This window comes from Aotus nancymaae, unplaced genomic scaffold, assembly GCF_030222135.1.
Source record: "Aotus nancymaae isolate 86718 unplaced genomic scaffold, 86718_ANA_hifiasm-v0.15.2.pri h1tg000058l, whole genome shotgun sequence".
Classification (NCBI taxonomy): Eukaryota; Metazoa; Chordata; class Mammalia; order Primates; family Aotidae; genus Aotus; species Aotus nancymaae.
In genome coordinates, this window is record NW_026988472.1 from 10,357,217 (window position 1) to 10,408,784 (window position 51,568).

General features: G+C 49.3%; 2 protein-coding genes across 8 annotated transcripts; both read right to left on the reverse strand.

Annotated features, from left to right (window-relative positions):
• Positions 1–808: 808 nt before the first annotated feature.
• On the reverse strand, positions 809–25,578 carry HDAC6 (histone deacetylase 6). 7 transcript variants are annotated; one of them, XM_064364363.1, is made up of 29 exons: positions 25,562–25,578; positions 23,604–23,726; positions 23,390–23,518; positions 23,166–23,254; positions 20,625–20,709; positions 20,475–20,515; positions 19,679–19,775; positions 19,436–19,533; positions 18,291–18,395; positions 18,102–18,170; positions 10,619–10,745; positions 10,444–10,509; positions 10,291–10,350; positions 10,133–10,222; positions 9,687–9,793; positions 9,530–9,597; positions 9,124–9,292; positions 8,907–9,035; positions 8,541–8,709; positions 8,001–8,134; positions 7,041–7,109; positions 6,737–6,929; positions 5,171–5,320; positions 2,969–3,143; positions 2,182–2,852; positions 1,989–2,102; positions 1,706–1,852; positions 1,484–1,612; positions 809–1,236 (listed from the first exon to the last, which is right to left on the reverse strand). In XM_064364363.1, exons 2-29 carry the CDS (start codon positions 23,694–23,696, stop codon positions 1,168–1,170), a joined length of 3,642 nt encoding a protein of 1,213 aa, XP_064220433.1. In that variant the 5' UTR covers positions 23,697–23,726; positions 25,562–25,578; the 3' UTR covers positions 809–1,167. The 7 variants fall into 7 exon arrangements, with proteins under 7 accessions (XP_064220433.1, XP_064220434.1, XP_012327077.1 ...); XM_064364364.1 differs by lacking the exon at positions 25,562–25,578 and adding an exon at positions 24,625–24,641; XM_012471654.1 differs by lacking the exon at positions 25,562–25,578 and adding an exon at positions 24,444–24,541.
• A 6,518-nt stretch (positions 25,579–32,096) lies between these two features.
• GATA1 (GATA binding protein 1) lies at positions 32,097–39,851 on the reverse strand. Its single transcript, XM_012471698.2, has 6 exons — positions 39,752–39,851; positions 35,071–35,309; positions 34,171–34,548; positions 33,924–34,069; positions 33,086–33,211; positions 32,097–32,616 (listed from the first exon to the last, which is right to left on the reverse strand). The coding sequence occupies exons 2-6, from the start codon at positions 35,288–35,290 to the stop codon at positions 32,245–32,247; spliced, it is 1,242 nt and encodes a 413-aa protein (XP_012327121.1). The 5' UTR covers positions 35,291–35,309; positions 39,752–39,851; the 3' UTR covers positions 32,097–32,244.
• Positions 39,852–51,568: the final 11,717 nt, after the last annotated feature.

Sequence of the window (51,568 nt, forward strand, 5' to 3'; positions counted from 1 at the left end):
TGGGAGAAAAGAGGACACTGACAGAGAGGAAGGGTCATTCTGTCAGGGAAGAGAGCCGCTGATCGGAGGCTGCTGCCTGTCAAGCTACACATTTCCCAGGCTCCCTTGCAGCTATGGCAACCACATGCACAGTCCTGACCAATGAGAGGGCAGCAGAGGTTGTGGATGGGGCATCTAGAGGGCTCTTAATACAGGGCAGCCCCAGCCCTTTCCCATCCCTCCTCTTCTTGACTGGGTGGGGCTGTGGTGGTCAGCTTGGGATCATAAGGTGGCCATGAAGAAAAGTCCTGGAAACCTCAGCCCCCACTTTCTTGAGCTGCCAAAGCAATTCTCATCACATGGGAGAAATCCAACTCCCAGACTGTCCTCCAATTTCCCACCTCTGGTCAATGGCAGGCACCCCTTCTGCCAAGAAACTACCATGACCACCATATTCAAGTTAAACTTGGACCTCCCCCCATCCCCAGTCAGGCAAATGACACAGATGGGAAAACAGGCCTGGTGAAGATACTTCCTATTAGTTTTCTTGCCTTCTCAGCCTAGGGTGTGGGCGTGGCTGGGACTGGCTGTAAGGCCCCTATTTCTAAGGCAAACACCCATTTTCTCATGGATTCTACCATTTCATTGCGGGTGGAGCCAGTCAAGATGGCTGCTCTATTTTCAGTTAGTTTTTTGGGGGCAATGGCTGGGCAGGGGATTGACCTGATGGAGACCCACTCCCTCATATCTTTATTACTCATCGGCTCTGCTGGCCAGGGATGTAGGGTTCTCCACCTGCTCAAAGTCAGAAGGCTTTCTCCAGGTTTTGTAACAGCTTGTACTTTATTATATATGCAACCTTGCCATGCCTGCCAGTTAACTCCCCTCCCGCCAATGTTATCCTCATGATATCAGCTCCCTCTTGGGGCCACTGAGCTGTCCCCCTTTCCTTCTGGGCTGGAGTAGTGGTGCCCCTCAAGCAGGCAATGGGCAGGGGGAGATCCACAATTAACCATCGCAGTTCTCTTAAACGTATTAACACTTAAATAAGCACTCTTGGGGAGATACAAAGGATATTCAAGATGGGATGCAGTGGGAGGCTACCCCTCATCCAAGGTACAGGCTGGAATGAGCTACAGCTGGTCTATCGTGGGCCTCAGAAGGTGAAGAGGGAGCGTATTCTGGGGCTTAGTATGGGTGGGGCATATCCTCCCCAAACTTGTTCTGGTGGGCGACGTTCTTCACATCTAGGAGAGCCTGAGGAGGAGACAAAAATAGGGCAGGTGAGAGAGAGTAAGGACCCCTCTACCTCCGCTGCAAGGCTGCCCCGACTCCAGCCCTCAACCACTCTGTCTTTTGGACTATCCCACAGCCCCCACCCCATGCAAAATAATCACGAGGCAGCCATGCAGAGGGGCCTGTGGTCTCCCTTTACGCAATCACAGAAGGGGTGTGTGTGAGTGGGGTGAGTGTGCATGTGTTGAAGGGTCTACCCAGGGCCCACCTGGTGGTGGACATAGGCCTGACAGTAGTAACACCAGGTCGACAGGTCGACGTAGCTGAGGACCAGCGGGTGTCCAGAGTTTCCATGGTGTCGGAGCATGTGGGCATTGATGTAACGACCACAGTAGACCTGAGGTTGGGGGTGTATCAGGTGGGGGTCAGCACCCCCCTGCAGTTTGCTCCCAGGCCAACCTCCGCCCCATCCCCTTCCTCTGCTCCGTACCTGATAGCAAGAGAGACACACCCAATTCTCTTGGATTGCTCCACAGTCCCCACAAGGTTGGGTCACATCCAGGCCTGCTGCAGGTATGGGGCATACTGCCACCAAATGGGGACACCAGGGCAGTGGTGTCACAGCATAAAATATGGCCTGGAGTGGGTGGGCAAAACTGAGTAAGCTGAGGACCCCATCTCCCCATTATATGTTTATACATCACATGCTCCTACCTGGAGACACAAATGGGCAAGAGAAGGAAGCCACAGTTCCAGCCTCTCCCTGAGCTCACCTCATCAGTGAGGCCCTTAGATCCCTGCATCAGCATCGTATCAGCCATGTCCTGACCTCCAGCTGCCTCTCCTAGTAGGTTCTCCTCTCCTGGGGCTTGAGATTCTGGGGCCCCCTGGACATGCAGAAGAGATGTATCAGAGAAGTCAGATTCTTGCCCCTTCTTGCCCCTACCTGGGTGTGGTGGGCCTTACCTGAGATTCGCTGCCTAGCTCCAAGGTCCTGAGACTCCCAATCAGTGTACTGGGAGATATCTGGGGTGTAGTTCCCCACACGGGTGAGGTTGGGAGGGTCTGGTGGTCTGTGCTCAAGGTTAGAGGAGTTTGGATCAGCTTGGTGCCCCCTAGAGCTTCCTCTGACGTAGTCTGGTCGTGTGTGGCTCCCTCCATGGCTGCCTCTGAGGTGGTCTGGGCCAGTGTAGCTCCTCCTACAGCCTCTGAGGTAGTCTGGCCCAGAGTGGCTCCCCTAACAGCACCCTCTGAGGTGGTCTGGTCCAGAGTGGCTCCTCCCACAGTTTCCTCTGAGGTGGTCTGGTCCGGAGTGGCTCCCCCGACAGCCTCCTCTGAGGTGGTCTGGCCCAGCATGGCTCCCCCAATGGCTGCCTTGGAGATGGTCTGGGCCAGTGTGGCTCCCCCCGTGGCTGCCTCTGAGGACTGGTCCTGAGTGACTGCCACCACAGCTGTCTCTGACTTAATCTGGTCTGGAGTGGACTCTTCCCCAGACACCGAGATGACCTTTCCCATGCTTGCTTCCAGAACCTTCTTTTCTCGTATGATCATCCGCTCAGCTAACGTAGGTTTGGCTGGTTGGGGTGCCTTCTTGGTGATCAGCTTAGAACTGGAGGGTCCTTCTTTGTCTTCTACCTCTGGAACCAGGGAGGAGATCCTTGAGTGTGGGTGCTGTCCCCCTTCCTGCCTCTAATCCCTGCTCCCCAGCCCCCTCCTTCCCTGAGTTCCCCCTGTGGTCCCCAATTCCACTCACTTATGACCCGTAAGCTGCGCCAGTATCTGCGATGGACTTGGATGGTCTCAATGATTGAGGCCAGGGCTCCTGTCAGTGGGGGCCGTGGCACGGTCAGCAGGGGTGGCGGGTCTCCAAGGAGGGAGCGAGTGCAGGCAGCCATGGACTCTGAGATGGACGTCAGGTTATAACCACCCTTTGTTAAGGAAAAGGGAAGGGAAAGGCATGGTGGGGGTTCATTGGGGAATCTGGAAAGCAACATGTCCTGCCTCCCCAATCCTCCCAACTGAGCCCTGCAAATCTGGAGCGGGAGGGGGGAGTACTGGGAACAAGTGAGCAGAACCCACACCTGTAAGATGGGCGGCACCCATTGTGTAAGGTGGTTGTTGTGGGGAGTAAATTGTGATGTAAAGTGCAAGATAACAATACTGATAAAACCATTAGTAATAGCTGACATTATTAAGTGTTTGCTCTGTGCCAGACCCGATTTTAAGTACTTCATGCATATTAACTCAATCCTCACAACCACAGGCGCTCAATCTACACCAGAACTTGCCTTCATGCCATACAGAAATCCGTCTTCACACTGTCCAGGAACCCCTGGCCTCACATCATACAGTAATCACTGATCTGACCTGCATGAGACGCCTGCTGTGAACCCATACAAAAGCCCCTGCCCTGATCTAGTATAGGAACAACTGACTCTCTCTCCATATGGACTCCTGTTCTGACTTTCTTTACACTCTACAGGAATCCCAGTTGCTATTCTTTTTACAGACAAACTGAGGCAAAAGGCTGGGCACAGTGGCTTACGCCTGTAATCCCAGCACTTTGGGAGGCTGAGGAGGGCAGATTGCCTGAGGTCAGGAGTTCGAGACCAGCCTGGCAAACATGGTGAAACCCCGTCTCTACTGAAAATACAAAAAACTTAGCCGGGCATGGTGGTGTGCACCTGTAATCCCAGCTACTCTGGAGGCTGAGGCAGGGGAATTGCTTGAACCAGGGAGGTGGAGGTTGCAGTGAGCACTATTGCACTGCAGCCTGGACAACAGAGTGAGACTCCATCTCAAAAAACAAAAAAACAAAACTGAGGCTCAGAGTGGTTAGATGACTTGTCCGAGGTCCTAACAGCTGAAGAGACAGCACTGGGGTTTGAACTTTGGCTCTCTGATGGAGTCATCTGTGTTTTTAACTCCCACCATGCCCTGTCACAAACAGTACTGGGCACACGGTAAGCGGAACTTTTTGCAAGCCACTTAATTTCTCTGTGACTTATTTTCCTCATCTGTAAAGTAGTGAAAATAACAGCACAGAAGGTTGCTGAGCAGGTTAGTATCTGAACAATGCATAACAGTAACCAGGGGCTGGATGTGGTGGCTCACACTTGTAATTCCAGCACTCTGCGAGGCTGAGGTGGGTAGATTTCTTGAGGCCAGGAGCTCAAGACCAGCCTGGCCAACATTGTGAAACCCCATCTTTACTAAGGGTACCTGTAATCCCAGCTACTCAGGAGGCTGAGGTGGGAGGATCATTTGAACCTGGGAGGTGGAGGCTGCAGTGAGTTGAGATTGCACCATTGCCCTCCAGCCTGGGTGACAGAGCGAGACTCTGTCTCAATTTAAAAAAAAAAAAGAAAAAAACAGATCTACCAGATCCAGCATTTACCATATGCCAGGCATTCCTCCATGATTAGCCAGCCTCATAAAGATGAGGAAACTGAGGCACGGGGCATGGGGATATTGAGTCACTTATAAAGGTCAGTGAATTTTCTTTGTCCCAGGAACTTGTTAAAGGCAGTTCAGGTAATAGTAAAAAACACAAACCCTGGAGCCACGCTGCATGGGTTCAAGTCCTGGTTCTGCCATCTGTAAATGTGCCATCTCAGGCACATTTCTTTCAGTCATCTAGTCATCACACCTCTTTGTGCCTCAGTTTCCCTGATCTTGAGAGGGGAAAATAATGAGGTAAGCTAACCCTGTCTCATAAGGCTGCTTTGCCAAGTAACTAAATGAATAAGATACATGAAGTGCTCAGAAGAGTGCTTTGCACATAGTGAGCACTCAAAGCTGTTAATGTTGCTGTTATTCTTATTACTACCCAGTATGTGCCAACAATCCCAGGCGGGGACACTTAAAGGAGATTTCAGGAAACTATCCTGAATGATAGTGCCAAGATTCCCAAACTACCCTCCCACTGTGGGAAAAGGTACCAAGAGAGAGTTACCTCTAGGATAAGGATAATGCGGCCACTGGCAAGGCCCATCAGCAGGTGGGTGAGGTGGGCATAACCCTCAGGTGATACCTGGCAGCCCCCCAGCGGGTCCCCCCGTGCAGCGTCAAAGCCAGCTGAGACCAGCACCAGTTCTGGGTTAAACTGAGGCAGGGAGAGAAGAGACGTATAAGCATGAGGGTAAGGGCTTTTGGTAGGCAGTAAGTGATGGTGACCCAGAGACATGGAGAAAGGGACAAATGAAGAAGATATGGAGATGCAAGTCAGAGAGATGGAGACACAGGGCCTGGAGACTGGGAGATGCAAAAGCAGGGACTGAAAATGAAGAGAAGAAAAGAAATACAGACTCACAGATAGAAGAAACAGATGCAGATTTAGAGACATGGAGACGGCAAAAATGGACAGATGGGGACATGAGACAGAGTCATGAGACCAGACTCAGATGTCAAGAGACTGCCAGGAGAAACAGAGAGACAGAGACATGTCCTCACACACACACCCCAGGGTCAAACGCGGGACACACATACACAAGATACAGGGTTTTATATACATAGTGCCAAAGAGAGGTGCTCGCACACTTCCGTAACAGACGATGGCAATGCAAGCATCACACACAGAGAAGATGGTCACACAAAGCCACACGTACTGCCACACAGACAGTCCCATACGGACCAGTACTACGTATCTGCACTAGTCATGCACACACATACATACATGGTTCCTTAAAGAGGACAATAACCCACAGCCATCCTGCACAGTCACGATCATACACATGCCATCACCACACAGCCACAACAGCCACATGCACTCTGGTGTGTCCACAAGAGCTGGTCGCTTGCACATACAGTTGTACACACACAGAAGGCTGTCCTGGCCACCCATGCATAGTCAGATGCACGTGCAGATCCAAAGATGCACACTGGCACCCAGGGTGACACAGTGGTGCTCACACCTCCTCCCCCTCCCTCCCAGAGTCAGCCATACACAAGCCACTGACCCCCCCAGCTCACACAGAGGGAAGGCAGCTACCTCCCAGTCAGAGACACACACAAACAGCCAGGGCAGACAGACAGTGACTGCTGTCACACACAGCCCTCCACATCCAGAGGGTCCCATACAGGCTGTCACAGAGATGGCTGCATTTAGTGACACACAATATCACACCCATCACACAGAGAAAAGGTGGTGAGAAATACCCACCTGCACAGAATTGCACACACATACTAAAGCATTTGTGATAGCACACATATACAACACAGATCCAGCCAGGACACGGGCCACTGCTGCATAGCCAGAAGGCCCTCACACACACACAGGCAAGACAGTCACTCACACAGTGTCACACAGAGAAGGCAGTCATGTACAGCCACCTGTGCAGTCAGACAAACACACAAGGTGATCACAGTCATCAACTGCCCCAGTAGCCTCATTAGTCACCCTCGGGCTGTCTCATATGATCAGCCACCTGGCAGTCAGACGCACACATGCCGAGGAGGCAGGCCCAGGCTGCCACCTGCACAGGTGTGTCACATACATCCTGAGATCTATCCTGAGCTTTACCTCGTAGGCAATAGGAAGCACCAGGCGATGCCAGGCAGCTAGGTAGTCAGCATCACCTATGCGGGGCCCATTCCATGCCACGTTGACGGTGAAGCCTGTGCCTGCAGCCTGGCCGATCTGGCTGCTGGCACCCTCATCTCCCATGGGGAAGAAGGTGCCATGATCGTAGCGGTGCAGGGACACATACAGTACACTGCCAGGGAGGGGGTGGGAAGGGGGCCATAGCTGGTTAGGGGCTCCAGTACCCCTGAGGTGCTCACCCATCTCCCTGACCACACCACAGTCCCTGACTGCAGCATCTTACCTGGGGTCATCCTCAAACATGTGCTGAGTTCCATTACCATGGTGGACATCCCAATCCACGATTAGGATCCTGGGTAGGAGGCAGAAGCTCAGTAACCTAGGATACTCACCCCATGGAAGAGGGCTGGGCTAGACCCCTGGGGTCTGCAGAGATATTTAGTGCTGAGTGGCAGGACCCTGGGTCCTGTCAGTTAAGGAGAAAAGTATGATCCTGGGGTCCCAAGGGTTGCCTCATAGACCTGAGCAAGTGCTTGGGGCTGGACCTTGGGCTCTTTTGGGTCATTGCTAGGGAACTGGACCTGGGCCTCGGGCAGCTAATGCTGGGGGCTGAGTCCTGGGTGTTCTGGAGTATGCATCGGGAGCTTGGACCTGGGTTCTGTTGAGACAGCTTCTATAGGCCAGAAATGCTGGGGTGGGACCCTGGATCCTGGTGTTTGTTTGTTTGTTTGAGATGTAGTTTCGCTCTTATTGCCCAGGCTGGAGTGCAATGGCATGATCTCAGCTCAACCGCAACCTCTGCCTCCCAGGTTCAAACGATTCTCCTGTTTCAGCCTCCTGAGTAGCTGGGATTACAGGCATGCACCACCATGCCTGGCTAATTTTTGTATTTTTAGTAGAGATGGGGTTTCTCCACGTTGGTCAGGCTGGTCTTGAATTCCCAACCTCAGGTGATCCACCTGCCTCGGCCTCCCAAAGTGCTGGGATTACAGGCGTGAGCCATTGTGCCCAGACCTGGATCCCGTTTTATAAGCGCCCAGGTGACACAATCTGGGGGCCCTATCTAAATAAGCACTGAGAGGCTCCATCCTTGGTCCTTCTCTGGGTAAGGGTTGCACCCTTACTTCTTTCTGGGGAAGTCCTAGGAGCTGGACCATGGGGTATGATGAGTAAGCAATGGGCTGGGGGGAGCTTCCAGGTCTCCACAAGGATCAGGATTTGGGGGTCCCCAGGGAGTCCTTACCGCAGGGCATGCCCACTGATAGCCTGGGCATGGCGAGCAGCCACAGCCACAGAGTTGAAAAAGCAAAAACCGCAAGCTGTGTCCTGCTCTGCATGGTGTCCTGGGGGACGCACCACAGCAGCACCATTCAGAACCTAGGGAGCAGCAAGGTGCTAAGACTGGACAGCCTGCCCTCCAGCTTGTCCTCCTTCCTTTCTTCCCCCTTTTTTTTTTGACACAGGGTCTCAGTCTGTCGCCCAGGCTTGAGTGCAGTGGCACAGTCATGGCTCACTGCAGCCTTGACCTCTCAAGCTCACCTTGGATTCTCAAATTGCTAGGATTATAGGCATGAGCCACCGTACTTGGCCACCCTTCCCTTCCCTTTCTCCAGTTCCCTCCATTATGCCCCCAGCCTCTAGGCCTGCCCCTTCTTGTGCTCTTCCCCATGGCCCCTTTCCTCAGACCCTGCTTGACTCTCTCAGAGCCTTCAGAAACAGCAGGTGACCCTTTTTCTTCTATTCTCCCTCAGGTCCTCCTCTCCCCAGCCCACAGAGAATGCACCTCTCCTGAGAGCACAGCCTCCACCAGGCGGCAGGCAGCACCAGTGGCAAGCTGTGCGCAGGCAAAGGTGCTGGGGCAGATGTAGATGGAGTCAAAGTTGGAACTCTCCCGGTGCAGCTCCCGGGTTTTCATCTTCTCTGTGGCCCGGAGACGAGCTACATACTCAGCACTAGAGGCACAGAGAGGAGCACCAGCAGGACGGTGAGGAGGGTCCGTCCCCTTCCTGAGCCCCACCCCCAAGACAAGAACTTCAGCTCCTCTCAAGTCCCGCAGCAGCTCCCCAGTAGGGGGGAATCCCAAGCTCCAGTCTCTGAGACCTCCTCCACAGTCCTGGGAACCCACCCACCCTAGGCACTGGGGTCTGACCTGTGGCAGGTGAACAGCTCAGCCTCTGTGGCGGGGCGCGGTGGCAGGGTGAGGCAGCGCCCGGCAAGTCCCAGCTCCTCCAGACGGCACATGATCTGCAAGATGCGCTGGGGTACCTCAGGGTGGTGGCTAGTGGTGGGGGAACCAGAGGTAGGGGCTTAGTGCCTGAGAGGGAGGAACCACCAACACCTACTCATCCAGCCCTCCAACTGCCTACCTGTCCCACAAGTTGTAGTGATTCATCATACTTTGGTCATAGACCAGCCCTGTGCGAGACTGTAGCACCGGCCATGTCAGGATTGGAAGCACTGGGGGCTCCCAGGGTCCTTCATCCTCGCTCTCCTCTACATTGTCCTCCTCCACGTTGTCCCCTTCCATGGTATCAGCTACAAGGGGGAGGCCACGTTCATCCTACCCTCTCAATCTGAATCCCTGTCATATTCTGGAACTCAGGTGACCCAAACAGAAAAAGGGTGGGAGGTCTGAAACCAGGACCCAGGGAGACACAGGGCCTGACCCTCTCCCACCGAAGTGGCCTAGGTAAGTCAGAGGAAGTCTGAAGACAGTCTCCCCTAGGGCTCATCCCATGCCCAGCCCCACCAAGCCCACTCCCCACTTCCTACTTGATCTCACAAGAACCTCCCAGAAGGGCTCAAGGGCTTCTAGAGCACAGGAGACTGAAGCCTGGGCACTGCAGGGCAGGACAGGAAGAAAATATGATGCAAAGAAACGTGGGCGGGCAGTGAGGCTCCCGCTTTCCCCTCCTCCACCTGGGCTCACCTCCGGCAGGGGGCACCAGGGGACTCCAGCATGGGGCAAGGATCTCCCAGAAGGGTGTGAATCGAAGCACTGACGCCTTCAGCCAGGGCACGGAGGTTGTAGCCACCCTGGGGGAAGGAGTTGTGAAGGGGGGTCAGTAAAGGACCAGAAATGACCAGGGAATAATAATAATAATGATAATAATAAGAGAGTGCATACCAAATGTCAAGCAACAAGGAACTTAGAAGGGGGCCTCACTGAATTCACTGGACAATGATATGAGATGATTACCATTATTATGCTTGTTTTACAGAAGGAAAGCGGAGACACAAAGAAGTGAAGTGACTTATGCAAGGTTGTCCAGCTAGTAAGTGAAATGCTGGGCCAGGAACTCCTGTTGGACTTGAAAGCTTCGTTCTTAAGCCCTCCAGGATCCACAGGCTGAGGGACAAAGGTGAGTCACTCACCTCCAGAGACAGGATCAGCTTGCCTCCTGCCAGACCCATGAGCAGGTGGGTTAGCTGGGCGAACCCTGCTGGAGTGGCGGCCATTTCACCCTGGGGGGACATGGAGGGTCAGCCTGGCTCCATGCAGCCCACCTGCTGCCCCAGGGAGCCTGAATTACCTTGGGGTCCCCTTGCAGGGCATCAAATCCAGCAGCCACCAGGACCAACTGAGGCTGGAACTGAGGGGGGAATGTACTCCATGAGGCTACCTGCCCTCATGGCCCAACTTTCAAGGCCTCTCCTCCCCTCAACACACCCCAGACCCCCAGGACCTCAAGGGCGACTGGCAGCAGGACGTGCAGGAAAGCAGCAATGTAGTCAGCATCCCGCATCCCCACCTGCAGACACAGGAGTGTGATGGGGGATGTTCAGCCACCTGCCCTGAGCCGCAGGCAGAAGGGTGGGGCTGGACCTCACTTTGGGGGCAGAGGGTAAGTGGATACTGACCTGGTTCCAAGGCACATTGATGGTATATCCTTGGCCTTGGCCAAAACCTGTGGTGGACCAGTTAGAGGCCTTCAGGTGGGGCCAGAACCTACCCTGCTCGTAGCGGTGGATGGAGAAATAGAGGACACTGGGGACAGAAAAAAAAGAGGTAAGAGAGTTGGAGAAGAGTCAATCCCCACAGACACCCTCAACCCAACAGTTGCTAGTTTCCTCTACCACTCATTTCCCCATTCAACTACTCATTCATTCTCTCATTCATTAATTTCTCCATTAATATGTAATACATGAATCCATTCTTCCATTAGTTTACCCTTATATTCAGTCATCAATTTACCTATCTTACCATTTATTCATTCTTCCCCTTATTTATCCATTACCTCATTCACTCATTCACTTAGTCTCTCACCAGAACCCTTCTCTCAGCAAATATCACTGCCCCCCCAGTGCCCACCCAATTTCAGGCTCAGCTCAAGGGCCTATCCCAGATCCTGGGGGCTCCTGACTCTGTGGGGTACTCTAGATCATGTTCACCCACCACCTGCCCCTATGACCAAGGCAGTAACAGCAGGTCAAACCCTGTGACAATGGAGGCTCAAACGGAGCATGGGGCTCTTAGCTGGGGGGAGCCAGCTAAGGCTGAAAAGAACCTCAAGCCAGGCTGCGGGAGCTGGGTGATTCTCTAGAAGGAAGTGGAGAGACCTGGGGGGTAGGGGTGAGACTTGCTTCTGTGGGTGGAACTGGAGAGGGGGTACTGGCTGGGGCTGCCATGAGGCCAGTGAGAGGGCAGTTGCCTCTCCCCAGTGCCTTACAGGCCACCTCTACTACTTCTTTTATTTTACAGGCGAGACAGCAAGTACTTAAGAGGGGTGAGATCAACACGCAAAACAGATGCTGAAAAGATGCAGTGCACATGCTTTGACAGAAAGCCCAGCAAGGGGCCATGGGAGGGCTTAATTCTGACTGTGGAAAGCAAAACGAATAATCTATCAACCATCTATCCTTCTATCTGGTCATTTACCCCCTGCCTTATTCCAGAGAGGATCCAAGGCAGCTTTTTTAAGGAAATCCAAAAAAATAGTGGTATGCAATGAATCTAGACAAACTTAAGAATCACATTTTAGTGTGTTGATAATGTAGTTGTAAAATTTAATGCAAGTGATATAAAAAGATTCTTAAAATTGAGGGAAAAGATCTTGGAATTGGGGAATAAAAACATGCAAAAGCTCTGGTCTTGAGTGGGTGGAGGATGATTGTTTTATTTTTGACATTGATAGATAAATCTTGATTCTAAACTTTTAGTAAGTTAATCATAAGAGAAAGAGAAGCACAGTAGGACATAAAAATTATGAACAGGGGGCCAGGCGCAGTGGCTCACGCCTGTAATCCCAGCACTTTGGGAGGCCAAGGTGGGTAGATCACTTGAGGCCAGGAGTTCGAGACCAGTCTGGCCAACATGGTGAAACCCTATCTCTAATAAAAATAGCAAAAAATTTTCTCAGCATGGTGGTGTGCGCCTGTAAATCCCAGCTTCTCAGGAGGCAGAGGCAGGAGAATCGCTTAAACTTGGGAGGCAGAGGTTGCAGTGAGCCAAGATGGGGCCACTGCACTCCAGCCTGGGTGACAGAGTGTGATTCTGTCTCAAAAAAAAAAAAAAGAAAAAAATTATCATCAGGGGAAGACAGGAATAAAGAAAAGATCTGAAGAAAGCTGACTCTAAAAGAGAGCCATCAAAGTCAACAAAGAGCAGAACTAGCACTCAAGGAAGCTAAGTTTATAAAGAAACAGAAGGGAATTTTAAAATAAGTTCATACACCTTCAAATTAAATGGTGGATTGATAGAACGGGTTTACCTCCTCACCCTCCTACCACCCCAGTCAAAGTACAGTAAAGATACTGTAAATAAACAGCAACCCAAAAAGACAGAGAGTGGAAGAAAGGATGTCAGAGAATAAGAGACTTCAGTGAATTTCTAGAAAGTAGAATTTGAGATTCCAGGGGCCCCAGGGTGCTCTGTCACATGCTGAGAAGGGGGCACCAAAGATAACCTGAGGTTTCCCTCCTAGAGAAATCCAGTACAGATCCAGGTCAATGCACACAAAACCCCTTCTGAAGAGCCAATTCACTGAATCACCAATGCACCAGTCACTTGTTTCTTTTAACTACTTAGTTTTAGATCATCTGTTTTCCTTGTCTTCACAAAAGCATTTTAAGGACTGCCTAGTTTGTCTCCCTGCTGCTGGAGTTTAGAGACAGAGATGTGGAGCTGGGAGACCCAAGGGCATGGAAATGCTTTTTTTTGTTTGTTTATACATTTTTGTTCATAAGGAGCAATGTACTGAATATATTCACAGTATTTTACATCTGTGTGTGTAGTCAATAATGTACCCACAGGCTGGGTGCAGTGGCTCACGCCTGTAATCCCAGGACTTTGGGAAGCCGAGGTGGGTGGATCACCTGAGGTTGGGAGTTCAAGACCAGTCTGACCAAAATGGAAAAACCCTGCCTCTATTAAAAATACAAAATTAGCCAAGCATGGTGGCACATGCCTGCAATCCCAGCTACTTGGGAGGCTGAGGCAGGAGAATCGCTTGAACCCAGGAGGTAGAGGTTGTGGTGAGCCAAGATCGTGCCACTACACTCCAGCCTGGGCAACAAGAGTGAAACTCCGTCTCAAAAAAAAAAAAAAATAGTGTACCCACAAAAAAACACACAGCTATAGCCTCCTATGCATTTATTCAAACAAAAAGAAAGATTAATGATATTAAAGGATTCTTTGGATGACAGAGCCTAGGCAGATTACAAAAATAATTATTGCTAATCTTCAGGTACAATACTTAGGTAATGCTTTTCTTTTCTTTTTTTTTTTGAGACAGAGTCTTGCTCCGTTGCCAGGAGCCAGGCTGGAGTGTAGTGGTGCAATCTCGGCTCACTGCAACCTCTGCAATTCTCCTGCCTCAGCCTCCCGAGTAGCTGGGACTACAGGCGTGCGCCACCACGCCCAGCTAATTTTTGTATTTTTAGTAGAGACGAGGTTTCACCATGTTGGCCAGGATGGTCTCGATCTCTTGACCTCGTGATCCACCCGCCTCAGCCTCCCAAAGTGCTAGGATTACAGGCGTGAGCCACCGCGCCCGGCAAGGTAATGCTTTTCTTAAAAAGTGTACTTATGTTTTAGAGATGCATTCTGGAATATTTACAGAAGAAATTATGTGGTATCTGGGATTAGCTTTGAAGGAAAACAGGAAGAGGGCAGTGTGTACAGGTATAGATGAAATGAGATTGGCCAATGAGTTGATAAATGTTGAAGCATTCAATTCCAGAAGCCAGAAGTGAACAAAAAAAAAAAGAACACAGGAGAAAAAAATTAATAAAGATAAAAACAGAAAAATTAATGCAGTCTAAAACATTAAAATAAAATTAAAAGTATAAAACCACAGTAAAACAGTAGAGATGACCAACAAAGCCCAAAGCTAGACTGGAAAACAGACACACCTTTGACAAGGCTGAGGGAAAAAAGAGATGTTACCCCAAAGAAGAGGCCTCCTTTGATCTAACATCTGGCAGGATCCCATCTAATGCCTGGATCCTTACCCACACCTGCTAAAGTTGCAACCTGTGAGTGGACATTCTCTGTCCCCGTTCTGAGGAAATGCCTTTCAGAAAAACAGACCCACAAACACCGCAGCAGAGTAGTCCTCTGACAGCCCCCTACAATGGGCCTTCATTCTTGGGTTTAAAAAGCCAAATAAAGATGGCCAGACATTTGAGGAAAACCACCAGCACGAAAGAGAAGGACCAAGAAAAAATAATTCAAACAGCCTCAGAATGAAGAGACATAATTCAGACAACAGAAGAAACTTAAAGCACTTCCTATTTTTTTTTTTTTTTTTTTTTGAGACAGGGTCTCGCTCTATCACCTAGGCTGGAATGCAGTGGCAGGATCTTGGCTCACTGCAACCTGTCTCCCATGTTCAAGCGATTCTCCTGCCTCAGCCTCCTAAGTAGCTAGGATTATAGGAGCGCACAACCACGCCCAGCTAATTTTTGTAATTTTAGTAGAGACGGGGTTTCACCACGTTGGCCAGGCTGGTCTCAAACTCCTGACCTCAAGTGATCTGCCCACCTCGGCCTCCCAAAGTGCTGGGATTACAGGCGTAAGCCACGGTGCCTGGCCAGCACTTCTAATTCATACTCTATAAAAACAGGATCAGGAATGAGAAGGCATAGAAACAGAGAGGGAAAAAGTGCTTTTGGAGATTAAAAGAGTATCTAAATACATAATTCAACAGAAGGGCTTAAAGATAAAGTTGACAAAATCTCCCAGGACACAGCAAAAGAAAAGAGACAGAAAACACCAGGCGCAGTGGCTCACGCCTGTAATCCCAGTACTTTGGGAGGCCGAGGCGGGTGGATCACGAGGTCAAGAGATAGAGACCATCCTGGTCAACATGGTGAAACCCCGTCTCTACTAAAAATACAAAAAATTAGCTGGGCATGGTGGTGCGTAATCCCAGTTACTGAGGAGGCTGAGACAGGAGAATTGCCTGAACCCAGGAGGCGGAGGTTGCGGTGAGCCGAGATCGCGCCATTGCACTCCAGTCTGGGTAACAACAGCGAAACTCCGTCTCAAAAAAAAAAAAAAAAAGAGACAGAAAACATGAGATAAAAAATAAGAAGCCTAGGCAACATGGTGAAACCCCATCTTTACAAAAGATAAAAAAATTAGCTGGGTACGGTGGTGTGCAACTGTGGTCCCAGCTACTCAGGAGGCTGAGATAAGAGGATTGCTTGAGCCCGGGAGGTCGAGGCTGCAGTGAGTTGTATTTGTGTCATTGTACTCCAGCCTCAGCAACAGGGCAAGACCTTGTCTGAAAAAAGAGAGAGAGATGTAGAGGATCAACCCAGGAAGTCTAACATCTGACTAACAGAAGTCCTAGAAAGAGGACAGAAAAACAAAGAAGAAATTATCAAGGATCTAATAGAAGACAATTTCCAAAAATTTAAGAAAAGCATGAATTGGCTGGGCATGGTAGCTCATGCTTGTAATCTTAGCACTTTGGGAGGCTGAGGTGGGCGGATCACAAGGTCAGGAGTTCAAGAGTAGCCTGGCCAATATGGTGAAACCCCGTTTCTACTAAAAATAGAAAAATTAGCCAGGTGTAGTGGCACATGCCTGTAGTCCCAGCTACTGAGGAGGCTGAGGCAGGAGAATTGCTTGAACCCAGGAGTCGGAGATTGCAGTGAGCTGAGATTGCACCACTGCACTCCAGCCTGAGAGACAGAGTGAGACTCTGTCACAAAAAAAAAAAAAAAAAAAGAAAGAAAAGCATGAATCTTCAGGTATAAAATGTCTACCTACTGCTAAGCAGAGTTAAAATGTCTACCTTCTACTAATCAGAGTGAAAGGGCCAGGGTAAAAGTTTAGAACATCAAGGCTAGGTACAGGCTCATGCCTTGTAATCCCTGTGCTTTGGGAGGCTGCAGTGGGAGGACACTTGAGGTCCAGATTTCGAGACCAGTCTGGGCAACATAGTGAGATCCTATCTCTACGAATAATTTAAAAAATTATCTAGGTGTGGTGGCATATGCCTGCAGTCCTAGCTACATGGGAGGCTGAGGCAGGAAGATTGCTTGAGCCCAGGAGTTTGAGGTTACAGTGGGCTATGATCATGCTACTATACTCCAGCCTGGGTGACAGAGTGATATCCTGTCTAAAAAAATAAAAAAAAAAGAACACCAAGATAACCTTGCAGAGAGGAAAGTAGAATACTTGGAAAGGAATGAAAAGCAGACACCTGTCAGCAACACTGAATGCTGGAAAATAATAAAGCAACGTCTAGAGAACAATCAACCTAAATTGGATAAGGGGTCACAGGAACTCAGGATCTATGGGGAAAAAGTGAATTCCCTGTAGTCAGCTGGGTAGAAGCCTAGATAAAACAACTACTACAGGTTGAACATCCCTAATCTAGAAGTCTGAAATGCTCTAAAGTCCAAAACCTTTTTTTTTTTTTTTTTTAATTTTAGAGACATCCTGCTCAGGAACTAAACTTTTTTTTAGATGAAGTCTCGGTCTATCACCCAGGCTGGAATGCAGTGGCATGATCTTGACTCACTGCAACCTCCGCCTCCTCAGTAGCTGGAAATACAAGTGTGTGCCACCACGCTGGGCTAATTTTTTTTGTATTTTTGTAGAGACAGGGTTTCACCATGTTGGCCAAGTTGATCTCAAACTCCTGACCTCAGGTGATCTGCCCACCTCAGCCTCCCAAAGTGCTGGGATTACAGGCGTGAGCTACCGTGCCCAGCCCTAAAATCCTAAACTTTTTGAAGGCCTACATGACACTCAAAGGAAATGCTGACTAGGGTATTCTGGATTTTAAGTTTTCAGATTAGGGATGCTGAACCACTAAGTATAATATAAACATTTCAAAATCTGAAAAACTCTGAAATCTGAAATACTTCTGGTTCCAAGCACTTCACATGAGGGATATTCAACCTGTATTTAGTAATGTCCCCTACCGACAAGGACTTGCTCAATAACTTTCTGCAGGAAGGGTAAGCTGGTCCCCTCCTGGAGGGAAGTCTGGCATTGTATACCAGATTTTAAAGCATGCTGACCCTCTGACCCAAGCAATCCACTGTTAAAAATTCATCCTACAGATAGACTCAGAGAAGTGTAGAATTACATATTTACTATTCATGGTAGAAGTGCCTGTAATAGCAAAAACTGGGAAGCATCTTAAATGTCCTGGGGTTAAATAACTAGAGGTACAGTCATAAAATTGAATACTACAAAGAACAATATGCTTTTAGAGGTACTAACATGGAGGTGTCCCAGATATGCTGTTAAATTAATAAAGCAAGTTGTTGAAGAACATGTGGAGAATTATTCCATTAGGCAGTGTGTTGTTAGTGATAATAATAAATATTCATACATCTACAGAAAAAATCTGTAAGGATATAACCTAAACTATCAATAATTATTTTTGAGGTAATGGAAATTAGAGGAGACTCACTACTTCAGATACTTCTGTATTATTTGATTTTTTTAACAAATACATTGTTATTTATAGATAATATTTTTTATTATCTGCTGACAAGATAAACAATCATTTTAAAGTATTATCCTAATCAGAAAAAATAAAGCAGTAATTTGAGGTTCATTCCAATTCAAGGATAAATCAGTGAATAAGATCTTCAAATATTTGTGGGTCAAATCCCATTTCTCCCAGTTCTTCTCCGTGTGACCTGTTAACCTATAAGCCTCAGTCCCCTCATCTGTAAAATGGGGAACCCAACAGTCCCTGCCTCAGAGTGAAATCAGGAGAGACAGCAGACACAGAGAGTAGCACAGATCCTGATCCCAGGATAGGCCCCATGAATGTGAGTGCCTTTCCCTCTCTCTGGACCCTTTCTGGCTGGGTCTGTAAGGGTGAGAGGTGGCTTAAAATCTAGCACCTAGGTGGGACTTGGGGTATACCTGGGGTCCTGGTCGAAGGTGAACTGTGTTCCTTGACCGTGGTGCACATCCCAATCCACGATAAGGACCCTAAGAGCAGGAGAGAGAGGGGACTCTGTGGAAGGGGATCAAGGTGAATCTAGGGGAAGAGCCCAGACCAGGACACCCAACCCCATGCCACCCCCATCACGTCTGCCCTCTGTTGCTGACCTCTGGATGCGGTGTTTCTGTTGAGCATAGCGGGCTGCCACAGCCACGTGGTTGAACATGCAATAGCCATCCATAAGACTGTGTTGGGCGTGATGTCCAGGAGGCCTGGGCAGGACAAGAAAGTAACAGACTAGGGTGTGTGGTGGGGTCCTCCTCCGCAGAGACAGACTATCCCCTGCTCTCTAATCCTGGACCACCAATTCCTTTAATGCCGATGCCTAAAAATCTGCCAGGAATTGAGTAACGGAGGCCTTCGAACTCTCACCCCCTGCCAATCTACTGCTCTGTCTCCAAAGGAGATTTGAAAATGTTTATTAAAACGATTAATGCATACATTCTCATAGCCAGTCATTCTGTTGCAGGAACTTAGCCCACAACCTGTATTTTAAAATGGGTGAAATAACATTTTAATTTTATGTTAGTATAAAATAACATTTTATTTTTATAAAGGTACTAGCACGTTTGCTGTAGCATTTTTTTTGAAACAGCAAACGACTGGGAAGAACCAAAATGCCCATCAGTCGGGGGCTGATTAACATAGAGTGCATTTACACAATGGTGTTCTACCAGGCTCCAAGCTACATACTGTTGGAGAAAGTTTTCCAAGATGTGTAAGTGAAAAGATGGCATGAGAGAAAGGTTTCCAAGATGTGTAAGTGAAAAGATGGCATTAAGTGAGTATGTCATGTTACTACCATTTGTGGTTAAAAACAGGGGAGGGAGGAGAAAGCCTTTTGCATTTCATCAATTCTGGGATGCCAATGATGATAAGATGTACCATGATTTTAACAACAAAGCAGAAAATACTGCCAATGGAATTTTGAGATGTCACTGTTTTTAAGATGCATCTGGATTTCAAGATGTTACAGATATGAAAAAATGTACACCTTATAATCAATGAAATATGGTATTTATTTCTTGAATAAGACTTTGTGGGAGGACATATGAGTCACTGGTTCCAATGACTACCTCCCACAAGAGGCAGGTGTCTGGGTGACAAGGATGGGAGACAGACTTTTTATTATATTATCTTTTGTACCTCTGGATTTTTGAATCACATGAATATATTACCCATATTAATACATTTTACACTTGAAGAAAGGACTTTAAAAGAATGTAGAAAGTCAAATGCTGGAGAGTCATACCTAATGATGGCCATGCCATTCCGGATTTCAGCCCCTAGGACCGCATCCACCAACCTGAGGACAGAGCCAGTGGCCAGGCAGGCACAGGAGTATGAGTTCTGGAGAGACAGTGGGGAGCCAGAGAGGGAGTGAGGGAGAGAACAGCCCTATCCGCTCAGCTGCTTCCCCTAGGGATGGGTGGGCATGGGGATGGGGGACCCCAGGATTGCCACCATTCCCTGCCCCCACAGTTCTCATTCATACCGGATGAAGATAAACTGAGTCATAGGTATCTGCTAGGACGTGGAGTTCTCCCTCCTTCATGTACTGGGTTGTTTCCATCAGATCAATATATTCTAGGCTAGACACAGATTGGGGATGAGATTCAGGGCCCCATCTCTTCCCTAGCTGAGCCGTCCATACACCAAACCCCTGGTCAAATTAGGGATTGGCTCCCCCAACTGTCAACCTGAAGGAATAGTGGGATATAAGACACATTCTGTTTCTTGCCTAGCCTGCCTCAGTTCCAGTAATATTCTCTGCTCCCCTGCTCTAGCCACACCAAATACTACTTTAAGACCTTTGGCCACACTGGTCCAGCTGTTGTTCTTCCCTTCCTTCAGCTACCCTCTTCATCTGACTTTTTTTAACCTCTGAAAGCTCAGCTCAGATACCCCCTCTGCCAAGCTAGCTTTCCTCAAGCCACACAGCACCAGGCGTCTAAATCTGGGTTCCTGCAGCCCCTGGGGGAACCCCCGATCACTCTGTCCACACATCCACCATCTGTTCACACAATCAGATCATGATAACAGTAATAGCTTACCATGAGCTGATGATACATCAGGCCCTGTTCTAAGCACCTGACACACATTGAACTCTCCTGAGGAACTTATGTTTACTGGTCCCCTTGTTACAGGTGATGACATAGATTCAGAGAGGCTCAGTGACTTGCCCAATGCTGGCCGCAGAGACCATGACATTCCTTCCCAAAGCATTCAGCTTGCCCTGGTTTGTCCAGGGCAGGCTCCTCCCCATCCCTACAAAGTTCCCAAGCCTTCACCTGTGAACCAACATCAGCTCTTCCTTTTCAGCAAACCGGGCCTGGGGAGACATCAGGAATAAAGTGGGGATAAAGGGTTAAGTCATGGGCTGTGCCCAGGTCAGGTCAGCTCTCTGCCCTCCACCCAGTGTGTTGGCTTGGGGGCCTTACCTGAAAGGATACACAGCGATCTAAGAGGCCCTCCTGGATCAGTTTCTCCTTGATGGCATGGAGCCGCTCAGGGCCTTCCGGGAAGCTGGGGAGATGGAGACATAGTCACATATGCATGGGGATCCTGGAGAGCACCACACCTGTTCTCCCCACATCTACTGATCCACAGCTGCTCACCCTAAAACTGTGGTATCAGTCCTGCCTCCCACTGGCTCAGGAGTGTGACCCTCTCTTCACCAACACCACTACTACCATACCCTCCTGCCTGGGCTGTGGCGGCACCTCCTGGGCCTCCCTGCTTTGCCCCTCACTTCCTCAACAGTCCTTTCTGTGCATGGCAGCCAGACACTGGTTGAAACCCTTATCAGTTCATGTCTCTCCGAGGCTCCCATCCCATTCTGGATAAAAGCCAAAGTCTTCCCCATGCCCAGAAAGCCCTAAACAATCTGTCCTCCATCACCTCTCTGACCCCGTCTCCTACCCTTCTCTCTCTCCTTTGCTTTGCTTCACCTACACTGGTCTCTTCCCTGGTCCTCAGTTGAACCAAATACTCTTCAGCCAGCCCTAGAACTTTACTCTAGCTGCCCCATCACCTAGAACACCCTTCTCCCAACTGTCTTCGTGGCTTATTCCCTCAGCTCTTCAGATCCCTGCTCAAATGTCAGTGAGGCCTTCCCTGACCATCCTATTTAAAATTGAAGTCCCTTCCACTGTACTTTCTCTTACTATCCCCTCCCTTTACTGCTTCTCCATAACACTGCTCTTTCGAACACAGTGTATCATTTACTTTTTTTTTTTTTTGAGATAGAGTTTTGTGCTCGTTGCACAGGCTGGAGTGCAATGGCGCGATCTCGGCTCACTGTAACCTCCACCTCCCGGGTTCAAGTGATTCTCCTGCCTCATCCTCCTAAGTAGCTGGGATTACAGGCATGTGCCACCATGCCCGACTAATTTTGTATTTTTAGTAGAGACGGGGTTTCTCCATGTTGGTTAGGCTAGTCTTAAACTCCTGACCTCAGGTGATCTGCCCACTTTGGCCTCCCAAAGTGCTGGGATTACAGGCGTGAGGGGCTACTTTTGTTTATTTATTGTCTGTCTTCTCCCTTTTCCGTGAAGGCACGGGCTTTTGTTTGTTTGTTTACTGCTGTATCCCGAGCTCCTCAATAGATAGTAAATAGGTATTCCATAAAAGAAGTCTTTTGCCATAGTAAGTTAGTCTTAGGTTGGAATAAGGGATATAGATATTAATTGGTAAACACACAAGTATGACAATTAGCACACAATGTCATGGGCTAGGAAAATAAGATCAGGTATTGGGGTAGGGTTTGGCCAGGCAAAATCCTCTTTGAGAAAGTCTCATTGGGATGTGAAAGGTAACTGAAGAGAAGAAGATAGAAAGGAATCTCTGGGAAAGGGGTTGGCCACGGTACAGACTAGAGGCAAGAGGGTGCCTGGCATGTTGGAAGAACAAGGGAACAAGTGTCGGTGAGAAGGATTTGCTGATGAAGTCACAAAGTGATGTGGAGCCAGATCATGTGGAACCTTTGAGGCCAGGATGAAGAATATGGACTTTACCTTGAGGGTAACAGTTTGCCCTTAAATTTTTTTTTTTTTTTTTTGAGACAGAGTTTTGCTCTTGTTGCCCCAGGCTGGAGTGCAATGGCGTGATTTCTGCTCATGCGACCTCCGCCTCCTGGGTTCAAGCGATTCTCCTGCCTCACCCTCCCTAGTAGCTGGGATTACAGGTGTGTGCCACTACACCCAGCTAATTTTTGTATTTTTAGTAGAGACAGCATTTCACCATGTTGGTCAGACTGGTCTTAAACTCCTGACAAGGCAGGCGATCCACCTGCCTTGGCCTCCCAAAGTGTTGGGATTACAGGTGTGAGCCACCACTCCCGGCCTCCTTAAAGTATTTAAACAAAGACAACATCATCTCATACATATTTTTTTACATTGCTTCGTGAACAGACAATAAGGCAAGGCTGGAAGCAGGGGACCAGGGAGGAGGCTTCTGCAAGTCTAGGTGAGTGATGATGATGGTGGCAGTGGAGGTGGTGAGTTGAGGTCAAATGGTGAATATAATTTAACATATAGCCAAAAAGATTTGATGATTCGTTTTGAAAAGTAAAGCAAATGGGAGGTCTTTTCCTCTAGAAAGCCTCCTGGGAAGCCCGGATACTAGTCTAGGATCCTCTATTACATACCCTTGAATCCCTCTGGTCTTAAATCTGTCTTCATTAAACACCTCATACTGCTGTTGGCTGTTTAAGGATCTGCCCTCCTACTCACCAATCAGTTCCCAGAGAAGGGACCCTGTCTGTTGTTCGGTACATTTGTATCACTAACTCTTGGCACACAGTAGGCACTCAATAAATGTTTGTTGGCTACATAGAAAAACCCATTCAAGTGTGAGCCCTACCTCCCCAAATCATCTGCTTCCAGTATCCAGGCTGGGGTAAGAAAGGATTTGTTCTTGCTAATGGCTCTAAGTGTGTGTATTTTTGTGGTTTGGAGACAGCCTGGAAGATCCAGCCTCACCTGTCATCCCAGAGGCAATGGAATTCATTTAGCTGCTCATCCAACACCAAGCCAGTGCCAGCCAGTGCTTCAGCCTCAAGGTTCAGATCCTGCAGAGGAAAAAAAAGGAGACACAGATCCATTTTAGGCCTTGAGTCAGAAGGAACATCCTAAACTGTCCAGGGTGGGGAACCTTTGGGTTTTGATTGTCATACGAGGCTAAATTGCAGCCAGGCCCTGCTCACCATCCCCTGCAGTCCCACGATTAGGTCTTCTTCGATTGCTTGGCCGAGCTTCTTCATTTTGCCTTTCTTCTTTACCTCCGCTAGATTGGGGATGGAGCGGGGAACGGCTCCCTTTTTAATGTTTCGCTTCTGAGAATCAGAGAGAAGGGTCAGAGTCCAGGGCATGGCCAGCTTGCTCCCTCTCCCCCTCATTAGGGCGGGTCTAGGGCCTCACCGAAGTGTCACTGGAGTCCTGAGGGGACGACTGGGGGTTCTGCCTACTTCTTCGCTGCCTGGTTGTGGTGAAATCCTGGCCGGTTGAGGTCATAGCTGAGGAGGCTTCGCCCCTGTCTCGGTTCTGGGGGGGTGGGGCGTGGGTGTTTTAAGGGGCAAGTGTGCCCAGAGGACTCCGCCCCCTCTATTAGATTCCATTCCTTAGGCGATCTTTTTCTCCACAGCCTTCCAAACTCCGCCTCTCTCAGGCCTTCTCCCTTCACTCAGGTGGCCATTCTACCTGGCCCCGCCCGGTCCGCTAGACTCCACCCCTTTTACATGATTCTTTCTCCGGTCCTACCCTTTCACTGAGCAATGAGCCCCCTGGCTCACTCAATCCGTTTTAGGGCCCGCCCTTTCCAACCAATCACCACCCCTTCCACTCTCCCAAGCCCCATTTCCAGACCCTCTAAGCCCGGCCCAGACCCCATTCCTTCACGAACCTGCCCTTTCGGCCTATCTCCCGGGATAATCACCCACCCCTTCACTCAGCCCGCCCCGGCCCCGGCCCCGGCCCCGGCCGGGCCCTGGCCTCAACTCCACCCTTAACGATTCACTTAACTCCACCCCTTATCGGGCCGGACCGGTACCTTCCACTCTGCCAGATCCCGCCCCTAGCGTTTCAACCAGCCCCGCTCCTCAGGGGACTGCCCCGTTCCTTCCACCAGCTCCACCCCCTGCCCGGACCGGACCGCTAACGTTTCGCTAAGCCCCTTCAGCCAGTCCTGAGGCGCCTTCAGTCGGCCTCCACCCCCTTCCCGCCTCCGCTGTCGACGCGGCCAGTCCTCGCCGCTCCACTCACTGGGCGCAACCCCTTTCTCAAACTCCGCCCTTGGCTCGCTCCGCCAAGTTCCTGGCGACCCGTGGGGACGCGAGCGCCCGGGCCTTTCTTTTCCATTGGGCCTGGTCTCTCGACTGCCCGCCCAGATCCCGCCTTCGGAAAGGATCGTGCCTCAAGGCCGCGCCCCTCGCACGAGCCACACCTCTCGCGATCTCGCAGAAGGCGGGGCGGTGCGTCGGCGTACTGCGTCACTGTACTGTGCTACGTAAAAGGCGCGCGCCGCTGATTCGCGACTGGGCTGCGGCGTAAGCTCGCCCCTCCTTCGATTACCACCGCTGTCGTCCTGTATGCCATAGCCGCCGCCCCCTGTCCCCGTCCAGTCACTTAGGAGCCCTCCGGGCCAGCGTGTCGCGAGAGCAAGCAAGGAAGCGTGGGAATTAGGAAGGGCTTCTTCCCTCTTCCCCGCGACTTCCCGCGCGACGCGCCGTGATGACGTACGCGGGCGGGCTCGTTGTGGCTGAGCCGAGAGCGAGGTTGCCACTGGACGTTGGCTGGTGGCGGCCAAAATAGGCGTGGTGACGATGCTAAATGTTGTGAGGATTTTCCGAGTTAGTATTCAGTACGGTGGTACACAGGAAGCACTTGCCGAATGTTAGCTATTAATATTTTGCCGCAATATTCTGGGTGAAAGGAGTCTTAGTGGGGGCAGGGAATGGTAATGATAGCAAGTATGTGACAGGCATCGTTGTAAACCACAATTCTATGAGGTGGTTCCCATTATTAAGGCTGCTTTGCAGATAAGGAAACTGAGGTTACGGGACTTAACCATGTGACCTTGGGCAAGTTACTGAACAGCTCTGTGCTCCGTTTCCTCATCTGGAAAGTTGTGATAATAATAATGCCCAGGGCCAGAATAGACTGAAGGAGGGGAGTTTCTCATGGGCAGCACCTCTCCCTATCTGCCCCCTCCGACGGGTAACCACTGCTCCCAAGCAGTAATAGAAAGTGTCTGTGTGCCTGGGGAGTCGGGGGAGCTGTCCTTGGGAACTCCCTCCCCCGCAACTCCCACTCCGGGTCTAAATGTCAGCTCTGCAGGAGGCCGGTTTGTCCTCCTAATCTCATTCTCCACCATTTCCTACCGGGCTATAAGCTGGAACCGGAGAGATAAGCAGTTCGCAGTCCGGGGGTTCAGCATCGCAGACTGACAGATTGACGGTCTCACCGCCCAGTAGCTGTGCCCTCTGATCCTCTTGAAGATGCCAGTTCCTGTCGCCTCTTCCCTTTCACTCCTCCTACCTGAACCTATCTTGTCTCAGCGCAGAAGAGTTGCAGACCTAAGACCTTTAAACTCCTACACTCACCAAAGAAAACACATACAATGATACACCCACACACAAATTCTAGAGTTGTGATACCTGGAACATAATAGAGTAGGGAGTCTTGCAAAGGGTCAAGGCCCATTTTTCTGTTGGATCAGAAGAGAGGTTCCTGTGGAGCAGGGGTCAGCAAACTTTCTATAAAGAAAGAGTAAACATGTTAGACTTTGCAGGCCACATACAGTCTCAGTGGCATTTTTCTTTCTTTTCTCTTAAAAAAAAAACCTTTTAAAAATGTGAAACGGCCTACAATCTGGCTTTGGCTTGAATGCCATAGTTTGCTGATCTGTGCTGTAGTGTCAGTCCTTGGTTACCTCTGTCTGGCTGGGATTCTTTTACAGAATTGAGGGTAGGGGTCTTTTTTTCTAAGGAGAGGTATTCCTTTTGTGTGAGGTGTGTGAGGATAGGGATTCATGGGCAGGGTTAGGTCACTTCTAGTGTACCTCTGGTGGGTCATTCAAATGTTCCTGGACAGCATGAGAACAGGGATTCCTATGGTTTCTATATTGTTGTTCCTTTACTGAATCAAGCAGGGGTTTCTAGAGAGTTCCAGACTATGGGTTCCTTTTCCTGTACAATTTCAGTTCAGGATTAAGCTTTTTTTTTTTTTCTTTTGAGACAGGGGACAGGGTCTCACTCTGTCGCCTAGGCTGGAGTGCAGTGGTGTGAACGTGGCTCACTGCAGCTTCAACTTCTTTGGCTCAAGCTATCTTCACACCTCAGCCTTCCAAGTAGCTGCATGCCACCATGCCTGCTCAATTTTTTTTTCTTTATAGAGATGGGGTCTCCCTATGTTGCCCAAGCTGGTCTTGAACTCCTGGGCTCAAGCAATCTGCCCACTTCAGCTTCCCAAAGTGCTGGGATTACAGGTGTGAGCCACCATGCACGGCCAGGATGGGGCTTCTAGACCTATATTATGACTGGTTCCTACAAAGAGATCAGGTGGGCCAGTGCTGGGTCACAGGTGTTTCTGTATAGGTTCACAGCTTGTGTTCATATAGACAGTAAGATCAGGTGTCTAGATTTCAGCCAAGAGATTATTATTGGCCGGGCAGAATGGCTCACACCTGTAATCCTAGCACTTTGGGAGGCCGAGGAAGGCAGATTGCTTGAGCTCAGGAGTTCGAGACAGCCTGGGCAACATTGCAAAACCCCGTCTCTATTTTTAAAACAACCACAAAAATTAGCTGGGTGTGATGGTGTGCATCTGTAGTCCCAGCTACTTGAGAGGCTGAGGTGGGAGGATTGCTTGAGCCTGGGAGACGGAGGTTGGGGTGAGCCAGGATTGTGCTACTGCACTCCATCCTGGGTAATAGAGTGAGATCAAGTCTCAAAAAAAAAAAAAAAAAAAGAGAGAGATTACTGGCCAGGCATGGTAACTCATGCTTGTAATCTCAGCACTTTGGGAGGCCTAGGTGGGCAGATAATTTGAGGTCAGGAATTCAAGACCAGCTTGGCCAACATGGTGAAACCCCATCTTTACTAAAAATATAAAAATTATCCGGGTGTGGTGGTGTACACTTATAATCTCAGCTACTTGGGAGGCTGAGGCAGGAGAATCGCTTGAACCTGGGAGGCAGAGGTTGCAGTGAACCAAGATTGTGCCACTGCACTCCAGCCTGGGTGACTCTGTCTCAAAAAAAAAAAAGTAGAGAGATTATTATTAATTAGGCTAAATTATCCTAGCCGCTGTAACCCAGGGGCTTAACAAATAAATGTTTATTTCTTGCTTATACAAAAGCCAATCTGAATATTTACTACTGTTCATTCATGGACCCAGACAAACCTATTTTGTGACTCTGTCTTCCTCTAGGTCCTTGAAGTTAGTCGCCTTTCAGTTGGTAGACAGAGAAAGAGAGAAAATGGAGGATTGCATGAGAGATTTTTTTTGGAGACAGAGTCTCACTCTGTCACCCAGGCTGTAATGCAGTGGCACGATCTCGGCTCACTTGTAACCTCTGCCTCCCAGGTTCACACAGTTCTCTGCCTCAGCTTCCCAAGTAGTTGGGATTACAGGCACCTGCCACCACGCCCAGCTAGTTTTTGTATTTTTAGTAGAGACAAGGTTTCACCATCTTGGCCAGGCTGGTCTTGAACTCCTGACCCCATGATCCACCTTCCTTGGCCTCTCAAAGTGCTGGGATTACAGGCATGAGCCACCTTGCCTAGCCTGCATGAGAGATTTTTTATGAGCCAGGCCTGGAACTGGTGTATGTCACTTCTGCCCATACTCCATTGGTCGGAACTCTGTCATGTGCCCACATCTGTCTGCAGGGAAGGTTGGAAAAGGTAGAGTGAGCTCAGGAAGAATGGGAACAGGTTTCAATGAACTTATAGCACTGTCTGCTATAGGGTTCTGTAGACTCTACAGAGCTATGCTGTCTAATATGATAGCTACTAGCCGCGTGTGGCTACTGCTCTTGAAATGTGGCCAGTCCAACTTGAGATAATGTGCTATAAATGTGAAATACATACCAGATTACAAAACTCAGTATAAAAAGTTTAAAATAGCTCAGTAATTTTTGTATTGATTACATGTTGAAATGATAATATTTGAATATATTGGGTAAAGTTAAATATATTGATATGTTATTAAAATTAATTTTATCAATTTTTTTCTTTTTAATGTGGCTACATTGAAAATATGAAGTTACCTACGTGACTCACGTATTTCTATTGAAGAGCACTGCTATAGAAAGTTCCCCTTAAAGCATTGAGACAGGGACTCTTACTGTGTAGGGGTAGGAGTATCTCTTGGTCAGGTTAGTGTTTCCTGTCTGGGGTCAGGGATGTGATTCTGTTACCTGATAAGGCAGGTTTGCAGGGAAATACAAGGGTTGGAGACATTGTAAAGAGAGGGAAGGCTGTGAAGACATTTTTTTCCCCATACAGATTAAGGTTACGTATTCCTTTTGAGGCCAGGAGAGAGGTTTTCTGTAGATGGCCGGGCCAGAGGATCACAGCATACTCAGGACAGTTATTTCTGTCCAGGATCAGAGCTGTTTTACTAGACAGACAGATCAGGTGATTCCACTGGGGGTTAGGCCAGGGGTTCCTGTACAGGCTCCAGGCAGGTATTCATCATGGTGATTCTTATTAAGGGTTGTTTAACAAGTTCAGAACAGGGGTTCCTCTACAGTGTAGAGGTTTTTTTTTTAATACTGGTTCATTCCTTGGATTACTCTAAAGAGGCAAATCAGAGGTTCCTGTTGAGTGTAAGGGCAGGATTTTCTGTGCCAGCTCAGGGCACAGGTTCCTGCTGGGGGTCATAGAGGTGCCTGTGTGGGGTCAGGACAAAGATCCTGTGTGCAGAGTTAGGACACTGCCCCTTTAGAGGTTCGGGTTGATGTTTCTTCTGTTGGGTCAGGGCGGTGGTTCCTGTACAGGGTGCAGGTGGGGCTTCTAGGACAAGGCCAGGGCAAAGGCTGTTATAGAGAATCACATTAGGCTTCCTGTTGAGGATCAGCAGTGTATTTCCAGAGAGTAAAGTTAGGAGTTCCTATAAAGATCAGAGATTCCTGTGAATGAGGAAAGTAAAGGATTTCTGTTGAGGTTCACGACAAAGGTTTTCTGGTCAGAGGTTCTGGTACAGTTTTAGGGTCAGGCTTCCTGTAGAGCAGCTGTCCCCAACCTTTTTGGCACCAGGGACTGGTTTTGTGAAAGACAGTCTTTTCATGTTTAGTCGGGGATGGTTTGGGGGTGAAACTGTTCCACCTCAGATCATCAGGCAGTAGTTAGATTCTCATAAGGAGCACACAACCTAGATTCCTTGCATGCACAATTCATAATAAGGTTCATGGTCCTATAAGAGTCTAATGCCACTGCTGATCTGACAGGAGGTGGAACTTAGGTGGTAATGCTTTCTTGCCTGCTGCTCACCTCCTGCTCTGCAGCCCAGTTCCTGACAGGCCATGGACCAGTACCAGTCCATGGCCTGGGGGTTTGGAACCCCTGCTGTAGAGGGTCAGGGTAGTGGAGCTAATGCAAGGTAAGGACTAGGAGCCTCATGCAGCATCAGTAAATGCCACCCATATAGTGAGAAGAGGGGGGATCCTGTACCAGGTGAGGCCATAGGTGCCGGTATAGGCTGAGGTCAGGGCTTAAAGTAGATGGTCAAGACAGGCGTTCCTGCCATGAGGTCAGGAAGTGGTTTTCTATACAAGTTTAAGACTGAGGTTCATGTTGAGAGTTGGATTGTGGGTTCCTATGGACTCTATAGGATAGGGTGTGAGATCAGGGAATGTTGTACAGGGTGACTTCAGGGGTCATTGTCAACAATGAAGGCAAGAGATTCCACACACAGCGTTATTGAATAGGTTGAGGACAGGTATTTCTGTAGAGACAGAGCTGGGTCCATGGTTCACTACTCAGTTTATTGTGAGTGAGGTGTTTCTAAAATGCTACCTGGAGGATGGGACTGCAGCAGTGTGAGCACAAAGATGTTCCTGTCTGAGGTCAAGACAGGATTCGAATAGGGAGGCTGAGGCTTGTGTGGACGGTCGGGAGAGGGGTTCCTGTCCAATGTGTGCAGAGGTTTCCTTACAGCTTAGTCCAGACGTCCCTAGCTGGGGTTATCCACTGTAAGGGCTGGTATTCCTATGCAGGATCGGGATAGGTTTCCTGTTGATAATTAGATGAAGGGTTCCCCTAGAGCTGAAGGGGTTTATGGAGGACAGGGCCTCCTGCAGGGTGTGAGGGCTGGGCTTCTGAGGGGAGGCCAGACAGTGGCTTTGATGGGATCAGGGCTGTTGTGGACAATGCCCACAATGAGCATGGACTCCTGTGATTCTACAGTAGGCTACTCAGTGGAGCTGGCATGCCCCTAGCTGATGTCTGTGGAGGACAGCTGCTTATCTATAATATGGTCGGGACCTATGGGTCTCCACAACCCCCATATCCAGGGCTCTAGGGGAAAAGCCATAAACAGCAGGGCAGTTAAGTGTGAGCAGCACTCATTTGCTGGGCTGGGGGTGTCACCCCATCCAAAATCCGCTCCTTAAACTTGGTGGTCAGGGTAAATTACTCATCAGTTCTGGGCCTCACTCTTCCATTAGGGAAATGAGTATGGGTATATTTTCCTCAGAGTATTTGTTTTAGGCATTAATGAACTAAAGCAACTGGAGCCTCCCAGCCTGCCGCCAAGCCTGTGGTAAACCCTCAGGAAAGGGTGCTGCTGGTTATGGGGAGCAGCTGAGCACACGGACCCCAGGCCAGACTGCCCTGCTGGGCCCCTTGCTACTGGCTGTGTGGCCTCCAAAGAGCCACTTAAACAGTCTGCCTTAGGATGTCTCCTGACTTGGAGTATGCTCCTGTGTGTTTGTGAAATTGAGGAACAGACTCTGCTGTGGGGGGAGCAGCTCACCCAGGTGAGTGGGAGTGTTGGGGAGGGGGTTGGCACTGTGTAGAGCACCCCACCTACTGAGGTCAAAGCATCACTTCCAGGGGCTGCTTTGTTCCCCTAATCGCCCCCTCTCATTCCCTACTATTTCCCACAGGGCTGCAGGCTGAGCTGGGCTGAGCAAGATAAGACCCGGCTGACAGGAAGACCCACGGACAAACCCGAGCCAGCTTCTGACAACTGGCTTCTGACTTGCTAGCCATTCCAGCTCCACCCTTCCCCACGTTCCTTTCCTGAACTTGTCTTTTGTCCCTTGGACAAAAGATAGTCCCTAACTTACACCCTCTGAAACTCTGCCTGTTGAGACCTCCACAAACAAATGTACACAGAACTGCTCACATCCACCACTCAGAGATGCTGTGACATGGCACATGCCACACGATATGCACATACATGCACATCCATGCCCATGCACAGGGACTTGCAGCGAAATATTGCCATTGCCAGACCCACAAAGACATCCTGACACACACTTCTTGTTTAACATTCCAAGAATATCAGTCAGATTCTGTGCCTACCGTGTATGCCGTCACGCTGTCTCAAAGGTTCCCCAGCATCGTGCCCAGCCACATTACCATAGCCCTGCACACCTCCTTATCACCTGCTCCAGCGCACACACACTTCTAGTGCGCTCAGTCACCTGGCGTCTCCCACACCGTCGGCAGGTCCTGCTGGTCTCTCACCATGACATATGGAACCACCTGGATGCTTCACAAGAAGTTTCACAGACTGTTGCAATCACACATCATAACCCTTGGTCACAAAGTGTCACATGTGTTGCCTTAGCCAGCCTCACATGGTCACACATTGCAGCCATGCATTGTCATCAGAGAGCCATAAGCATTGCTACACACTCCACCTGGCTCTGCTGTCCAGCCACACACAGACTCACACCTCTAGTTTCAGGACTTTGGTGGTTTTATTTTACAAAAGCTTTGAAGGTTCAGGCCTAGGGGATGCCTGGGGCTCAGAGACTTGGGTTGTCCAGACTGCTGGCTACAAGAAGAGGAGGACATCACCCCTGCTCTGGAGGCCATGCTCTGTGCCCTCATGAACTGAGTGGAGCCACCACAGTAGTGCTAGTGGTGGGGGGCATGGGGCCTGTGGGGAAGGGGCCCGTGGGTGAGCCCAGCAGGGGTCCGGGGAAAGGCATGAGATGGCTAACAGACCCTGACAGCACCACAGGGGCCAGGCCTTGGTAGAGATGGGCAGTACCGGGGGGGCCCAGTGTCAGGCCTGAAGCCACCTCCCCACAATTCCCGCTACTGCTGCCCCCAGCCACCACCATAAAGCCACCAGCTGGTCCTTCAGCTGCTCCTGTGCTTCCCAGACTGGAGCCCCGTTTCTTTTTCCCTTTTCCAGATGCCTTGCGGTTTCGAGTCTGAATACCATCCTTCCGCATGGTCAGTGGCCGGTTCACCTGCCAAAAGGGAGGCTGCAGATGTCCCCAGCTCCAGATCTTTACCTCTCTATGTCTCAACCAGGGCCACCCTTTCCACCCCACTTCTTTTAGGGTAAGATAATTTTGGGGTGCAAAGATTGTCTCAAGGAATCCTGAGGTTGTGAGGCCCTGAGCTTGGGAAAGCCTCCAAGGCCGATAGGAGCTGCCCAAGGTCTAGGGCAGGGGGGTGGATATTAGCTGATGCCTGGAGGTTGGGGAGAGGAGAGGAAAGAGGAGGGTGGAAGAGGAGGGAATGGAGAAGGAAGGAGGGAGGGTAATAACAGAGAAGAGGGAAAGTAGAAGAGATGAGTGAAGGGGAAGGAAGGAAGAGGAAAGAACAAAGAACGTTGTGAGGGGAAGAGAGAAGGTGGAACAGGAACAGAGTGGGGGGCAGTGTGGCATGAAGACAGAGAAAGTGGAGGGGTGGCTCCAAGGGGCAGGGCATCACCTGGTGTAGCTTGTAGTAGAGGCCGCAAGCATTGCACACGGGGTCCCCGCTGGCATTTCTCCGCCACAGTGTCGTGGTGGTCGTCTGGCAGTTGGTGCACTGAGTACCTGCCCGTTTGCTGACAATCTAGGGGATGAGAGGATGTGAAATCATTGCCCTGGGGATGTGGAAGTGGGCATAAGGGGCTCACAGGGGCTCTCAGGAGGACCCAAGAAGTAAGGGTCAGGTTGAAGGCAGGGCTTCCTGTATAGGGTGAGAGCAGGGGCATTTACAGGGTGATGCCAGAGGATTCTGTATGGGGCCAGGACAGGGGTTCCTGTCTGGGATAGGGGTTTTTTTTCTGTATTCTATGGGGGACTGCACTGGTGGTTCTCAGCTTTGGCTGCGTACCAGAATTACTTGGGGAGTTAAAATATGCTGATGCCCAGGCAGCGCCCCAGTCCAGTTCCATCAGCACATCTGGGGGAAAGGACCCAGGGTGACTCCAGTGTGAAGCCAAGGATGAAAAAACTGCTGTGCAGGGTGGGGACAAAGGTTTCTGTTTGAAGCCTATAAGGGTAGGTCGAGGATAGGAGCTCCTGTAGAGCTGGGTTCCTGTATAGGGTGAGGGTGGGGGTTCTTATGCAGGGTGAGGGTAAGGATATCCATATCGAATGAGGAGATTTTCCTGTGTAGGATGAAGTCAAGGGTTTCCATGTGGTATTAGGACAAGGGTTCCCACACAGAGTGGCCTGTAAGCATGAGAACAACATTCCTTTACAGTGGGAAGATGTGGCTTCTTGTACAGAGTGAGGACAGGCATTCCTATGTATAAGGTCAGGCAGGTCTGCAGTCTTACCAGGCGCTTCTTGGGCCGGATGAGGGGCCTGTTCTGCCCATTCATCTTGTGATAGAGGCCACAGGCATTGCACAGGTAGTGGCCTGTCCTGTCCCTCCGCCACAGTGGAGTGGCTGTTGCTCCGCAGTTTACACACTCCCTGGCCTCTGGTGGGGTGAAGAGGGGAAGAGGGAGCTAGGCTCAGCTCAGCTTTACCTTGGGCCACCCCTCCCACCTCAACTTCCCTGTCCTTTTTTGAGTTCCTCACCACAGGGAGGCAGGGGCAGAGTTCCACGAAGCTTGGGAGAGGAATAGGCTCCTGAATTGAGGGGGCTCCCAGTGGGAGAAAAGAAGGTACTGGAAAAGTCAGGGCTCCCATAAGCACTGCTGGGAACAGGGAGTGATGAAGGCAGTGCAGGCCCCAGGGTCAAGAGGTCTGGACTCAGCCGCTCTGTCTTCAATGTCTCCAGGAAGCTGGTGCTGCCTTTTCCATCTGGATCTTCTGAGGCCTGGGGAGGGGAGTCCTCGCGGGTGGGACACACGGTTGAGGCAGGATAGAGCCCCGTCTTGCCGTAGGCCCAGCCGGCATATGGTGAGCCCCCTGGGATCCCCTCCATACAGTTGAGCAATGGGTACACCTGAAAGACTGTTGGGGGAGCAGGTAGGGACAGAGGAAAGAAGAGGCAAAATCAGTCTAGGGTCAGCCCAGCTGACCCTAAGGGTGCAGTGGTGCCCAGCACCCCCAACATGGTGGCCAAGTTCCCACCTTTTCCACAGGCTACCAGAACAGCTGCTGGCCACTGGATGCTTCCTGGATCCTGAGCCCCACTGGTCAGTGTGGCATCTGCAATAACCTCTGACCATTTCCAAGTGGGCTTTTGAGGATGACTGTTGGGATCTGGAGCTCCACAGATTACTCGACAACTAGGGGAACCACCACAGACTTCCAATATTGCCTCTCAGTGTAGCCACCCCAATGTGTCAGGTTGAGAAGCATTGGAATTGCCAGGTCTTCACTTAACTAGGGAAAGTGGTCAGCACGTCCATTTGAGAAGCTTCCAGCCATTTCTGAGATATCCTCACAGTGGTATTCTGATCTAGCCAAGGGTCTCCATGGCAGCCCCAATAGCACTCAGCCAATGCCAAGACAGCCACCCAATGGAGTTACCTGGGGAGTGTCTGTAGGCCTCAGCATCCCTGTAGTAGGCCAGAGCCGCAGCTGCAGCGGTGGCTGTGCTCGGGGCAGTGGAGGAGGCTGCTGCATCCAATCCCTCAGGCCCAGAGGGGAAGAAGACCCCCGACTCTGGCGTCGAGGACACCAAGGCAGGATCCACAAACTGGGGAAGGGGCTCTGAGGTCCCCAGGGACCCCAGGCCAGGGAACTCCATGGAGCCTCTGGGGGTTAACCTGCGAGGACAGAAGGGGTCCTCAGACACAGAAATCCTGCGCCCCTCACCTCCTTTCACCTGCTCCTCTTCCCTCCTCTCCCCCTCCTCCCACTCCATTGCCTCAGTCTCCATATTCCTCCTTCCCAACTTCCCATTCCCCTCCTCTTCCTCACCTTAGTCTCCCCTCTCCTTCCCCTCCTTCTCTTCCTCCCTCCTGTCTTCCCCTTCCTGCATCTCTCCTTTCCATTCCATTCTCTTATTTCCTAAGTGCCCCTCCTTTCATCTTCCTCTCCATTCTCCCCATCTAACCCCATTTCTTTCCTCTCATCCCTCCTATCTCTCTTCGTCTACTCTCATCTGTCCCTACCTCTCCCTTCTTCCTTCCATTCTCTCTTCTTCCCCCTCTTCCCTTTTCCTCTTCTCTTTCTCCCATCTCTGTTCCTCCCATCTCTGTTTTCTCCTCCTCTTTCCCACTTCCTTCTCTTTCCACTCCTTTCTCATTCTCCTCTCCCATTTCCTTTTTCTCCTCCTTGCTCTCTTTCTTTTCCTTTCCCGTTTCTCCTCTTCCTTGTCCTCCTTCTCTCTTTGTCTTCATTCTCATTTTATACCTTCCTCACACACCTTATCTTCCTCTCCCCCAACACACACACTTTTATTTTGAGACAGAGTCTCCTCTGTTGCCAGGCTGGAGTGCAGTGGCACAATCTCGGCTCACTGCAACCACTGCCTCCTGGATGCAAGTGATCCTCCTGCCTCAGTCTCCTGAGTAGCTGGGACTACAGGCGTGCGCCACCATGCCTGGCCAATTTTTGTTTTTCTGTAGAAATGAGGTATGACTATGTTGCCCAGGCTGGTCTTGAACTCCTGGCCTCAAGTGATCCTCCCACCTCAGCCTCCCAAAGTGCTGGGATTACAGGTGTGAGCCACCACACCCGGCCTCTGTTCCCCTTTCTGGATCTACTCTCACTCCTCTTTCTCCTACTACTCATTTTCTTCCTCCTCGTCTCTCTCCTCCTTTTCTGTTCATCTTTTCCCCCCTTTCTCCAGCTCCTCCTCCCCTCCTCCACTTCCTCTTATTCTCCTTGTCCCCCCATCCTTTCTCCTCTCCCCATCTAGAAGACACTGGGTGAGGGTGGGATGGGGTACAGGACCAGAGTCCCTTGAGCCTCTTGGTCACTTCCCCCAAGGACTTTAGGGTTCACCATCCTTTGCTCCTCAACTTCATCCCTATCTATTGTATCTTGCCCTCTAACTTTCTCAGAAACCCCATGGTTTCCGGGCTTGACTCCCTCCTCCCTCCACCTCCGTTGGGTCTGCAGACAGAAGGCCCCCTTAGTTCCTCCCTACTTCTTGGGGGGGGGTCAGTACCCCCCACTGCTTATCTCTGCCTTCCCCGCCCAACTTTTGAAATCACCCCAAGGCCACTGACTTCCTCTGAAGAGAGTGACAGGTGGGAGGTACTTCTGCTGGTACCCTCTCCCTTGGGGAGGCCCACCATAGTTCTGCTTTCAGGCTCTTTCAGTTCCCAGTCCTCAGTTTCCCCATCTGTTGTATTGGGGGTGATGATGGGCCCGGGCTGAGCTGAGACCTGTGAGATGGCCCTTTGCCTCTGTTTTGCCTCGTGTGTGTCTCTGTCATCTAGCTCTCTGCCTCTGTGTCACCCTGGGGCTCTTTCCCCTGACTCTCTGTTTCCTCTCAAGTCTGACTCTACATCTCCCCCAGCTTTCTGTGTTTCTATGATATAGCTTGTCCTCTCTTTCTGTGATTTTTTTTTTGAAACAGAGTCTCACTCTGTTGCCCAGGCTGGAGTGCAGTGGTGTGATCTCAGCTCACTGCACCCTCAGCCTCCCAGGTTTGAGCGATTCTCGTGCCCTAGCCCCCAAGTAGCTGGGATTACAGGCATGTGCCACCACACCCAGCTAATTTTTGTATTTTTAGTAGACACAGTTTCACCATGTTGGCCAGGCTGGTCTTGAACTCCCGACCTCAAGTGATCTGCCTACCTTGGCCTCCCAAAGTGCTAGGATTACAGGCGTGAGCCAATGCGCCTGGCCTCTTTCTGTGCTTTTGTAAATGTCTGATGCTTTTTCATCTTGTTTTCTGTCTTCCCATGTTTCTCTCTCTGGTTCTTTATCTCTTTCTGTTACTCTTGCTTTCTCCCTCTCCTCTCCTATCTCTCAGAACATCTCTGCATCTCTCCCACTCTGTCTCTTTCTGCTTGTTTGTCTCTTCCCTCTGTTTCCCTCTCTTTGGGCCCTCTGACCTTATGTCCATGTGCCTCTTACTAGTCCCATACACCTGACACCCAGCTACATGCAGCTCAGGATAAGGAGCCTGGAATGCTGGCCCTGGCCCTGTTCTCCTGGCTTGCCCCGTTTCTGTGTCTGTGGGCTGGAGTGACTGGGCTGGACTAGAAGGCTGTCTGTAAACTGCCCCTTACCCCTGCTTTCATGACCCCTGGTGTAGACAGGCTAAGGGGCAGGGCCAGGCTTGGGGATTGTGCTGGGAAAGAGATGGGCCACAATTGTGCCCACCACCAACACCTTCTCAGTCCCAGGGTGCCTGCTGTTGCTCTCTGAAGAGAGTGTCTTGCTTCCCCATCTTGGTCTCCATCTCCTTCCTCTCTGTCTCTAATTCTGTTAGTCTCTGTCTCTTCACAGTGCCACCTGTGGGTATCTCTCTTTCTGCATTTCTATCTCCTTTTCTGCTCCCAGGTCTTTTCTTCTCTTTCTCCGGCTGTCTGTCTCTGTCTGTTACTCGTTGAGTTTCTCTCTGTTTTTCCTTTCTCTTCATGTCTCTTTTGTCTCTTGCTCTTTGTCTCTGTCTCTTTCTCCTCATCTCTCCCTCTGTTTCTTCCTTCCTTCCCTGTCTCACTATGTGTCTCCTGCTCTCTTTCTTTTACCACTATTCCCTCATCCCCTCAACCCTACGTTACCCACCATGATTTCCCTCCAGCCCCACTGCCCCCTACTCCTTCACCTCACACCTTGGTGAGTCCAGGGCTGCCCACTCCTTCTATGGCAGGGGCCCAGCCCCCTCACCCCCAGTTATCACTCTCCGGACAGAGATAAAGTTTATCTCGAGGCTGGGGGATATGAAAGCTCCTTATCAGCTGCCCCACTAGAGTAAGTGTTGCCCCAACGGCGGCAGCAGGCAGCAGCTGGCACCCTCCACTCTCCCTCGGCCCCAGCCCCTCGCCCCAGGTAACATCCCAATCCCAGCTCTCAAGGGAGGGTCTCATGGGGCTAAAGGGAGCAGATATAGGGTCTAGGGGGCAGATATGGGGCTTGCGGGGAAATAGAGGTAGAGTTTGAGGGTCAGACATAGGGTTGAGTCAGAGAAAGGTTAGGGGTGTAGCCATGGAGTTTTGGGGGAGGCAGCTATGGGGTTTTGTGGAGCAGAGATGAGCTTGGAAGTTCAGAGACACATTTTGGGCTCAGGAATAGGTTGTGAAAACAGACAAGGTTGGGGGATCAGAGGTGAAGTTTGAGAGTCAGAAATAAAGTTGAGAAGTTAGAGATGTAGTGTGGGAGTCGGATTCTGAGGGTCATAGAAAAGTCTGGGGAGTTCAAGGGTTTTCTGGAGCAGAGATGGAGTTTAGGAGTCAAAGATCTGTTTGGGCAGAGAGAAATGTAGCTAGTGATTAAAGGGGAGTTTGAGAAGCTAAGATAGAATTGGAGTAGAGAAAGGCTTGGAACTGGAGAGATTCCGGGAGACGCAGACATGTTTTAGTGCTGAGATAGGGTTTTGGGGAAGGCAGACATGAGGGTTCATGCAGCAGAACAGATTTTGGGGAGTCAACTTGGTGTTTGGAGTGACAGATATTTTACTGAGCAGGCAGGGAGTTGGGAGAGATAAATGGTTTGGGGAGATCAGAGAGAAGTCATAGGGAACAAAGAGTAGGTTTGAGAGGCAGAGATAGGGGTAAGAGGATGGAGCTAGGATTTGGCGGGTCAGAGACAGGTTTAGGGGCTCAGAGAGAGTGGGACAGAGACAAGGGTGTTATAGAGTGGATAAGGGGTTTGGGAGCAGAAAAGTGAGGTTTGGGGGAGAAGTTAGGGAGACAGAGACAAGTTTGGGTGAGTGGAAATCAGATATGGGACAGGGAAAGGATTTGGGGGGATGAACGCATGTTTTGGGAAGCAGAGTTAGTGTTTAGGGGAGACAGACCTAGGGGTATAGGGAGCGAAGTGAAGGGATCCAGGGGATATAAATATCTTGGAAGGAATGGATGAGAGGGCAGAAAGAGTTGGGATTTAGGGGGTGGATTTGGGGTAGAAATGGGAGTTGGAAAGACAGGTGGGTCTAAGGAGCTGTGAAGGGATTCAGGGCTGGCTGACACTTTGGAGACCAGCCGTGGGTTGGGGAGCCTGGAGCAAGCTAGGGGGCGGGTAGCCATAAGGATAGGGGCAGCAGGCCCAGGGTTGCCTTGCTGGGGGCTCTCTGGGGGCTGAGACTGACCTGGGCTGGTTGGTGCGGAGGGTTCAGCCGCCTTGGGGATGTGGCAAGCTCAGTGTGATCCCAGGGGGTGTCCTGGCTGGCCTTGGCCTTTGAGGCTCCCTTCCTCCCTCCCTCCCCTTTCCCTCCTCCCTCCTCCCCAGGGAGTGGCTGGTGCCCCAGTGGGTGGGGCAGTCCAGGGGAGGGGGTGGGTCCCCTGCTTGTGGGGCATTTCTTGGGCACTGGAGGCCCTCTTCCACCCTCCCTGCCCACCCTGGGGATTCTTGGACCCAGCTTGACCTAGGCTCTCGTGGACTGTAGTGTTCAGACAAGCAAAATGCACTGAAACCAAGATAAATGAAAATAGCTGATATGGTTTCATGACTTTACTGGGCTTTTCAGTGAATAAAGCCTTTACTGTGTGCAGGGCTGGTGTGGGCTGGGCTCCTATGTATGTGAGTCCTCCTGGCTGCAGGGAGAGAAGGGATGTGGCTGTACCCATTTTGCAGGTGAAAAGAGTGAGGCTGCAAGAGGTTCTGCTGGATTTGGACTAGAGCCTGTGGGATATCTTGATGACCCAGCCTAAGCCTGCAGGCCAGACCAGAGCTGGCAGGAGGAAGGGGCACACTCTGTCAGCACCCCACTGGGGCTTACGCCAGCTCCGGCCTGCCCTGGGGCAGCAGATAAGTCTTATCAGATGTAGGCGACCGTGGCTGTTGGCGCCGCAGTAACAGGCTGTCTTGGGGCGAGGGTGCGGGGTGTGGGGGTGGGAACACCCAGGGACAGTGGCCTCAACTTCTTGCCCGCCATGCTGCCTTGGAGGCGGGAAACTGAGGTGGAAGCCAGGGATGATTCCTCAAGGAGTGGGATAGGATGGGGAAGGAAAAGGACAGAGACAAAAATAGAGATAGGCGGACAGAGATGGAAATGAGGAGAAAGAAAGTGACAGAGATAAACAGAGAAGGAGACAGAGGTGGAAGGAAGTAGAGAGAGGGTACAGAAGGAAAGGAGAGACAAAGAGGGCAAGACACCCAGGGAGAACCAGAGACCATTAAAGATAGAGAGAGAGAGGCAAAGAGAGAACGAGAGAGAGATGGACGGAAGTGACAGAAAAAACCTGAGAGGGAAAGAAGCCAAAGACGCAAGTGGAGAACTGAGAAGGGAGACAGACACAGAGAGATATTCAGAGACAGACTCAGAGGAAGTTCATGAGACTTCAGGTGGCAGACTGGATTACACCCTGGGCAGGTGGGATGGGGGGATGTGGATCGAAGTAGCTTGTGGCTCTGCCTTCAGCCCTCAGCAAGGGACCACTAGAATATTGCTGGGCCTCCGCACCCCAGTCCCCATACTCCTGCCCTCTCCACCTCCTCCAAATATTAATGACAACAACCACAGTGTCTCACAGACCTGTACCTAACCTGTTCTGAGCACTTTTTCCATATGAAATCATCTGACACACATGCACACAGTAGGTGTACAACTTGGGTCCCCCAACAGGGCAGAGAGTAAGACTCCCCAGTCATGGTTCTGGAATTCCATGGGACAAGGAGCTCTCCTGCCCACGTAGTCTACAGATGGGGAGACTGAGACCTACAAAGAGGGCAAGGATGGAGCCTGTGTCAGTGGGGTCGGCTCGCCCACTGGCCCAAGCTGGAGGCAGCTTACCATTCTCACCTCACTCCTCTGAGCCTCAGTGTCCTCATATGCAAACTGGGAACTTTGAGGAGGAAAGAGAGCAAGCCCACGAATTCCTGTTTATTTAGCTCCTGCTGTGTGCCACACCCCATGCTGAGCCCTCATCAGTAATGAGGAGAATGACTACAAAGGTACCTCTGACTTATGTGGCAGTGGTTTCAGGATATGGACTCTAGAGCCAGCTCATCCTTGTTCATAGACTGCCCTAACCACTAGCAGATTGGGTAACTTTGGGAGAGTTACCATCCCCTCTGGAATTTAGCTCCTCACCTGTAAAAATGGGGTAATAATATACCCCAGTAAGCCACTCCATGTGGCTGACTGGGGAGACTAAATGAGGTGTTTTTTTGTCTGTTTTTAAATTTTTATTTTTGTGTTGAGACTAAATGAGTTTTAACCCATGTTATATGATTTTAACTCACTTGAATCTGAAATCTGAATAAATATTAAGTATCCTTATTTATTTATTGAATACCTACTGTATACAAGGGAGAATACGCAGCCTTTCTAACTAAACCTACTATTGCTTACGTTACTAATGCTAATAATTTGCTGACACCAAGAGTAATACCAATATTAATTGTAATATTGATACTCACCCAATTTCTTCATTTCTGAAGAGCACAAAGGGCTCAGGAAGAGAAGCCAAGGGTGAGAAATGGGGCGCCCCATAGCCCTGCCTCCCGCAAGAGCTGGAAATCCCAAGGCTGTGAGACCAGGCCACAAGAGTATCAATATTAGTAGTAATTAGTACTACTTACATTACTAATGCTAGTAATATGCTGACACCAAGAATAATACCAATATTGTAATATTGATACTGGCACTAAAACTAATTTTATTTCTTTAAATTTATGATTGACACATAATAGTTGTACATATTTATGGGGTAAAACATGATGTTTTGATACATGTATGCATTGTGATCAAATCAAGGTAATTAGCATATTAATCACCTTAAACATTTTTCTTTGTGATGAGAACATTCGAAAACATCTCTTCTAGCCATTTTGAAATATATATTAATCATTGACTCTAGTCATCGTATTATGCATGAGAACACCAGAACTTATGCCTCCTATCTAACTGTAGCTTTGTACCCACTGACAGCCTCTCCCCATCCCTCCCTGCCTCCTACCCTCCCATCTGCTGGTAACCACTATTCTACTCTCTACTTCTATGAGGACATAGTAATTTTCACAGTAATAGTATTATTCATCTAATGCTAATACTAATCTGACACTAATACTATTATTATTGCTAATACTAATTCTAAAACTATTATTCTAATTCTAACAACAATAGTGATAATAATACATACTGAATTTTTTTTGAGACAATGTCTCACTATGTCACTCAGGCTGGAGTGCAGTGACAATCTTGGCTCACTGCAGCCTCCATCTCTTGGGCTCAAGCGATCCTCCCACCTCAACCTCCTGAGTAGCTGGCACTTCAGGTGCATGCCACCACACCCAGCAATTTTTTTTCTTGTTAGTAGAGATGAGGTCTCGCTATATTGCCCAGGCTTGTCTAATTCTGATACTAATACTAGCGTTAATAGACTAATAATAGCAGCAGCATTATTTGCTGAGTGACCCCAGGCACTGTGCTAAGTGCCGTCCATCCATAATTCTATCATATTCTCACCGGCTCTTTGTGGTGCAAGTGTATGTAATCGCTCTCACCTTCCAGACTGAGTCTACACAGGTGTGGGGAAATGAAGATTTTCCTCCAGGGCCCCGGGTTCTTGTCTCCACTCTGACACTGATTTGCTGCATGATTCCTGGGCCAGATGCTCTCTGAGCCTCAGTTTCTTCATCTGGAAAGTGGGTACAGTCATAGCCCCCCACATGGATAGGAACCACTCAGCACAGGGCCTGCTGGTACACCATAAATGGTGTGCTCTATAGGTCGGAATTATCATCATCATCATCATCATTATTATTATTAGAAGCAGCGGTTGCAATGTAGGGAAGTCTGTCCTCACAGGGAAGGGCAGGCTGGAGACATGTCTAAGATCTAAGACAAGGGTTTGGCGGCTGGATTCACCCCATTTCTTCATTTCTGGAAAGTACAAGGGGCTCAGGAAGAGAAGCCAAGGGTGAGGAGTGGGGTGCCCTAGAACCTTGCCTCCAGCAAGAGTTGGAAACCCCAAGACTATGAGGCCAGGCCTCACCCCATTCCCTCCCCCATCCCTGTGAAGGGGCACAGGCTCAGAAGTCTGCGGCGACAGTTCAGCCAGCAAGGAGGCAGCTGGGAGTGGGCAGATAAGGGAATCAGTGGGGCCAGATCAGGCTTTGGGGGAGACGAGGGCGGGGGCGGGGGTGCAGTGTCCCAGCCTTGCGTCTTCTTGGTCAGGCCTAAGTTTGAGACTCATCTTCAATATCCTCTCTTCTCGGAAGCCTTCCCAGACTGGCTCACTCCCTCCTGGCATCTTCTGGGGTTCTAGAGCCCCTGCTTGGTCTAGGCCCCATGGCATTTGGACTGTTTGTGACTCTTCTGCATTGTGGAGTCCACCAGGGTGGGGACAGAATCTGTTGGACTGCGGTATTAAAAGCACCAAGACAAATGTCAACCAAAGCCTGGCTAAGGAGTCAAGCGTTTGCCCTCAGAACCAAACTGTTGGTTGATTTTTTTAAAAAAACGGAAAGTATAAAGGGTGCTGTTACAAGCATCTACTTTTGTCAAACATTAATATTTTGCCTTATTGACTTCAGATTGTTTTTAAAAGATATGCGATATTACAGATGCTCTTGTACCGATTCCATTTCCCTCCCTCCTTCTACTGCCTTGAGCTTGGTGTTTATCTTCCTCATGAGTATTTTTACTCCATCGCTCCATATGTTGGTACCCATAAACACCATATGATATGCAGGGTTTTTTTGGCCTGCTTTTGCGCTTCATGGAAATGGAAGCACATCACACAGTATGTGCTGCTTTTGCTCAGCATAATGACTGTGACATTCTTCCACGTTGTCATGTGTATCAGTAGTGCATTCTTTTTTTTTCTTTTTATTGAGACGTAATTCACATACCATAAAAATTACTCTTAAAATGTACCATAAAGTGATGAGTATATTCACGAAGTTGTGCAACTACCCACTACCCAATTCCAGAACATTTTCATCACCTCCAAAAGGAACCCTGTACTTATTAACATTCACCCTCCCATTCTATTTCCCTCTCCCCCCATCCCCAGGCCATCACAAATCTCTTTGTCTCTATAAATTTGTCTGTTTGGACATTTCATATAAATGCAGTCATATAATATGTGACCTTTTGTAACTGCCTTCTTTTGCTTCACATAAAATTTTTAAGGTTCATTCATGTTGTAGCACATATCAGTACTTCATTCCTTTTCATGACTGAATAATATTCCATTGTATGAAAATACCTACTACATTATAGGTTGAATGCAGTGGCTCAGGCCTATAATCCCAGCACTTTGGGAGGTTGCAGTGGGTGGATTGCTTGAGCCCAGGAGTTTGAGACCAGCCTTGGCAGCATAACAAGAACACATGTCTACAAAAAAGAAAAATTAGCCGGGTGTGGTGGTGCACGCCTGTGGTCCCAGCTACTTGGAAGGCTCAGGTGGGAGGATCATTTGAGCCCAGGAAGTTGAGGCTGTGGTGAGCCATGATTGCACCACTGCACTCCAGCCTGGGCAACAGAGCGAGATGCTGTCTGAAAAGATAAAAGGAAAAAAAGAAATACCACATTATGCTTATCCATTCACCCACTGATGGACTCTTGGCTATCATGAAAAATGCTGCTATGAACATTCATGTGAAAGTTTTTATGTGGACATATGTTTTTCATTTTCTTTGGTATACAACTAGGAATGGAATTGCAGGGTGATATGGTAATTCTATGTTTAACTTTCTGAGGAACTGCAAGTGTTCTCCACAGCTGCTGTATGAGGGTTCAAATTTAACCACATTCTTTCCAACACTTGTCTTTCTTTTTCTTTCTCTCTTTCTTTTTCTTTTTCTCTTTCTTTCTTTCTTTCTTCTTTCTCTCTCTCTCTCTCTTTCTTTCTTTCTCTCTCTCTTTCAGGGTCTCACTTTGTTGCCCAGGCTGCAGTGCACTGGCATGATCTCAGCTCACTGCAGCCTCAGCCTCCTCGGTTCAAGTGATCCACCTCAACCTCCTGAGTAGCTGGGACTACAGGCACATACCATCACACCCAACTAAATTTTTATATATTTTTGTAGAGATGGGGTTTTCACTATGTTGCCTAGACCAGTCTCGAACTACTGGGCTCAAGCAATCTGCCTGCCTTGGCCTTGCAAAGTGCTGGGATTACAGGCCACCATGCCCGGCCTCTAACACTTTTTATTGTCCCTCTTTTTGATTCTAGCCATCCTACTGGGTGTGAAGTGGTATCTCGTTATGGTTTTGATTTGCATTTTCGTGTGACCACTGATGTTGAGCATCTTTTCATAAACCTGTCAGTCATTTATCTTCTTCTTCTTTTTTTTTTTTTTTTTGAGACCAAGTCTCGCTCTGTAGCCCAGGCTGGAGTGCAGTGGCGCTATCTCAGCTCACTGCAACCTCTGCCTCCTGGGTCCTGGTTCAAGCAATTCTCCTGCCTCAGCCTCCCAAGTAGCTGCGATTATAGGAATACGCCACCATGGCCAGCTAATTTTTGCATTTTTAGTAGAGATGGGGTTTCACTATGTTGGCCAGGCTGGTCTTGAATTCCTGACCTTGTGATCCACCCACCTTGACCTCCCAAAGTGCTGGGATTACAGGCGTGAGCCACTGCACCCGGCCTTTTTTTTTTTTTTTTTTTTTGACACGCAGTCTCATTCTGTCACCCAGGCTGGAGTGCACTGGCATGATCTTGGCTCACTGCAGCCTCTACCTCCCAGGTTCAAGCAATTATCCTGCCTCAGTCTCCTGAGTAATTGGGATTACAGGCGCCCACCCCCATGCCTAGCTAATTTTTGTATTATTAGGAAAGATGGGGTTTCACTGTGTTGGCCAGGATGGTCTCAAACTCCTGACCACAAGTGATCCATTCGCCTCAGCCTCCCAAATTTTAGGGATTACAGGCGTTAGCCACCACACCGGTCTCGTTTGTCTTCTTTGGAGAAATGTTTATTTAAATTCTTTGCCCATTTTGAATTGGGTTATTTATTTGCCCTTTTATTGTTGAGTAAGAGTTCTTTATGTTTTCTGGATACTAGACTCTTTATAGATATGTGATTTTCAAATACTGTCTTCTGTAGGTTGTCTTTTCACTTTGTTAAGAGTGTCCTTTGAAGCATGAAAGCTTCTAGGGTTTGGTTTTGTTTTTTTTTTTTGACACGGTCTCACTCTGTCACCCAGGCTGGAGTGCAGTGGCGTGAACGTGGCTCACTGAGGCCTTAACCTCCCAGGCCCAAGCGATCCAACCGCCCCAGTCTCTGAAGTAGCTGGGACTACAGGTGTGCGTGCCACCATGCTTGGCTAATTTTTGTGTTTTTTTGCAGAGATGGGGTTTCACCATGTTGCCCGGGCTGGTCTTGAACTCCTGAGCTCAAGCAATCCACTCACCTCAGCCTCACAAACTGCTGAGATTACAGGCGTGAGCCACTGCGTCTGGCCAGAAAGCTTATAGTTTTGATGAACGCCAGTGTATCTAGTTTTTCTTTGGCTGCTTATGCTTTAGATGTCACATCTAAGAAACCATTGCCTAATCCAAAGTCACAAAGACTTATGCCTGTTTTCTTCTAAAGCAGCAGTCCCCAACCTTTTTGGCACCAGGGACCAGTTTCTTGAAAGACATATTTTCCACAGAAGGGGGGATGTTTTCAGGATGATTCAAGCACATTACCTTTATCATTAAAGTCCCATAAGGAGCGCACGACCTAGATCCCTCACATGCATAGTTCACAATAGGGGTTGAGCTTCTAAGAGAATCTATTGCTGCAGCTGATTTGACAGGAGGTGGGGCTCAGCTTCATGAGTGGCAGCAAGCCACAGCTCACCTCCTGCTGTATGGCCCAATTCCTGACAGACCACAGATGAGTACTGGTCTGTGGCCTGGGGATTGGGGACCCCCATTCTTTTTTTTTTAGCTGCAAGGAGGACTGCATGGGACCCCTGTTCTAAAAGTTTTATGGTTTTAGCTCTAACATTTAGGTCTTTGATCTGTTTTGAGTTCTTGTTTGTAAATGGTGTGTGGAAGGGGGTCCCACTTTATTCTTTTTCATGTGGATACTCAGCTATCAGCACCATTTGTTGAAAGGAGCATTCTTTCCCTATTGAATGGTCTTGCTACACTTGTCAAAAATCAATTGCTGGCTGGACACGGTGGCTCACCTGTAATCCCAGCATTTGGGAGGCCAAAATGGTAAGATCACTTGAACCTAGGAGTTTAGCCTGTGCAACCCTGTCTTTACAAAAAGTTTTTAAAAAATAAGCTGAGCACCGGCCAGGCATGGTGACTTATGCTTGTAATCACAGCACTTTGGGAGGCCGAGGCAGGCAGATCACCTGAGGTCAGGAGTTCGAGACCAGCCTTGCCAACATGGTGAAACCCTGTCTCTACTAAAAATAAAAACATTAGCTGGGCATGGTGGTGCATGCCTGTAATCCCAGCGACTCAGGTGCATGCCTGTAATCCCAGCTACTGAGGCAGGAGAATTGCTAGAACTCAGGAGGCAGAGGTTACAGTGAGCCGAGATCATGCCATTGCACTCCCGGCTGGGTGACAGAACAAGACTCTGTCTCAAAAAAAAAAAAAAAAAAAAAAAAAAAAAATTAGCTGAGCATGGTGGTGCATGCCTGTAGTCCCAGCTACTTAGGAAACTGAGGTGGGAGGATCGCTTAGCCCAGGAGTTTGAGGCTGCAGTGGGCTGTGTTTGTGCCTGGGCAACAGAGCAAGCCCCTGTCTCTTCTATTCCTAGTTTGTGGAGTGTTGAGTGTTTTTATCATGAAGAAGTGTTAAATGTTGTCAAATGTTTTTTCAGCATCTCCTGAAAAGATCATGTGGTGTTTGTCCTTTATATTAATATGATGCATTATATCAATTGATTTTCATTAGTTAACCAAACCTCGCATTCTTGGGATAAATCTTACTTGGCTGTGGTGTATAATCCTTTTATGTGTTTCTGGAGTCTACTTACTTGCATTTTATTGAGGATTTTTGCATCTATAGTTATAATAGATATTGCTCTGCAGTTTTCTTGTGATATCTTTGTCTAGTTTTCTCATCAGAATAATGCTAGCCTCATAAGTTTGTTCCCTTTTATTGAAAGTAATATTTCGTGGAACAGATATACCATATTTTGTTTAACCACTCATCTGTTGGTGAACATTTGCATTGTTTCTAGTTTCTTTCCCTAGTATAGGCAAATCTGCAATTTATAAACTCATATTCCTCTCTCTCTGCACACCTGTGAAGGAGTTTCTTGGGGGGAGGAGGGAGGAAATATCAGAGCATCTACCCATTCATTCATCCACCTACCCAGTCACCCATCCACCCATCTGTTCCTTCTTTCCTTCCTCTATTCCTTCATTTCCTCTTTCCTTTCATCCATAAATCATTTGTCTCCAGGCATATAATTTCCGGGTCCATGCCAAATTGTCTTTTAGAATGGGGTGGAAAACCTGGTTGGGCATGGTGGCTCATGCCTGTAATCCCAGCACTTTGGGAGGCCAAGGTGGGAGGATCACTTGACCCCAGGAGTTCCAAGCCAGCCTGGGCAGCATAGCGAGACCCTGTTTCTAAAAAAAATTAAAAAATTTGCTGGGCATGGTGGCAGGCACCTGTAGTCCCAGCTACTCAGGAGGCTGAGGTGGTAGGATCATTTGAGCCTGGAGATCAAGGCTGCAGTGAGCCAAGGTTACGACACTGCCCTGCAGCCTAGGAGACAGAGCCAGACCCTGTCTCAAAAAAAAAAAAAAAAAAAGAAGAAGAAAACCTGCTACAGTTTGTGTTTCTTTCCTCCCCTCCCCTCCCTTCCCCTCCCTCTCTTTTCCACTGTCAGAAAATGCTACAGGTTTTGGGAAATCCTTTTAAGTGCTAAAACTGACATCCTCACACTCCCTCTATTCCCAGCACTTTTGGGGTTCCTTGGCAGTTCATTCACAGGGTCTGGCTGAACTAGTCTCTGAGGACTGTTTAGTGACCAGACTCCAGAAGACCAGGGGCTCCTTTACTTCAAGAGAATCTCACGCATGCTCCTCCATCCATCACTCCTTCACTCAGGAATCCGCACACTTCCATTCCCACTTGCTCGACTCATCTGCCTGTCCCTTCTTTTGTTTTAGAATGCAAAGGTTTTCAGGCCTCTTCTGTAGCTGACATCCTCTTTTGTGGTGAACTCATCCAGTCTCTATCTTCAAAATAGCTCTAGAATCTAACCATTTAAAAAATCACTTCCTGGCTAGGTGCGGTGGCTCACGCCTGTAGTCCCAGCACTTTGGGAGGCTGAGGCATGAGGATCTCTTGAGGCCAGGAGTTTGACACCAGCCTGAACAACATAGCGAGACCCCAACTCTACCAAAAAAAACCCCAAACAAATAAAAATCACTTCCCCTGCCCTCACCACCACACTTGCATGGACCACTGCAGTGGCCTCCCCGTCACTGGTTGTCTGTTTCCACCCTTGCCCTGACAGTCTATTTTCCATGCAGCGGCCAGAGGGAGCCTGTTAAATCCTAAATCATATCATGTCCCTCCTCTGCCAACAACCCGCCTTCAGTTTCCTGTCACTCAGAGTAAAAGCCAAAGTCCTTGCCCTGGCCTGCAAGACCCCACCCATCTATAACCCTTGCTCCCCGCCACTGGCCTCCTTGCTGTTCCTCACACACACCAGCTACATTCATGCCTCAGGGCCTTTGCGCTGGCTGATGTCTCTGCCTGGTGTGCTCTTCCTCCACTGGCTAGCTGTGTGGCTCACTCCCTAATCTCTTCACATCTGTGCTCAAGACCCTTCTAAGTCACACTTTCCAGGACCACCTTATTAGACATCAGAAGCTGCCCCAGCAATTTTTGTTTTTAAGACAGAGTCTTGGCTGGGCGCGGTGGCTCACACCTGTAATCCCAGCACTTTGGGAGGCCAAGGCGGGTGGATCACAAGGTCAGGAGATAGGGATCATCCTGGCTAATATGGTGAAACCCCATCTCTACTAAAAGTACAAACGTTAGCCAGGTGTGGTGGCACGCACCTGTAGTCCCAGCTACTCGGGAGGCTGAGGCAGGAGAATCGCTTGAACCTGGGAGGCAGAGGTTGCAGTGAGCTGAGATCATGCTGCTGCACTCTAGCCTGAACCACAGAGTGAGACTTCATCTCAAAAAAAAAAAAAAAAAGACAGTTTTGCTCTGTCACCCAGACTGGAGTGCAGTGGCGTGATCTCAGCTCACTGCAACCTCCGCCTCCTGGATTCAAGCAATTCTGGTGCCTCAGCCTCCCAAGTAGCTGGGACTGCAGGCATGTGCCACCATGCCTGGCTAATTTTTGTATTTTTAGTAGAGACGGGGTTTTGTCATGTTGGCCAGGCTGGTCTTGAACTCCTAACTTCAATGATCCACCTGCCTCGGCCTCCCAAAGTGCTGGGATTACAGGCATGAGCCACTGTGCCCAGCCTGCCCCAAATATTTTTATCTGTATTCCCTCTTTTCTGTGTTTTCTTTTTCCGCATAGCATTTATCAGCCTGTAACATACTTAATATTTTACCTACTTAATTTTATTTATTTTCTATCTGCCCCACTAGAATGGCTACTCCACAAACAGAGATATCCTTATCTCTTTTGTTCAATGCTGTCTCTCCAGTGCTTGGAACAGGGCCTGGCACACAGTAGGTACTCAACATTCGTATTTTAGTTGACTGAATGGTGGAAGGGAACAGAAACAGAGGAAATTTGACCTCGTCCTGCCTACCCTGCCATGAGCTATGCCTCAATTGAGATGATTTGGCTCATTTATGTATTAATTTATTTTGTGTGGAAAAGGAGGTGTCTCACTATGTTGCCCAAGGCTGGTCTCGAACTCTTTGACCTACTAGATCCAAAGATAGAAAGTGCTAAATATCCCAGGAGTGAGACTAGAGAACGCTCTCCGGGAAGTGGTAGTATCGTTGGGGGCTGATCCTGGAAGGTCTGATGGGAATGAGAGATCCTGGGAGTCTCTGAGGCCCAGGAATGGAGG

What these genes read in the sequence shown, in the direction of transcription:
- HDAC6 (XM_012471654.1), bottom strand. Translation starts at nt 24,539, where the DNA reads ATGGAAAAGAAAGGCCCGGGCGCTCGCGTCCCCACGGGTCGCCAGGAA. An exon ending in AGGACTCCAGTGACACTTCG is followed by an intron (nt 23,519 to 23,603) that starts GTGAGGCCCTAG and finishes TCTGATTCTCAG; the next exon opens with AAGCGAAACATTAAAAAGGG. An exon ending in CATTGCCTCTGGGATGACAG is followed by an intron (nt 20,710 to 23,165) that starts GTGAGGCTGGAT and finishes CCATCTCCCCAG; the next exon opens with CTTCCCGGAAGGCCCTGAGC.
- GATA1 (XM_012471698.2), bottom strand. Translation starts at nt 35,290, where the DNA reads ATGGAGTTCCCTGGCCTGGGGTCCCTGGGGACCTCAGAGCCCCTTCCC. An exon ending in GGCCTACAGACACTCCCCAG is followed by an intron (nt 34,549 to 35,070) that starts GTAACTCCATTG and finishes CTCCCCCAACAG; the next exon opens with TCTTTCAGGTGTACCCATTG. An exon ending in TCTACTACAAGCTACACCAG is followed by an intron (nt 32,617 to 33,085) that starts GTGATGCCCTGC and finishes CCCTTTTGGCAG; the next exon opens with GTGAACCGGCCACTGACCAT.